The 72,089-nt window shown below is 36.3% G+C and overlaps 6 protein-coding genes across 6 annotated transcripts in view; 3 read left to right on the plus strand and 3 right to left on the minus strand.

Annotated features, from left to right (window-relative positions):
- Positions 1-675: 675 nt before the first annotated feature.
- On the minus strand, positions 676-10,168 carry LOC109055954 (HHIP-like protein 2). Its single transcript, XM_042755606.1, has 9 exons — positions 9,626-10,168; positions 7,524-8,176; positions 6,652-6,795; positions 6,164-6,495; positions 3,790-3,916; positions 3,448-3,593; positions 3,252-3,333; positions 2,259-2,341; positions 676-1,921 (listed from the first exon to the last, which is right to left on the minus strand). Exons 1-9 carry the CDS (start codon positions 9,962-9,964, stop codon positions 1,371-1,373), a joined length of 2,457 nt encoding a protein of 818 aa, XP_042611540.1. The 5' UTR covers positions 9,965-10,168; the 3' UTR covers positions 676-1,370.
- Positions 10,169-11,578: 1,410 nt separating this feature from the next.
- Positions 11,579-16,940, minus strand: LOC109055943 (sushi domain-containing protein 4-like). Its single transcript, XM_042755604.1, has 9 exons — positions 16,651-16,940; positions 16,431-16,569; positions 15,448-15,651; positions 14,440-14,613; positions 14,086-14,274; positions 13,445-13,636; positions 12,609-12,753; positions 12,142-12,527; positions 11,579-12,025 (listed from the first exon to the last, which is right to left on the minus strand). Exons 2-9 carry the CDS (start codon positions 16,561-16,563, stop codon positions 11,988-11,990), a joined length of 1,461 nt encoding a protein of 486 aa, XP_042611538.1. The 5' UTR covers positions 16,564-16,569; positions 16,651-16,940; the 3' UTR covers positions 11,579-11,987.
- A 5,862-nt stretch (positions 16,941-22,802) lies between these two features.
- On the minus strand, positions 22,803-25,361 carry LOC109055941 (complement component C1q receptor). Its single transcript, XM_019073127.2, is given in 1 exon segment — positions 22,803-25,361. A coding segment is annotated over 1 exon segment (1,680 nt). The 5' UTR covers positions 25,203-25,361; the 3' UTR covers positions 22,803-23,522.
- A 5,750-nt stretch (positions 25,362-31,111) lies between these two features.
- LOC109055953 (calpain-1 catalytic subunit-like) lies at positions 31,112-41,709 on the plus strand. Its single transcript, XM_042755597.1, is given in 23 exon segments — positions 31,112-31,241; positions 31,866-32,123; positions 32,452-32,524; positions 33,268-33,369; positions 33,372-33,385; positions 33,520-33,653; positions 33,835-34,009; positions 34,417-34,482; positions 36,985-37,070; positions 37,994-38,065; positions 38,154-38,314; positions 38,387-38,547; positions 38,649-38,660; positions 38,843-39,048; positions 39,205-39,262; positions 39,727-39,795; positions 39,914-39,971; positions 40,054-40,115; positions 40,274-40,342; positions 40,480-40,558; positions 40,795-40,911; positions 41,149-41,201; positions 41,300-41,709. Coding segments are annotated over 22 exon segments (2,103 nt in total). The 5' UTR covers positions 31,112-31,241; positions 31,866-31,874; the 3' UTR covers positions 41,327-41,709.
- A 2,827-nt stretch (positions 41,710-44,536) lies between these two features.
- Positions 44,537-53,230, plus strand: LOC109049363 (calpain-9-like). Its single transcript, XM_042755603.1, has 11 exons — positions 44,537-44,760; positions 48,537-48,782; positions 48,940-49,012; positions 49,252-49,370; positions 49,479-49,612; positions 49,732-49,906; positions 50,299-50,373; positions 52,325-52,410; positions 52,547-52,621; positions 52,735-52,895; positions 53,077-53,230. The coding sequence occupies exons 2-11, from the start codon at positions 48,552-48,554 to the stop codon at positions 53,115-53,117; spliced, it is 1,170 nt and encodes a 389-aa protein (XP_042611537.1). The 5' UTR covers positions 44,537-44,760; positions 48,537-48,551; the 3' UTR covers positions 53,118-53,230.
- A 13,462-nt stretch (positions 53,231-66,692) lies between these two features.
- Positions 66,693-72,089, plus strand: part of LOC109055952 (calpain-1 catalytic subunit-like) — a 7,323-nt gene continuing 1,926 nt past the window's right edge. Inside the window, exons 1-9 of the mRNA XM_042755605.1 lie at positions 66,693-66,752; positions 67,853-68,124; positions 68,389-68,461; positions 68,611-68,729; positions 68,821-68,954; positions 69,219-69,393; positions 69,674-69,749; positions 69,986-69,993; positions 70,799-70,872. Of these exons, the coding sequence (XP_042611539.1) occupies positions 67,888-68,124; positions 68,389-68,461; positions 68,611-68,729; positions 68,821-68,954; positions 69,219-69,393; positions 69,674-69,749; positions 69,986-69,993; positions 70,799-70,872 (896 nt within the window). The 5' untranslated portion in view covers positions 66,693-66,752; positions 67,853-67,887. The remainder of the gene's footprint in view (positions 66,753-67,852; positions 68,125-68,388; positions 68,462-68,610; positions 68,730-68,820; positions 68,955-69,218; positions 69,394-69,673; positions 69,750-69,985; positions 69,994-70,798; positions 70,873-72,089) is intronic.

Below are 72,089 nucleotides of genomic sequence, written 5' to 3' on the forward strand. Positions count from 1 at the left end.
TTAATAAAGTAACTGAAAAAGTTACACTATATTACATTTTAAATAGGGTAACTTGAAATCTGTAACCTATTACATTTCCAAAGTAACCTTCCCAACACTGTTGATACATCACTTGCATAATAATTTGGAATGCAGTGTAGAATTGCTGAAAATATACTATACAAATGTGTAAGATGATGGTGGATACATTATGCTCCACACAGTGATGGCTTAAGAAATAACGGCTTTTATGTTGCTGAGGTCTAGTTTAAAGAGAATTGTTTTTTTCATGACCCACTTTTATTAAACATTGTAGAAAGTGTTGGAAAATCTTTTTTCCTCTGCAAATTATGGGTGATTTTATCATAAAAAAGGGCAAATCACATTCACTTAAAACAAGTGTTTTATTATTATTTTTTTTGTGTGTGGAATAACAGTTAGCAAAAGCTCAATTGTTCAGCATCAAAAGTATATCCATTTTCAAAGTCTGTTTTACCTTTGGAATAATGTGCATGTACAATATGACTAACTTGCATATATATATATATATATATTTATATTATACATATATATATATATATATATATTATACATATATATATATATATATATATATATATATATATATATATATATATATATATATATATATATATATAAAACTATTTTAATACAGCAAAATTCTAAAAACATGTTCAGCAATAGTGGTTTCCCTTAAATCTTCAATCGCAAATCTACTTTTGTAGTTGACCTAGTACTACAAACACCAAGGGTGAAGTAATTTACACCCTCATATAGACTTGGTTGGGATCTACATTATAATTCATTTTATTGTAAGCAAGACAAAACATTTTATTGAACCATTTTTGCTTGCCGCAACAAAGACTTGTGCATGGTATATATAAGTTTGCTCTCTGTCTGTGTCTATTAAAGGAAAAGCAGTGCCACTTTGGGTTTACATTTCAAAACTGTGCATTTTGGACTTTCTTAGGTATGTCATAAAATTAGCACATTTTACAATGGTATGTATTTTAGTTTCAAAGAGTTATGTTTAAAAAAGGCTTTCAAACACATTTTTAAATTTCTTTTTATTTAGAATTTCTCCTTTTGATTTTAGTTTTGATCTAAAATAAAGATCATTGCCCCAAACTAATTACTTCACCACATTCCAAAAATAAGACCAGCATTTGAAGAATGCTTGTATGTCGCATGCTAAACGAAATCAACTGTTGGTGCAGGACTGTTGTGGTTTTCTCTTTGGTCTCTCATATCACACATCTGACTGACCTCAAAACTGCTATTCAAATGATATATTGTCTGAACAGGATCTCTTTGAATTCTCTTTACTGCTCTACATTACTACCATCTAATTACTACACCACACGCATGGCTTACTTAAACAGTTTTCTCTTTTTTGTGAGAGGGATATTTTCTTTTTGCTGTTGTCTTTTCCTGTTGACTCGATTCTTTTTAGAAACAGCCACCTTAGGTTTGCTCTTCACGGGTTTCTTAACCTCTTTTTCAGTCTTTTCAATCTTCTGTAGCCTGACTTTAGGCTTTGTCACATCTTTTAGTTTTGTTGGTTTGACAGATTTGGTTCTCTTTCTTTCTGGAGCTCCTTTTATTGACAGTTTGGGATTATGAGATGGCTTTCCTGTGGCTTTTTTGTCCTTCTTGGTTTGTAGCAATGACTTCTTGTTAGGAGGAAAATTCTTTGGTGTTTTGGTGCTCGCGTTTATTTGCTTCTCCTTTGCCTGAGTTGTCTTTTTTAGCTTTTCTTGGCTCAACTTTGCCGTAGTGGTTTTGGACAGGATTTTTTTCTTTGGTGCAGATGTAGTGGGGTTGGCCCTTGTGGGCTGGCGTGTGCCCGGTGGTTTAGTGGGGAGTATGATCTTTTCCAGTGGTGATCTTGTTGGTGTTTCATTTATGCCAAGCACGGTCACTTAAAAAAATAATAATTATAATAATAATTAGTCTTCAGGCAATTCAGTTGCATAACCCATTTCAATGAGTCGAAATGAATTTCTTTGGTTTTCTTAAAAACAAAAACAAATTAACATTAAAAAAAAAAATTATAGAAAAAAATGTAAAAATACTAATTAATTCCACAAACAATTACAAAGAAACAGCAAGCAACATTAAATTTTGTAGTAGAAAAACCAAAGTACTTTTTTCTTGTAAAATGTACTTCAATAATGTTTTTTTTACAGCATCGAAAAATATTTTTTAAAGTGTAAACATAAGACCAAATAATTTTTTAGGATGTAAAATATTATTACATTCTCTAGGTATGAATGGCACTTTCTTCCCTCTGATCTTTACAGGAAGTGGCTTGTATCTGCATTTTCCTGGAGGTGCCCTCCTGTAAATAAAGACAGACAGAGGGGATGCAGAGGAAATAACTCCATTAACCTTAAACATTTAGGCCTCCTTTAGTACCGTAAGGAAAAAAAGAAATTTGAAGCATCATAATTATTTCAACATGTATATTCAAGGCTGTGTGTGTATGTGAGGACAATAACCTTCTACAGCTCCTATTAGTAATGAACCTCTTTTTTCCCCCCACTTGGCTATTTAAGGAGGGATTACAGAACAGCTGGGATTAATATAAGGTATTGCTATTAGTAAAACTGATTTCAGATGTGCCAGTTATCTCCTGCTGGTTCCAGCAATGATATGTCTCTTGATTTATCCATCAGTTAATTATTTCAAAACATCAAACTGCTTATGTTTACTTCTTTATATTATTATTTCAGTCTTTAAAGATAATTTTGTCCACTTTTTTTTAATCCTTTACTAGATTCAATTTATTTTAAAGGCACTGTAATAAAATAATAATAAACAAACAAACAGGCATTTCCATACATCAGACACCCATCTCACAGTATAGCATGAACACATAAATCATTGAGTTATCACTGATTAGTATTCATGATCTGTGATAGATTGTTGATAGCAGATTTCCAGAAGTCTGGATGGAAACCATTTGGTGAAAGCATGCGCCACAGATTCCAAGATTCCACCGCGTGATGCTTAAACTGATACGTCCTTCAGTTCTTTTGTCTCCCAGCGTGATGTCTTAACTGAGAGTTATCTGTTTTATTCTTTTAATGGGGAATTTATCCATGATCGGTTATATAGACAGATTAGGCTAAGATAATTTTTGACAACTCATCAAATGCATGCATATTGATATATAGAGATACTGCCTTCGTTTGCAAGACAATGTGTTTAAGTAGAAAACGTATCCAAATGTAGCAAAATATACCTACCTGGATGGATCCATGAATTTGTAAAGAGTGCCAAAGGGAGACATTGCACTTGGGTAGGAGGTTGCCAGAAAATAAAGTTCTCCTAGGAAAAAAACAAACAAACAAACAAAAAAACATATACAATATTAATGCTTTTCAGCCACATAGTTACTTTAATATTTATATTGCACCTTTGCAGTACTGTGCACAAACCCACCCGCTTCATCCTCTGCAAATGAGATGATGAACTTATGGTGATGATTTATAAGGCCCGGAAAAGAGCAGGTTTTTGTGTCACCCATACATACATTCTTTTCCCTCCAACTCCCAGATTTCTTATCCTCCTCCAGAGCCATTAATCGTCTGAATAGGAACAAAAGCTTGAATTGTCATTTTTCCCAGACATATTTTAAGAAAAAAAAAAGTGTGACCGAATAACCTAATGAACTGTAATTCTCACAAGCTGTAACTTTGTAGCTGTAATTGAGAGTTGATTATGCATCAGTTAGGTTTAGTTTTTCTTAAAGTTTTTCAAAAATGAAAGATAGTTGGCCCTTACCCACTCATAAAGTCTCCAAAAATATAAACACCATTGAGGTTGGGGGATTCGCATCCTCTGTACACGTAACCTCCAGTAACCGATTTCCCAACATGGTGTCCATAGGCAAATATCGGAAGAATGTCATCTATAAAAACAAAATATATTTTTGTGGGCTTCAACAGGATTTGTGTAATTAAAACAATGTGTAAATAAATGAGAGCTTTTTCATTATGTAGTTATATACTTGCTGATCAGTTTCATTCAATTTCATTCTAAAAAGCACCTTCTGTTATCATTTCTTCATTATTTGTGTTGCTTTGATTCAGAATTATTCTCTTTCTTTTTTTTAAAACACAAAATTAGATGTTTTATGAATCCAGAATCTCAAACATGCTTCCTACATTCTAAGATAGTGCCAACCTCTAAAAAAGACAGAAAAAAAAAACCTATAATAAATCTGATACATGCAACTGTGTGTTATATTCTATTGACTAGTAACTCAAAGGTTGTGGGTTCGAGTCTCAGTACTGGCAGGGGGAGTAAATGACCAGCGCTCTCTTCCACCTTCAATAGCACGACTGATATGAGACCCTTGAGCATGACACCGAATCCCCAGCTGCTCCATGGGTGCCGCAGGAAAAATTGTCGCCATACTTGGCCACACGTCTTGTCACTTTAAATTCTTAAAGTAGCTTTACATTAATTTTGTCTGAGGAAAATACTAAAATTTAAGCCATTATTATACTGAATTTAGACTTAGTCGCATTACATTAGATCTCACTGTCACCAAATAAATGTCATCCTTTCTTGTGTCATGTGACCAATTGCAATTCAGCTGGTTTGAAAAATGCAGCCTTAAATAAGTCTAGAGAGCAATGCAAAGGACAACATTATAAATACATTTTCTCACACAAGTCTATCATAGGACTTCAGAACACTTCAAAATCAAGGATGTTACAAAATTCAAGATTGGGAAGACTAACTAAGAATTTGCCATTGTGAAACCCATATTAATTGATCACTATTCTGAATACTGGTGTAATGTTTCTGTTCTGTTGTGTTTTGGTTTTGTTTCTCTGTGTTCCAGTTGCCTGTGTTTCCTCATTAGTTTCCTCATTAGGTTATTGATTTAATTACTCCACACCTTTATCTGTTTCTCCCTGATTGCCCTCACCTATTTAAAGGGATACTCCACCCCAAAATGAAAATTTTGTCATTAATCACTTACCCCCATGTCCTTCCCAATCCCTAAAAGCTTTGTTCGTCTTCGGAACGCAATTTAAGATATTTTGGATGAAAACTGGGAGGCTTGTGACTGTCCCATAGACTGCCAAGTAAAATACACTGTCAAGTTCCAGAAAAGTATGAAAAGCATCGTCAGAATAGTCCATTTGTCATCAGTGGTTCAACCGCAACATTATAAAGCAACAACAATAATTTTTGTATGCTAATAAAACAAAAATAACGACTTTATTCAACAATTTGTCCCCTCTGTGTCACTCCACATCAGCGTAGCACCATTTTGGAGAATATGAGCTGAACGCAGGCAGCGTATGCTCTTCTGTGTCATACAGAGGAGACAAATTGTTGAATAAAGTCGTTATTTTTGTTTTATTAGTGTACAAAAAGTATTGTCATCGCTTCATAATGTTATGGTTGAATCACTGATGGCAGATCAAGGCAGATTCTGACGATGCTTTTCATACTTTCCTGGACCTTTACTTGGCAGTCTATGGGACAGTCACAAGCCTCCCGGTTTTCATCCAAAATATCTTAAATTGTGTTCTGAAGACAAACGAAACCTTTACTGGTTTGGAACGACATGGGGGTAAGTGATTAATGACAAAATGTCTATTTTGGGGTGGAGTAACCTTTTAAGCCCTGTGTTTTGCCATAGCTCTTCAGTTCTATTATTGATGTTTTTTTTATGTATATCTTTTATGTTTCTCCTGCCTGTGGATTTATTATTAAAGGACTTTCTTGCATATTTTTACTCCTGCGTTGTGTGCTTTCCATAGCCATGTGACAATTGTTCTGTTTTTTTATTTTGGGAGTTTGGAAGTATAAATCAACTTTTCTTATACAAAAAACAAGCTTAGACATTCTGCTTAAGGTCTCCTAGTGAATTCCACGGAATGAAAGAAAATAGTATATTAAATGACGTGGGAGTAAATTATGGCATTTTTTTTTAAACCATTCATTTAAAATACTTTGAAAAGCTCAAAATTGACAATATCCAGAAATCAGGAGCACAAATTTATTGACTAGCCAGTGGTATGAAGTTCTCTAGTGACCAATTTCAGTGAGCAGTAAAAATGTTTGGAATGCTCCATTTGATCTGCCATTTTCTCTGACCCAGATGTGTGTGTGGTTATTCTACAGTCCAGCTCACCTAGAGAAGAGTTCTGGCATAATTTAATGTCAAAGCACTCAAAGCCTTCTTTGGCCCTCCATCCATAGTTTCCTCCTTTCACAATGATGTCAACCTCCTCGTATCGATTTTGACCCACATCACCGCAAAATATTCTCCCTCTCCCGTAACCTGTGAGCGGATCCCCTCGATCCACTGAGCAGCGCCACATATTCCTCACACCGTAGGCATAGACCTCTGGCTTTGCATCAGGCTCTCTGAGAAAGGGATTGTCTGGAGGAATCTTATAGGGCTTCCCATCTATACTGCTACCATCCACATCAATCCGAAGCACTTTTCCTAATAATGCTGATCTGAAACATATTTGCATAGCAGGTAAAACGTTTATGATAAAGTGTCTGAGAGGGAGTTACTGGAGAGAGATTTATCAAAGCACTAAGCATGATTTGTAACACTCGTATTATTAATTCTACACCAATCAATTTTGTCAGCTTAAAAACTGTTCTTACCTGTTTTGGGAATTTCCAAACTTTCCAAAAGGGTCTCCTGCTTTTCCACCATCCCCTGTAAAGATGTATAGATATCCGTCTAGACCAAACAGAAGCTGCCCACCATTATGGTTTGCAGCAGGCTCCTCAATCTCAAGAAGAACTCTGTAGATACATATTTGTTTAGAACTTACAAAAAATTAAGGAGGAAATCTGCATAAAATAGCCTACTATTTAAAGTCTACTGTCATCTTAAATGGATAGTTCACACAAAACTGATATGTACTCACCCACATGCCATTCCAAAACCTTTATTCCGTTTATTTATTTATTTATTTTTTTTCAGGCAGAATTTTTTTTTTTGACCATTTTACCTGCTATCTTACTCCTACAATTAAACAGGCAGTTTGTAGTGACTAGAAGGCATCCAAGAAGGCAAAAACAAAACATAAAAGCACCATAAAAAGGTCTGTACCACAATATTTTAAGTCCTCTGAAACCGTATGATGATAGCTTTGCGTGATGAACAGTTCATTTTCACAGAAAATCAACTATGGTGTGAGTTTTGACTTCAGACTTAATTTGGTCATGAGACATGAAAGAACCAATGAGGTTTGATGATATCATTAGCATGTAGCTTGACATGAGATATCATAATTTGAATTATTGTTTTTTTTTTTAGACTTGACCAACATGTTAAAGACGAATATTTAATGCAAAGGAAAAAAGAATAATCTAATGAAAGAGAAGAGTTTTAGTTCCACAGAAAAAATAACAGCATGCGGATATGGAACAACTTTAGGTGAGAAAATAACAGATTTATACATTTTTGAGTGAACTATTCCTTGAACACGTGTATTTTGACAGCATGTGCATGGATCAAACCTATTAACCTCTCTGAGTGGGGGTCTGCCACGTTCATGTCATGATCCGAGACCTTCATCTCGCTGATGCGAATTCTCTCCAGCATGCCGTTGATCAAAATGGAGTAGTAGATGAAGAAGCGCCCATTGTTTCTGTACTTCGGATGGAAGGCGAGACCCAGGAAACCTCTTTCATCTCCCAGCCACTGTGTGGTCAACACCTCTCCGCTAATGTCCAGGAAGGGCTGTTCTAAGCGGCTGCCGTCTTTCAGATACACCCATACGAAGCCAACCTGTTCTGCCACGAACATGCGGTGGGTATCATCTCCGCTGTGGACCATCAGCACAGGGTTCCTCAGCCCATTGGCCACTTCCGTCAAGCACAGCTGCAGGCAGCCTTTGGTGTCCTCCACCACCTTGCCCAGATTGCTGTACAGGTCATTGTTCCTCAGGACGTTGGGGTAGCAGTAGTCCTGGTCAGCGAGGTTAATGAGGTTGCAGAAATGCGAGCGGTCTTTCTCACACGTCTCCAGCAGGGTTCGGCTGTCGGTTAGGTACTTGACCACAGAATGGCACTTGCTGTGGAAATCGGAGCAGTAAGTGAAGCACAGTCCTGGTAGGTGCCGCACTGGAGTGTACGGGTCTTCAGCATCAAACAAGTGTGCGGCATAAGGAGAACACTCCTGCGAAAAAGCAATACAAGCCTTAAAATTAACTAGACTTTTACACTTTCTGAAGCTTACTGGTTCAAGTCAAAAGTCTTTGATGTTCAAGTCTATAACAGGGGCCCAGTCCTATTCCTGGAGTTCTTCCATGCTGTAGTGATCAGTTCCAACCAGTGTTGTAGACCCATCTTGAGTCCGATTCCAAGAAAATTTTCATGGACTTGGGAGCATTTGGACTGAGCCTTGATTCAGACTCCAGACTGAGTCCAGGCTTGAGTACTACAACACTGTGGAAATTGTCTAATCATCAGTCTAAATGATAAACATTGTCTAAATCAGTGGTTCTCAGTTCTAGTCATCACGTATCCCCGCTCTGTTTGTATTTCTTATCACTTCAGACGTTCATTCTATTCGACTGTGAGTGCCATGCGAAGTGGACTTCAAAGGATATTCCACAATGATTCCAGTTTGAAGGGAGCATATATGTTCCATTCAAAAGGCATTAAAATGTGCAAGACGTTATGTTCCGAAGTTAAGTAACCTGTTTGTAATTATCTAGTGTTCCTGAAGAGCTTAACTGGTTCAGGTGTATTTAATTAGGACTGGAGCTGAGCTACTTTCCAGGAAGGTAGGGCTCCAAGTGCAGAACTGAGAACCCCTGCTCTATAATATGACCTTGCTTTCTCCTTAAACTTAATCTCCCCCTACATGTAAAATCACTTCAAAATGTAACTGTACAACTTAAAAAAAAATAGGAGGTATCATTAATCTGTAGCACAAACACACTATAATCTTCAGATTGGGATTTTGTTTTTAAAAGCTCTCACATCTAACCATATGCATAAGCAATAATAAGACTGACAATTGTCTTGCCAAGCACCACGAATAAAAGAATTTACTGTAAATTTCTGCAAATGTATTTACATCAGTCAGTCACAGCTACTGAGAAAAATAGAATTTATTTAATCATTTAAACGTATTAAGATTTCATATTTGTAGACTACACTCTATTCTGCTGTTAAAAGCAAACTCTTCCAAACTATAATATATATATATATATATATATATATATATATATATATATATATATATATATATATATATATATATATATATATATATATATATAATAAATCACCAAATTACATCCCTTACATTTCAGATTTGACATTAAGCTATTTAATATGAGAGAGTAATGAGCAAATGCAGGATATTAGGCTTATAAAATATAATGTTCTTCAGAGCAGTATTAATTGTTAAAATTGTAATAATATAATATAATATAAATATAAATATAATATAATATAATATAATATAATATGAAAGTGCAACTCTTCAGATACCTTCTAACACACATTTGAAACATTTCAAAAACAACCTTGTTAAAACATAACACAAAATATATAAAAAGTGCAGTGTACTACGGCAGATATTTCAGCTTATTTGTTAATAAAGGATCAGACGTACCTGACACATAATATCTTTTACCAAATCACCGCACACTGCATATGCCTCATCACCAATCAAGTCCATTATATCCCAGTATCTCATTGCAATACTGTTGTCCGTTTTTTGGTCACAACAGCCAAATTTCTCATAGTGCCTGCAAAACTCAAGGTGGGAAGGGGGTTTGAAAGGTGGCTGGTAGTCCAAACACTGAGGATGTGCCAAAGTGTGTCTCAAATAAGAGAAGTAAATGATTATAATGACGCGTCTGAAGGGTCCTTGGAGCCATTTGGTCCTCTTGTTCAGGCAACTATCATCAGGGCTCTTTCCACGACTTAGTGAATCCGGCTCTCTCGGCATTTTTGCCGTGTGCTTAGAAGTGAAGGAGTGTGTTTGCTATTGAGCGTGTGCGTGTACAGTATATGTCTGCTTAAGCAAGCATATGCTGTGTGCGTGCGTGCGCGCGTGCGCTTACCCCACTCTTCTTTTAATGGGCGCGTTTGTCATTTGATAACAGAAAACCATATTCTTGCCATATACTAAATTAGCGATGTAATATTCGCACAGTACATTAAACTATCAGATATTTTTGTTTAATCATTGGTTAAATACAATAAATTTTTAAATTCGATACATTTCTGATACTGTATAAAAACTCGTTTCTGAGATGAAAAAAAAAAAAGATTTACAAAGCTTTGAGCGGAATTAATTTTATAGTAATAATAATGATTATTATTATAATATATATATTTTTTTCTGTACAGCCTGTTAGTATCATAATTTATTACATTACCTTTAAACAGAAATATAACCTAGTTAGGTACGAGGACATATCAAAAATACTTTCTAGTTCCCACTCCATATCAATAAAACGAACGAATCAAGTATCCATTCTTGATTTACATTTTGAGTGTTTATTATTTTGTATTATATATATATATATATATATATATATATATATATATATATATATATATATATATATATATATATATATATATATATATATATATATATATATTGCATGATTAGTTTCTATTGCCTTTATGAAATTAAGAGTTCAACACTAATTTAGTTAAACTTATGTCCCTGAAAACATACTCATGTGGGACACCTAGTGGACAAAAATATCCTTCTGTAAAATAAGAAAACTGTGAAATGAATCACTACTGATTTACGCGTCTTGTTTGAGTATAATAAAATATGATGAAAAACTATATAAAAAAAACTAAATAAAAATAAAAATCCATATACTGAAAAATACTACCACAAGAAGATTTTTTTGAGCCAAATTACCTGTAAATAAATGCTGTTTAATCTGTTTAATGGCCAATAACTATGAAGACTATATTTATTTTATATAATTTCTCCATCATGATCGATAGACTTTTAAATTAATTAAGTAGATAAATTTGCAGCATAGAATTGTTAAGATCTTATCCAAATCTTGCTTGCTTACAATTGGCTAACTTTCATAACTGCACAGTGATATATATCTTTAGAAGAAAGTCTGTATTACACATGCATAAGCCATCTGCTGCGCTTCAATGACAGACAAGTTCAAAGATGCCTCTTTAAGTTTCTTCATATAATCCATACATATGCGGGGGTCCAGCTACATGAACTGGAAAGCGTTTATGCTGCACTTAATGAGTCTTCTCATTCTCTAAGAAATTAAAAGTTACTTTTTATCTGCCCATGTTAGCAGCATTTTTTTTCTTTTCCAAAATCAATTTAAAACAGAAACTGAGATAGATGACATGTTGTTAGAGTTGTGTTCTCATCTACATTTGAGGTCTGTTAAAACTAAACCCACTTATAATGCAGCATACAGTATATGTGTTATTAACCAATTTTGCAGGCTATGTTGTCAGCTTGTCATAATGTTTGCAGTACACCTGCCTTTAGCTTGTAGTTTCGTCCACAGTTAGCCTGGATTAATGCACTGAACTTAAATCACAATCAACTCAAATGTGAAGTTAACATATTATTTATTTAAGAAATGTTCATCATTGTTATAGTCCATACCATTTGAAAGCTGGCCAGAATGCAGCGCAGTTGCTGGGTAAAAGTCACAAGAAAAATAATTATGAATACTTGGATGCTATACTTGGAAAGTTAAATTAACGTAATATGCTATGGTCTAATGCATAGTTCCTTCATGGGACTAGGATTGGGAGTTTATTTAGTTTTTGATCATTATATTTTTTATTGCCTATCCTTCCCTGCTGTGCTCTTCATTAATTATAAGTGTGCAACGATTCCTTATGAGCAGTAATTTGGCCTGTGACATGTTGTTGAACAAAATCAGAAATAAACAATGATATTACTAACAGTGGAGTGAAACAATCTCAAGTATCCCATTTTTAGTTAAAGGTAACAATCAGTAGTCCACTTCACCATCCTCCACGAGAGGAATTTCTGGAAAATACAAAGCAAAACACTAATAAGTGCATCAAAATTCCAATTATGTTACAAATGATACGATACAACAGTGTGTGACTCTACCACTAGGTGACAGCAGCCTACAGCCTTACCATCTGCAATGTCTATGCTGGGGCTTGTGGAGGCGGTCTCCTCCATAGAGGTGATGGCATTGGTTTTCTCAGATATGTTATTGAGTCCACCAGCATGGGAGGAAGATGGCTGTATGCCTTGAAGACATTCTGATGTGTCCGAGATGCTATCATAGGTCTCACCCTCACCGGTGTCCAAAGGCACACCATTCTGACTCCCTGTATGCCCGGGATATGAAGGTGGGTTTTGTTCTTCTGAATCCTGTGAGCTCCCCAGACCAGCAGGGGGATGATCGTTTGGGGGCTGACAGTAGGTACCACTAATAGCCTCTTCATAAGAGGGAAGAGGTACAGCAACACCATCTATAACCAAGATGTTTGGATCTCCGCTCTCAGCTTGCTCTTCACTGAAAAAGAAAGAAATATGTTTTAACAAGCAAGTTTAGAGTAGATCAGACTACATTGTCTGGTTATAATGTTGGCTGTACCTTGGACTTTGCTGGGATTTGCATTTCAAGTGGAATGTCTTGCCTGTGATCACTAAAAGAAGGGCTAGCAGCACACTAGTGGCTGTGCATGCCACTACTTTCCATGTGGTTAGTAGGGAATCTTGAAAACCAGGCCAGGTTGTCTCTATGGGAAGAAAGCAGCCAAGTTTAACATGTTTAGAATATGAGATATGACTCTTAACACTAGAGCCACCACGGGGTAAAATTTACCCATGGCTGTTTTTCAAGTGTACGTAGCAGGTTTTCAAGTCTCAGCCATTGACTTTCACTAAAATTGTTCCCTGTTGTTAAAAATTGTTTAGATAAAACACTTTAACTGCCAGGGGTCACTGTATACCTAAAATTTACCCAGCGGGTAAAATTTACCCATGCACATGACTACTGTTTTGATATGGCTAAAAAGCATATTATGTCATCATATTATGCCAACTGTCTTCACGAAGTAATGTCTACAGTCATGAAATTATTAATTTTTAGTCATCAACTATGTTTTTGTCCTGCTGTCCTAAATTTAAGGCAGTGATTACTCCAGTCTTCAGTGTCACATGATCTTTCCAGAAATCATTGCAATATTCTGATTTGGTACTCAATAAACTCTATTATTAATGTTAAAAAGAGTTATATTATATACTATATATTACATCATGTATATCATTAACATAATATATGCATAATTAACCCATTAATATCATAACGAACATTATTAAAACATCTTATCGCACATTCCTTGTGTTAATGTGCAGAGTTCATCAGAATACATTGTTCCAAATAAAATGTTTGTAAACGTTTACTGAAACTGATGCAGGCTAATTTACCATCTTTGATGCAGTAGAACTGCATTTGTGGAAACCATTGTCCGTACTGGCAGGTGATGTATTTGTAGTCATTCGCTAGAGAGTAGCCAGGATAACAGTAGTATTCTACGACCGTCCCATGAATGTAGCGGTCACATGGTTGTGGGTGGCACATGTAATCTCCATGTTTTATCATCGGGGGTAAAGAGCATGCTGTAAAATACCAGAGAAAGAGAGAAGAAATCTTAAACTGATAACTCATTTCTCTTCCTGAGTCCCAGACCTATTTTAGTATCTGTCCCTGTATTTGCTTACAGACACTCCTAAATTACATAATTACTTTTTATGTAATGTCGACATTTATAGTCTGTTGACGTTTCTGCATATTTCCTTTAATTACATTTTAAAAGTAGATTTCAAATGTTCGAGATTTTACTATAAACTATAAACCATAAGCTAGTATGCAAGAAGTAGCTTTTCAACAATAGTTTTCAGCGTGCAATTATAAAAGATTTTTTTATTATAAAATGAATCTATTAAGTTAATATTATAGATAGATAATATTAAAGATAATAAAATATTATAATTACAAAACTATATCTTCTTTTGGTTATATCTGTTGGTTTTCCAACTCAAAGCTGAGAAATTATACTGATATTCACCCTCAACATCAAGGCACCGGGGTGGCGTGTTTGACCAGATGAGGTTATACATGCATTCCAGAAATTCAGGTCCTTCCAACTTGTAACCAGGAAAACACTGGTAGTGGACTACAGTTCCAACAGGCACAGAGAACTCTGTTTCTGAGATGTTCATGTAACTGTGAGGAGGTATCAGCGGACGGAGGCAGCCTGTGGAGACAGAGGGCAGTGCATGAAACCCTTTCCAGTTGTAACCTAGATCTTTAGTGGAGGATTACATGAAAATATAAGAGTGTGGTGTTGGATTATTGATGTATAGTCAGTTAGAGAGTAGATTTGTTTTGAATATTTGTTAAAAAACGGTTGCCATCAAACCTTGACAAGTTGGCTGATTATCCCATGTCCCATCGGCCTGACAGACTGATTCCATAGTTTCCGTGTCAGGGTATCGGATCTGAAATCCCTCATGACAGCTAATAATGAGGCTGTCGCCAGGCCTGTATGTTTTATTTGTGACATCAGCATCCTCGATGAATGGAGGAAGACAATCTTTGAAAGATAGATTAGCTACATTAATAAATGATGCAACATGTTTGTACAATTAGTTAAATAAAAATGAAAGAATTTAAATATTTAACCTCTTAACTGTGAAAATGCACTATATTAATTTTTTATTAATTTAAAATGAATATTTTACAAAATATTTTGGATTCTAAAATTGCTATAAAATTAAAACCATTTGTCTAAATAAGTTATATTCCAAATTTGAAGTTGATATTACAAAAACCGATGTTCCTGATTTTGTTTAGGCGTTATATCAAAAATAGCCACAGGGTGACACCCAAACTTCATAGAATTTTTTTTAATGCATTTTTTTTTCTGTCACTACAGAACTGCACATGACATGCAAAAAAATAATAATAAATCATGTGCACGATTACTATTTCCTTCCCTCAATTTGCTAATTTGTTCCCTCGATTTGCTATATCATGCGCACAATTTATAAATCGAGGGAACGAATTAGTAAATCATGAACAATTTATAAATCAAGGGAATGAAATAGTAAATCATGCACACGATTTAGCCTACTATTTTTTTTCCGCATGCCATGTGCAGGGCACCGTAGTGTCACAAATGTATACATTTCTGTAGCAATATTACTTCTATAACAAAATAACAAGCAAACATGGAACCTTGAGTCTCAGACCTTTCCAACAATACATGTTTTGTCAAGATTAGGAAAAGTTTTTATTATAAAATATTGTAGTAAATTTTGTTATATGATGCTAGACACCGCCTACTAGGGGGAGGAGCCTGCTAAAAGGTTTTAAAGTACGCTAACAGGATGCTGACAGTAAAAGGGTTAAGACTGAGTAGCCTCACCTTCTGAAAGGCACACTGGTTTAAGGCTTGGTTTCCAGCCTACCGATCCATTATGGAAGCGCACACAGATAATCTTGGCTGGCCCCTTTAAGCTATAACCATCCACACAAGCGAACCTGGCCACTGAGTTTTCAAAGAACAAACCGCTGCTTGGAGTTCTGATTCCGTGCTCAGGAACACCAGGATCCTTGCAGAACTGCTCCACTGAAAGTACACAATAAGAACCAAATCATGCATTTAAAGCAAATTTGACATCTTATGATCGTGCCAGTATCAGTGTTTGATCTCGACATCTGTAACAGTTCAGTAACTTAATATGCATTATGATAACACAAAATAATGATCAAATCCATAATCCAAAAGATGGAAATTTGTTCTTTCTTTCTTCTAATTGTTATCTTTTCTTAAAACTGTTTTCTTATTATCCTTTCCATTTTTGCATATGGTCTTGCAACTACTATCACCTCAGGAGGGTGGTGAGCACATGATAGTGATGTCACCCTGTAGCTAATTTCTGTTGGGTGAAACTGTTACAACTCAGCCCATGTTACAACACTCCCTAAACAGTCTCTCAACATCACACTCAATAAAGCATTTTCATGCTACGTGAGAAAACACTTTTCTGCTGAGATGTTCATTTTACTCACTGTTACATAAATGTCACCTACATAAAATGTTTTTATAGTCAGGAGGAGTTTAGGGCCAAGATGATGTCTGTAGTTTTATGAGTGTGCTTCTTGCTTGTTGTGAATGTTCTGCTTAGTCATGACCAAATGTTATTCCATAATACAACATGCAGCTGTAAAGCAGCATTGTCATGTCATTGAGAAACTGATGCTGGATAACAGAGAAGAACCTCTAATGAAGATGATGGGCCAGGCTCTTCAGCGTGTCCCATTACACTGGCAACAACAAAGGAAGTCCAGCATATTCAACATATTCCTGTAAATGATATAATTGCAGTTTTTATGCAGATCTCTTACCTATTGTGTTAACCGGGAAGGCGGTGACAAAAGAAGGGAGGAAGAGGGAGAGGATAATCGAGAGAACAATCTGGCCGTAGACAGGATGTCCAAACGCAGATTTCTTGCCTTCTTTATCACCATGATGAAACATCTTTCACTGAATAAAATTCATCGGGTCACAATGCTCTGTAATTATGACGACAACGACAAAAAGCTAGGTAAAACGTGAAAATGTTACATCTATTGGGATTGCATCATGGATTTTCAGCTCTGCAGAATCTCCTCGCCGACGCGCAGAACATGATGACCAGTAAATCCCCATATCAATTCGTAAATACCAAAATAGTCTTTTCGGGAACTCGTGTGTCGCAGATCCAGCACGCATTATTATGCATTATCCATATGTCTTCGGCAGATCAAAATAAGGCTCGCGCAACATAACGATGCTGTCTAAATGTACGATGGACAAGATGATGATGAAAAATGCGTCATGCGCGTCACTGATCTACCTTACCCGGTTGAAAACCAAGGTCTATTATATAGTGCTCGCTGTTTCCTGCTCTCTCTCTCTCTCTCTCTCTCTCTCTCTCTCTCTCTCTCTCTGATCTCGATAAGAAATGGAATAATAACTTTATTTCGGCTGTAGATCCGTTCTTCACTGGAAACTGTAAAGTATTGAAACCAAAATTATCCCGCCTGTGGTGGTGTGTAGGTTATCTCGTGATGAATTATTATACAGGTCAAAGTACTAGTGTGGAGTATTATAAAATGAGTAACAGGGAAGAAACGTTTTTAGACAGAGGAGTAACTGGCAAAAGCAAGCATCACAATGCATACATACATACATACATACATACATACATACATACATACATAATTACAGGGATGGGCAGTATTTCAGATACATGTATTTAAAACAGGGGGCAGCTATGACCTGATTTGTTTCTGTAGCTCAAGTGGTAAAGCATTGCGTTAACAAGCGCAAGGTTGGGGGTTCGATCCCCGGAAACACATGATAGGTAAATATTGATAGCCTGAATGCACTGTAAGTCTCTTTGGATAAAAGCGTCTGCTAAATGCTTTAATTTAATGGTTAGAGAGTCAGACTTGTAAAGTCGCAGATTCGAGTGCCGGCAGGAGTTGTAGGTGGGGGAAGTGAATGAACAGCGCTCTTTTCCTCCCTCAATACCCATGGCTGAAGTGCTCTTGAGCAAGGCACTGAACCCCCAATTGCTCCCTGGGAGCTGGAGCAAATACGGGTGCATCTCAACAAATTAGAATGTTGTGGAAAAGTTCATTTATTTCAGGAATTCAACTCAAATTGTGTAACTTGTGTATTAAATAAATTCAGTGCATGCAGACTGAAGTAGTTTAAGTCTTTGGTTCTTTTAATTGTGATGATTTTGGCTCACATTTAACAAAAACCCACCAATTCACTATCTTAACAAATTAGAATTATGGTGACATGCCAATCAGCTCAAAACACCTGCAAAGGTTTCCTGAGCTTTCAAAATGGTCTCTCAGTTTGGTTTACTGGGCTACACAATCATGGGGAAGACTGCTGATCTGACAGTAGTCCAGAAGACAATCATTAACACCCTTCACAAGGAGGGTAAGCCACAAACATTCATTACCAAATAAGCTGGCTGTTCACAGAGTGCTGTATCCAAGCATGTTAACAGAAAGTTGAGTGGAAGGAAAAAGTGTGGAAGAAAAAGATGCACAACTAAAGGAGAGAACCGCAGCCTTATGAGGATTGTCAAACAAAATCGATTCAAGACTTTGAGTGAACTTCACAAGGAATGGACTGAGGCTGCGGTCAAGGCATAAAGAGCCACCACACACAGACGTGTCAAGGAATTTGGCTACAGCTGTCGTATTCCTCTTGTTAAGCCACTCCTGAACCACAGACAATGTCAGAGGTTTCTTACCTGGGCTAAGGAGAAGAAGAACTGAACTGTTGCCCAGTGGTCCAAAGTCCTCTTTTCAGATGAGAGCAAGTTTTGTATTTCATTTGGAAACCAAGGTCCTAGAGTCTGGAGGAAGGGTGGAGAAGCTCATCGCCCATGTTGCATGAAGTCCAGTGTTGTTTCCACAGTCTGTGTTGATTTGGGGTGTAATGTCATCTGCTGGTGTTGGTCCATTGTGTTTTTTGAAAACCAAAGTCACTGCATCCGTTTACCAATACATTTTGGAAATGCTTCCTTCTGCTGACCAGCTTTTTGAAGATGCTGATTTCATTTTCCAGCAGGATTTGGCACCTGTCCACACTGCCAAAAGCACCAAAAGTTGGTTAAATGACCATGGTGTTGGTGTACTTGACTGGCCAGCAAACTCACCAGATCTAAACCCCATAGAGAATCTGTGGGGTCTTATCAAGAGGAAAATGAGAAACAAGAGACCAAAAATGCAGATGAGCTGAAGGCCACTGTCAAAGAAACCTGGGCTTCCATACCACCTCAGCAGTGCTACAAAACTGATCACCTCCATGCCATGCCGAATTTGAGACAGTAATTAAAAGCAAAGCGGAGCCCCTACCAAGTATTGAGTACATGTACAGTAAATGAACATACTTTCCAGAAGGCCAACAATTCACTAAAAACTTTTTTTTTTTATTTTATTTTTTTTTATTGGTCTTATGAAGTATTCTAATTTGTTGAGATCGTGAATTGGTGGGTTTTTGTTAAATGTGAGCCAAAATCATCACAATTAAAAGAACCAAAGACTTAAACTACTTCAGTCTGTGTACAAAATACTATTTTGTATTTTAAAGCCTTTGGAAAAAGTCAAATGTAATTTGTATTTAAATACATTTAAGATTAATATTTTTGTATTTTCAAAATACATAAAATACTTTGTGCTTGTCAACATCTTTATCAGGGTGCTGATTTTGTGCATCAACTAGTTCAGGCACACCCCCTCCCTCCAACATTCATCACATGAGCTGCATCTGTACATCTCCACTCAGCACTGGATGAGGTGAGGATGTCATGGTCAATTGTACTGATTGATTAAAGTTAAAGGTCCCCTGAAGTGCCTTGAAACAGGCAGCTTTTGTTGACGTAATTTCAACTGAAACAGGAAGAGAGGGTGGGACATATCGAGCAGCCCCGACCTCTTTTTGGAATACCCTGCCTTTAGAGATCAGACTGGCCCCTTCCTTGTCTATTTTTAAGTCCTTGCTAAAAACTTTTTTATTTTCCTTAGTGTACTGACTACTGTGATGTGCTAAATTTTGAAATGGGTGGTTTTAAATTTTTGTCTGGTCTATTTTTCATGTATGTGTAATATTCTTGCTCTTCTGTAAAGCACTTTGGTCAGCCTGGAGGCTGTTGTAAATGCGCTATACAAATAAAATTGAAATTGAAATTTTTAAAATAACCAAAAGCGTTTTCAGAATCAGAATGAACTTTATTGCTTTATTGTTTTCACACACGAGGAATTTGTTTTCATGACAGAAGCTTCCGCAGTGCAACAGAATGACAGCATCAGAAAAAAATAATAATAATAAAAAAATAGAACAAGTAAATAAGGAATAATAATATAGAAATTGACAATTGTATGTGCAGGTATATTACAATAGACAGTTTTGTATGTACAGGTATATTATGTGCAAATTTGAAGTGTAGACTAAGTATTGTGTGTTAGACAAATAAGTGTATGAGTGTATAAATAGTGTTGTGTGTTCCAAGATTATTGTTAAGTGTTCATGAGATTGATTGCCTGAGGGAAGAAACTCTTCCTGTGTCTGGCCGTTCTGGTGCTCAGAGCTCTGTAGAGTCGACCAGACGGCAACAGTTCAAAGAGGAAGTGTGCTGGATGTGAGGGGTCCAGAGTGATTTTGCTAGCCCTTTTGCTTACTCTGGATGAGTACAGTTCTTGAAGAGAAGGGAGGGTTAACCAATGATTCACTCAGCAGTCCGGGCTACCCTCTGTAGTCTTCTGAGGTTAGATTTGCTAGCTGAGCTGAACCAGACAGTTATTGAAGTGCAGAGGATGGATTCATTGATGGTTAAGTGGAAGTAGTTTGCCGAGTAGCTTTTCCAACAATCATTTTGTGAGAAGTTTATGAATAAATGGATTTCTTCACATATAAACTGATAAGGCTGTGGGTCATTTTTGTAGGACACATGTGAAAATGTGAAAGTACACTACATAAACCCACACAAAAGAATCAAATCATGTAAAACCCAGTAAACTTGAGATTATGACTTGTGACATTAGAACAAAACACTGTTTAAATATGATAACATATGTATAACATTAAATTAAACAATATTGATTGAACAATACTGATTATTGATAACAATACTGAGACAAACACTGATGAATGGTACACAACAAAAAATCTTCAGCTTTTGGTTTTATTGTTCATAAAAAATAATAATAGTGTTAAATGCTTTTTAAATGAATTCTATTGAATGAATTTTAAAATGTACATTTAAACTTTCTTATTTGAAAAGACTTTATATAAAACAAAATAAACTATACATGAAATAATTATAAAATTATTCTTTTTTTTTCTTTTTCGTTTTTGTAGTTTTGTATTTCCAACAGGGCAGGACATTCATAGTGCAGTTTCAACTGGCTGTAAACTAAAGTCATTCTGGGTACATTCATTTTCTGAACTGCAAAGAACAACAAGGCCAGATCAGTTTTGAAAACAATTTTTTCAATAATATTGTTTTCATAACATTTCAGTTTTAGCTAGAGACAAGAAATTTACAGTCATTCCAACAAGTCTTATCCTTCACAGAATGTGTACAGTAAACAAATGAATTGGTACATACACAAAGGGACATTACCACCATCTTTATATACAGTTATCATTAGATACTGTTTCTTGAAACTCGCCAGAATCTGATGGATTGCATTTCTGTACAGTTGCTTTACGACCGAGCAAATAATGCACAAGTACTAACAGAGCAAAACCAGCCACTACTAGGAATATTATCAGCCCAGCATACTCTCCTGGGGTTGACAGTGCCCCTCTTGCTATGTAATTCGGTGATGGTGTTGTGAATACTTCACCATTATAAAGACTACGAACATAAGTGCACTCAGTTCCATTAACGAGGATGAAAGGCTCATAGCATTCACATCTATAACTTCCTATGGTATTTATGCACTTGTGTGCGCAGCCGTGATTAGAATCACATTCATCTACATCTTCGCAGTTTTGGTCGCTTCTAACAAAACCAGCCGGGCACCAACACGCCGACCCGCTTCTCATACACAACGCCTCACAAACTTTCGTTGCACAATAGAAATCACAGCGGCGCGGATCTCGTGCATTTGTACGGAATCGCTCCTTACATGAACACTTATACCCGGCTTTCATAGGAGTACATGTATGTTCACAGGGCGCAAACGTGCACCGTGCATTATCCAGAACGACCGCACGTCCTTTGCAAAGATCCCCTTGAGAGTCCTCACACAAAAATCCATCCAGTTCGTCCGTGCATGGTCTCGGCGTCCGCGTTCCGTCGCTGGAGACAGACATGCATAGTGGAAGGCACGGCGCTTCTTCGGTCTCCAAGTTGGTCCATTCGCCTTCGCGTAATGTGCTGGTATTACTTAAACACTTGTCGTTTGGTAGATGGAGTCCGACCCAAAAGTGCCCGATCAGGTTATCAATAAGATAGTCGACAACTTTATCTGATCCATTTGATTGGACAGATAACTGACCGCCCAGGTCTCTGCATTTCTGTTCAGCCGTTTGGAAGTCCACTGGCATTTGGTAAATGTTTGCACAGTGTTTTAGATTGCTTGAACAAGCACAGCTACATACCATTCCAGCGAAAGACGAAATTACCATGATGAACAAAATCGTTTGTTTATAATTATCCATCTTATTTAGATTTCAAGAAGTAGACGGCAGCTTAAGCTGCATCAAGGATATGGTGTTCAAAGCTTTAAACTTTTCTACCTTTTGAAACCCCATTCAGGATGGTCAGCATAGGAAGGAAACCCCGCCTGAGGATGTGTAGAAATACTCGGACTGCTTACAGCTTGTTCTCATAAACTGGATGCACGCACAGCGCGCTCTCGGGAGAACACTAATGATCCTGCTGAAAATTACGCATGAATTGCATTTCAACTGGTTGTGGTCACAAGAGTTTAATGTTCACTGTTAATTATTCAGTCTTACAGGAATTCGGCCACGACCAAGAGAGTTTAGTTCCAACCCTAATTAAACACATCAGAACCTGCTAATCAAGGTTTTCAGAATTAGTTGCTTATTAGGTTACATGACGTAGGTGGGCTTGATTATAGGCTTAAAACAAAACTCTGCCGGTGTTGTGGCCCAGCGGAGTTGAACTGCCCTGTTATAGATCAAGCCTATAAAGAACATTCCGCTTAAAGCAAATCTTTACATCGACACTGAAACTAGTTCAATGAATCTTTATTCTACGAAAATGTACAGAGATTTTTATACAACAATAGTATATATCATATACATGAAACAAACAAACAAACAAAAAAGTAATATAAGATAACCTTTAGTAAAGTTTGTGAACAGGTCTAAAACTTGTCCAAACGTTAGCTTTTATATAGCCTAGTTAATTTAAAGGGGATAGTGGGCTAAACTGTCACACTTTTACTCAAATGAATAGACATATATCTCCGAATAGGTTAAGTTAATCTTTCTATATGTACCTTGCATTCTTGTCTATACAGACTGCAAAATTCCATCATGATTCCATTTCCAGAAAGAAATACAAAGTTCACTCTACAAACCTTGCCCTTTTCTGACATGTCCCAAATGCCACGATCGTGACGTTTTCGGGAAAATAATTCTGAAGCAAAGCAATTGATTAAACAGCAAACATATAATATTATGGTAAAAAAAAAGACAAACGAAACATAAACGCATATACAACTTGCATTAAACTTAGCCAATCCCAGTGTGGTTTTATTATTTTCACTAATTTGTCCATTATTTACAGAAAAAAAGGATAATTCTGGAATTCCAGTTTAAAGGACAGAAGTCACAAAAATTTACACATTTTTATAGACTATAAAAAGGGGAAAACAGCATTTGAGTAGCCTGAATTAACATTTGAACTTGGTGCTGACAGAAAATTAACGTTCATATTTGGGCTTCATTTAGTCATTCAGTTGACTGTTGCGCTTTTTATGCTCTTTGTCAATTCCAGATGAAACCCAGCAGTAGTTGTCAGCAGTGGCGTTTTTCAAAGCGGCTTTTCTTGAACGATTCCATCGGTGGATAACAAAGACAGACATGAACACAATGATCACAATCAGTGGAATAACTGAACCTAAGACACAAACCAAAATCCAATAACTTTCGAAAAAACTTTCTTTGCGTGTACTAGAGTCCGCTTTAGTGTGTGTCTTGTTAAGTGGAGGGGTGTTGATTGTTGACGATCCAGAAGTGACAGGTAACTGACTCAGTTTAGTAATGAACGCTCCTCTATGATCTGGAGATGGAGTGATTTGTATTTTCTCCGTGGGCTCCGGGACACAGCTGATGCCATTTTTAGCCAAAATGAAGTGTTCCCTACAGGAACATTCGAAACTACCCAAGGTATTGAGGCAGACGTCTTCACACGGTCTACTGACACATTCATCGATATCTATACATTTCCTGCTATCGTTTGATGATGAACTGTATCCTGCGTGGCAGTAACAAGAGAATGAACCCTGTGAATTGAGACAGCCCTGTTGACAACTGAATTCGGTGCATTCGTCCACGTCTTCACATTTGCCAGCTACAAGCCTGAAACCGGGTTTACACTCACATAAATAGCTTCCCGGAGTGTTTTGACACCTGTGTTCACCGCAGGTAGGCCTACGTTGATGACTTTGTTCGATGTAGGTGGGACTGCTTCATTTTTGACATTGATCGATTTCAGGGTAATTGATTGTGTAATAAGACAAATTGGATGACGGTATACACTTTGATTCGCAAGGTGATTTTTCGCAGTTAATTTTAAGAGCACAACTCACTTTATCATCCTTGAGGTAATAGCCTTCACGACAGTCACAACGAACACCTGCTCCTGCAGTGTCTGTAAGGTGGTTTTTACAGCCTCCGTTTTTGCTTTTACAACTTTTATTTCGTGCGCAAAAACGCTCAGTTGTCCAGCCAAAATGAGCGTTTTTGTTGTCACAAATTGAGACAAAAGTTTTTGCATCTTCCGAGCCGCCGCACTGTATTTCAGCCCAGGTCCCATGTGGTACCATCACCAGCCTTTCATTTGGAGTTAACGGATTAAATAGTCCTAAAAACGGAACGTTATATTTGACATAACCTGGTTCTTCCAAGACTATTGGTTTGCACATTCCTTTGAAGAGAAATTTGCACATATAAAATGCGCTGTCTCTACATGAGCCATCTGACCACTCGAGACCATCTGCCAGTGAAATCGACACACATCTTTTTTCCGTGCACGTGCTTAAAGGTTCGTTTTTCCAGTTAGAATATTTGGAATCTGTTGGCTCTGACGTCCATCTGAAGCCCCTTAACTTCTCAGTTAAATCGGTGCAGTTTGTTTTCTGCAGCATTAGTCCGATCCAAACTTTAGAATTAAGAATGTTGTATTCTCCTGCTGCTGAAAGAACCGATTTGATGCTCTGAAGTTCATTTTCATTTCTCACAGTAACTAAATTGCCGCCATTATTGATACAGTCTTCTGAAGCGTTTTCAAAAGGTTTTTTCTCCAAATGCAACGTAAGGCAAGCCTCAGGGGTGCATGTCGTGCTCACTCGGTCTGTCCCGCCAGAGACAAAACAGAATAACATCAGAATCAGTACGCGCATCATCCCGTCAGTATTATTAATTATAAAATACTACTCGCTTTGACGAGAAAATATTCAGTTCATCTCAGAGACTGGAGAAGGAACTGTTCGTAGGCCTTCCAAGTACCATAACAGGACTCAAACTGATGCATCCTGTTTAGTGAACAACCTACAAAGGAAATCTTGTTTAAGCAGCAGGCTTCATTTGTCTTTTCTCAGAGCGAGTTCCTGCCCCAAACAAAAAACAACTGCCGGTGGCTGCTTATTGTTTCGACTACTTTCCCAGATGTCTCAGCCTATGTTAACTCACAATGCCACACCAGTATAATTTTGGATGTAGACTGAGAATCTGATTTAGATTATATATATATATATATATATATCTATATATATATATATTTAGATAATATATATATATATATATATATATATACATATATATTATAGAACAGGCTAGGCCTACTTTTACAACATGTTTTAAGATATGCAAGTTTCACAATGCTAGTGTCCGGTGAAAAATCATATTCACACAATATTAACCGCATTATTCAGTTAACAGGAGTCATATAAGTGCCAAGAGCTCGCAAATATGAAGCTTAAAGAGTTCTCATGTCAATTCTAAATAAAGTTTAAACATTAAAAATCTGAGGGACGCTGTCACACCTTATACTTAATATATATATATATACAGTGCCCTCCATAAGTATTGGCACAGTAAAGACAAAACTGCTTTCTCTGCTGTGGAGTCAAGACATTTGCAAATATGATTAAAAGATGAATATGTGACAAAACAGAATGTCACATTTTATTATTAGATCTTTCGACACATAAATGTTTTACCAAATAAAAAGGACAGTACTTTTAGATTTCATCCCACTATTTGATGTGAGCATAAGTATCGGAAGAGTTGAATTTAAGGCAGATGTAAAAGATTAAAAGCTAATATTTAGTTGCAGATCCCTTGCATGCAATCAGGTCAGTGAGTCTGCAACCCATAGACATCACCAGACTCTTGGTCTTATGCTTTGAAATGCTTTTCCCCAGCCTTTAATGCAGCAGTTCCAACTGTTGCTTGTTTTGGGGAGTTTCTGTCTTTAGTCTCCTCTTCAGCTGGTGAAATTAATGTTCAATCGGATTTAAATCTGGAGATTGATTTGGGTAATCTAAGACCTTACATTTCTTTCCCCTGATAAACTCCTTGACTGAACTGGCAGGGTGTTTTGGGTCATTGCTTTCTAATGAGATTGGTGGCATTTTCTTGAATATTGGTAGCCAAGATGATTTTTTACCCTTCCAAATTCATCCTGCTACTGCCATCATACATTAAGTCATCATTAAAATGAAGAGATCCTGTTCTAGAGACAGCCATGCATGCCCATGCCATGACGCCACCCCCACTAAGCTTTACAGATTAGGTTGTATGCTTAGGATCATTTCCAGTTCCCTTTTTTCTCCACACTTTTGCTTTCCAGTCACTTAGATAAAGGTTAAACTTTGTCTCATCGGTCCATCAACTCAGCCTTTCTATTTTTTGTGCTGATCAGAGGTTTGCATCTTGCTGTGTAGCTTCTGTAATTCTGTGTCAAATTGTCCTGTGGACTGAAGATTGACAGAGCATCACCCCAGCTTTCTGGAGGTTGTTGGTGATTTTACAGACATGTATTTTAGGGTTCATTTTCACAGCTTTTATGATTTGTCTGTGCTCAACTACTGTTGTTTTTCTCAGCTGATCAGGTCATCATTGGTTGCTGATGTCACTTGTAGTTTCCAAACTCTTGATTTCTCCATGCCCTTTGTTTTTCCTATAGTTCTAATTGACTTCCTCTTTTCTTTTAGCATCCAAATTGCTTGCTTTTCTTTCAGAGTCAGCTTCCTCGTCTTCATCCTGGTTTGTGTGTGTCATCATCGAATGCAAGACTTAGAATGCAGAAGCAATGAATATAACTGATAAGACACATTCCCTGCTTTTAATATCTGAAGGATTAATGCAACAGGTCACAGCTGAACACTTAGAAAGACCTGTGAGGCAACTGTTCCAATGCTTATGGTCACATCAGATAGGGACATGAAACTCTAAAAGTGCGGATCTTCTTAGCTGGTAAAACATCTTTGTGTTGAATCACCCAATAATAAAATGTGACATTCTGTAGTTTTGTCTCATATTCATCTTTTAATCATATTTACAGATTTTTTGACTCCACAGCAAACAGAACAATTTTGTCTTATATATATATATACTAGCAATATATGTTATTATATATATACAATAACAATATATATATACTAGCTCCAAAATGAGACTGAAGACAGACTACATGCTTGGCCACAAAAGTTAGTTATGTTTTTTCTGTATTTTACACGGAAACAAACATACTATTGTGTCTTGCTATTGTGTCCTCTGCATGCCTGTTGCTGATAAATCTAGCCATGGATCACATCCTGTGTTTGTGCTAAGCAGGACAGCGCCTCTGTTTGAATGGCAGGAAATGACCTAAGATACCCTTCCGGTGGGCCCTTTGGACCCAATGTCAGTGCAGTAGAAGTTGCTTATTTTTTCTTAGTCATTGGGAATTGTGTTCTTTCCTATCATTGTCTTCAACACTAAATTGCCAAAGTGATGACAGATAATGAACCTCATCAGGAATTCACAAGATAAATAAAAAAAATATAAATATACGCCTTTACATCTCTCTCTCTCTCTCTCTCTCTCTCTCTCTCTCTCTCAAAACAGAATACTTTCATCTGCTTAGATTAGTAAACAGTTTCCTTCCTCTTTGGGTTTATTTTATTTATCAGGGATCTCTGATCCATACAACCTCTCATTTAAATTTATCACACACTCTTCATGTTGGTTCTAATCCAAGAACTAACCAAAGACTGTTACAGCAGTTGATCATAAATATTAAATTCAAAATGTATTGTTGATTTTTTTTAATGCAAGACCTATCAACAAACTCTTTATTATGGGAACTATATTGAATAACGTTCATTCCAAAATGGAAAAACATTCTCGATGTTACATAAATATTAAATATTAATACATGTTTGTTCACATTATACTGCCATGAAGATTTCACAATGATGGGATTTAAAATCACTACTTTAATATCAGTGACCTCTCATGGAGAACTGGTGACATGACATGTACACACACACACACACACACACACACACACACACACACACACACACACACACACACACACACACACACACACACACACACACACACACACACACACACACACACACACACACACACACACACACACACACAGGCTATAGACTAGAAATGATCAACTTAACACAGCATTCTGTTTGTACAGTATGCTGCAAATGAGCTAGATTAAAGGTTTTATTTGTGCAGAAATGTAATCTATTTATAAGTAACTCTTGGTAAATGATTCTGAAATTATTCATATTTTGAATAGATTTTATTTTATTTTTAATTTTTGAGCTTTTGCCCCTCTTCTCTTTGTCCTTTGACAGAGTCACGGAATGTTAAAAACCGATCACCGATTGCTATCTTGAAATTTGTGTATAGCACATATGTGTATACACACACACACACACACACACACACACACACACACACACACACACACACACACACATATACACACACATATACACACACACACACACATATACACACACACACACATATATACATTATGATTGGCTAACAACGTTTTAACGCCCCCTCGCCATTGCACAAAAGTAAGTGTTTTGACAACATGATCCATATAAAACTTTAATTTACGCACAAAACATTATTACATAATTATTAAATGGTTTGTGATGCAGCTGTAGTCAGATTCAGTACAGCTTCATCTTTCAACAAATGTTTCTCTGCGAACTCTCATTACACTGCGCCTACAAAACAAAATGCTCCAAACAAACAGATACAGTGCCTTGCAAATGTCTTCATACCCCTATCATTTTTGTCACGTTTTGTAAAGTTGCAGCCTTATGTTTAAACTACTTTAAATTAATTTTTTTCCCCACATCAATCTACACTCCACACACCAAAACGGCAAAGCAAAAAACAGAATTGTCAAAAACGTCATAAATTTATTAAAAATAAAAAAAACTGAAATAAGTACATTGCATAAGTGTACATACCTTAACTCAGTATTTTAGTTAAAGCACCTTTACAGTCACAAGTCTTTTTGGCATGATGCGACAAGCTTTGCACATCAGCATTTGGCAATTATCTTCCATTCTTGTCCTCACCTCTTCACTCTCAAGCTCTGTCAGGTTGGATGGGGGCAGACACACATTTTCAGGTTTCTCTAGAACTATTTGATTGGGTTCAATCCCAGGCTCTGGCTGGGCCACTCAAGGACATTCACAGAGTTGTCTATAATCCACCCTTGCTGTGTGCTTGGGGTTATTGTCCTGTTGGAAGGTGAACCTTCTGCCCAGTCTGAGGTTCTGAATGCTCTGGACTGGGTTTTTATTAATGCTATCTCAATATTTCGGTGCATTGAGATTTTCTTCTACTCTTACGAGTCCCTCAGTCCCTTTCACTGAAAAACAGCCCCACAGCATGAGGCTGCTATCAGCACACTTTACTTCTGGATATCTGCAGGTGATAAGCAGTGCCTGGTTTCCTTCAAACATGACGCTTGAAATTTTTTTCCACATTGTTTTCACGTGTCTTCACTGAGGAGGGGATTGAGTTTGGCCACACCTCCATAAAGACCAGATCGGGGGAGTGTTGAAGTGATGTTTGTCCTTCTGTAAGTTTCTCCCATCTCCACATATGATCATAGAGCTCAGCTAGAGTGGCCATCAGGTTCTTGGTCACCAGTTTAACTAGGGCCCTTCTCCACTGATTGCTCAGTTTGGCCAGGAGGCCAGCTCATGGAAGAGTCCTGGTTGTTTCAGACTTCTTCCACTAAGAAGTAATGGAGAGAAAAAAAAGAGAGAGGAAAAAAAAGTCATTTAAAGCATTTTGACATAAGGCAGCAAAATAACAAAATGTGAACAAATGAAGGGGTATGAATACTTTCGCAAGGCACTGCAGTTCTAGCCATTTAAAATAAACCATCCATTTGTTCCTGACGCCGGGATCCTTCTGATGTCTCGTTTTTGGAACTTGATTAAATAAATGCTTTGTTCATAGTGAGGAGGACGTTTTGAGCTTGCAACTTGCAGGTGGTCCAAAGATGTTTCATATGCCAAGTTGACTTGACTTGACTTAAGAAATAGGATTTTTTTTTTTTTTCTTTCCGAAAAAACAACCTGTACACTGACCATACGTGATCATACTTATTTGCATTTATTGTACTGGCATGGTATTTACATTCCTAAGTAGTCCTACTTGTCAAGAGTGTGAATTTGCCAAGAAATTACACTTTTGAGGTTACTTGAGAGCCAAGTTAAACCATGTCAGCATATTGTACACTGCAACAGTAAAATGGGCCAACATGACAATAATTTATAGATTTATACATAATATATATTGTATAATATACAGCTATACATAATATGTATAATATATCAATTAGAGATAATATAAATTGTAATTCATGATCACTATAATGATGAAACATGAGTAGAATGCCACATTCAAAGCAAGTCCAGACATGACAAACTGGACTGCTGCACTGAATGCATTTTTGGTATGTGGTATCTGCTGCACTGAATGCATTTTTTGGAGGCTTTACATTAACCCTACTGTAAAAGAGTGCTAAAATAAACTAAGCTGCATACATTTTATAATGCTGTCACATGAATAAACTTTGTGCATTTGTCCAGTTTTTGTGTCTTCTGGGGGGAGGAAAAAATATAAATTTCCATACTGTGAAACATCTTGGCCAACTTTTTTTTCTATGCCAAATGTGAAGGATTTCAGTTTCTCAGAATAACAAAGGCTCAGATTAACTTCTGCCAATCACTTCTTTGTTAATAAACACATAAGCTGGGTGGGGCTTCTGCAGATGTTTTAAAAGCGTGAAGTAGGGCAAAAGTGTGTAAAAGCAAGTCACAGACAGAGAAGACTACCAGTCATTTGGGTGAAATTTCTTGTTCCAGTGATTTGTTGCATTACTGAAGGTACATTTACATTTTATTCATTTCAGTAAATGCAATAAGTTAAAGTTCATTAGAGTAATGGGAAGGGATGGTCTATATTCTACTATATTCTAGATACAAACTAGTTGGTGCATAGAAAACACACTTTATCCTAATGAAAATTGATCGAATTGTATTAATACTTGTATAAATTTAATTCATTTAATTGTAATTTATTCTGTAATCCATGCAAAGTAAAGTACTTGTGTGCTAGTGTAAATTTACATTCTATGAAAATGTATTACACATTGTGTGCATCCCTGAAGCATAAACATCAGAGCATTGCACTAAACAATAGATAAATTTATACTATGAATGCAATGTACAACTATATCCAAAGACCAGAACAGCAAGACATGTGGTAGTGATGAAGAGGAGAGTAGTCATCTATAACTGCGAGATGTACACATGCATTGATCTATCAGGGTATAAATGATTAAAATGAAGAGGAACAGTTTGTGGCTGGGATTTCTGGTGCAGAGAATGTCATGTGTTAAATCTGCTGGATGTGAATGTGATAGAGCTAGCTTTTTTTTTCACAGCATTGTTATATATTTGTATTGTTATTGTGTTTCCCTCTTTTCAAAAAAAAAAAAATCCAAACAGATTTCCAAAATGCCTCCTCCTGTGGTTCCACATGGCATGTGCTTAAAAGTTGTAAATGACCGCAACATGAAGGGTGGCATGGGCTCTGAAACAAATCCTTTGAAGTTCATGGATCAGGACTACAACTTTTTACAAGACTACTGTCTCAAGACAAGACAGAGATTTGTTGATGAGTTTTTCCCGCCAGATGCCCGTTCTATTGGCGAAGGGCTGCTGAAGCCAGAAGTCATGGCCAAAGTGGAGTGGATAAGACCAACGGTATGTAGGCAGTTCTGCGTTTGGCTTGAGGCATCAGCACATGCATTCTGACAATATTGCACAAAATTGTAAAAGGAGTGTAAAATATACACTTTTGCCGAAAATAGTCTTATTTAAAGTCAGCTGACTGTGACTAAGTGCCTAAAAGAAAAAGTAAAAAAATAAATTAATAAACTTGACCTGTAGTCACATAATACAGCAGATTCTGGTCCTATACAGAAAGTTGAAAAAAAGAATGCCATTATTAAAACGCCATCAATCGAAATGTCCCATACACAGAATGGATCAGTTGACCAATACTGACGTTATATTGCTTTTTTTTTTTCAGGTATTGTATCCAAATGCAGCTGAATTTATTGTACAGACAGTGTCCAGGTTTGACTATGCCCAAGGAAATGTAGGTATGTCTGGATAACCACAATATTATGCACCGGGGTGTGTCCAACCCAATGTCCTGAAGAGTTTAGCTCCAACCAGCTCCAACACACTTGCCTAGAAGTGTCTAGTGAGTCGGAAGACCTTGATTAGCTGGTTAAGGTGTGTTTAATTAGGGCTGGAGCAAAACTCTGCGGGACAGTCACTGTGGCCCTCTAGAAGCAGGTTTGGACACCCCTGCTGTAAATCATAGGGATCCCCTCCCACTACTCAGTCACCACCACACACACATCGGACACTAAGTGGAGCTATAATAAGTGAATTTGTTTATTATTTCATAACTCTTATGGACACTTTAGTGGTCTGTGTACACAAAATCTGGCACGTGTAATCCCAAGACCCTCATGAAAAATTATATTAAAATAATTTTGATTTATAAAAGTGTTGCAAAGGTATAAGCCAAATAAATGGTCTAGTCTGCACCAGGTAATGCCCAAACTTAACAAAACTTTAAGACAACAGAACATTATGAGGATGCATAGAAGAAGCTGCAATGAAGAACCTGTCATAAGGAAAATTTAATTTGAATCTACAGCAAAATTTCATTTAATTTGCACAGCAAGTGCTATCAAGTGATAAAAAAACTTACATAATACATTTCCTCTGAAAACAAAGTAAACTAGCAAAACTAGAAAAATTCAGAAATGAGTTGTGGAATATGAAAGATATCAAATGTATTGTGGCAACTGGTGATTTTTTTCCTCCTCAGGAAACTGCTGGTTTCTTGCATCTGTTGGGGCTCTTACATTTCAAAACAAATTATTACATAAGGTCGTTCCAGACGGACAGTCATTCAGCCACAATTACACTGGTTATTTCACTTCAGGGTAAGTTCCTCTGACAAATTCCTACAGATTATTTATTTCTGTTTTGACCATGATTCACCAACCCAAGCAATAGTATATTTTGTGTTTCATTGTATCAGTTGTTCATTCAATTTTATTTTTATATAAATTCACAGTTCTGGCGTTTTGGAAAATGGTACGATGTTGTGATTGATGACAAACTGCCGACAATCGGCCGCCAGCTGATTTTTGTGAAATCGAAAACATATAATGAATTCTGGCCTGCCTTGCTGGAGAAAGCATATGCCAAGTAAGTGCCTCTGAATCTTTTATGTGACTTTATAAAGTATCATCTCAAGTACATGTAAGCAGTAGCGCTGTTGTATTCAATTTAAGCATGGCTGTAATGTGATCTGTGGTTCATGTGCAGTAATCGAATTTATGGCCATTACACTGTGGCAAACAATTTTGAGTTAGAATGAATGTTCCAGGGTGTGTGGCTCCTACTCTGACATGCATACTGGTCGAGTATCTGAGGCCCTTTTGGACTTTACCGGTGGGGTTCATATGCACTACGAACTGAAAACAGCTCCTACTGATTTGTGGGAGATAATGTACCGTGCTTACCAGTCAGAGGTCCTTATGGGTTGTGAAACTCCACCAGGGGTAAGCAAAGAGTGATTATATCTAACATACATGATCATGCCAAACTAAAACATAAATATATTAAATAAATATTTGAAATAAAGGATTGTGGTGCTTCTTTTAATTATATAGATTACATATAAAGCTGCTGTAAGTGATGTCAGTAATCTTGTTCACTAACTAGACCACACATTGCCCCATATCTTCAACCACACACACACACACACACACACACACACACACACACACACACACACACACACACACACACACACACACACACACACACACACACAAACACACAGGAGCCTAGACACCTATTTTAGTAAAATAAAAATCTATTTGGATTCCAGCAACTTTAAAACTTTTATTCAGGACTGTGTCTCCTGAATAATTTTCTCCTGTTCATTTTTTTTTTTTTTTTTCAGAACGAGACACGGTTAACAAATGGCATAGTCCTGGGCCATGCTTACACTGTGACAAAGGTTTACCAGGTAAGACTGCACAAAATCAAGTCTCAGCATGGATCAAGTCTCAAGATACATTTTTTAAAGACAACTGATAATGCCTGGAGGCCAGCCGACTTTACACACCCACACTTTACATGTTTAAACTTGATGTAGCTGTTTTTCATAGGTTTTAGTGATTGTTCTGCTAAGACAGTAGTGAGAAAAGGTAAAATCTCTTTGAATGGTCTGTCAGAAATGGATTAAAAATCAAATCATGGTTGTTCAAACTTTTCAATTCCATAGACCCCAAAATCCTGGTAAGTCTGCAGATTTACCACAGAAATACATACACACACACACACACACACACACACACACACACACACACACACACACACACACACACACACACACACACACACACACACACACACACCACACACACACAAACAAACACACACACACACACACCACACACACACACCATACACACAAAGAGACTTAAAGAAACTTAAACACACAAACACACACACACACACACACACACACACACACACACACACACTGATCAAATACTGAAGGTACATGTGGGTTTGGTTTTTCTTTGTTAGTCAGTGGGTTGAAGGAATCTCCCCACCATCCCAAAAAGTGATTGGGTTAGTTTCAATTAGCAATTGGGAGGGTTTTGTTATGCAAATCTGGCAACCCTGACTGATGCCAGCTGTATAATTTCATGTATTAAGATTCATTCATACTGTGTGAGCAGTGCCGGCCCTCATTCAAATGTGCCCGCATTCATACGCAATTTCAAAACCAGCTGTTTGAGAGTGGCTGCGGTTCCCTGATGTTTCTATTTGCGCTTTGATTTGAACATTGCAAGAGTAGCCTACTTTGATTATGGTTGCACTTAGACTAAGAAATAACTGTTCTTTTTATTATTATTATTATTATTATTATTATTATTATTATTATTTATTTCTATGATCAATTTATGAAAAAAAAAAAAAAATCAGATAGGAGGTCAAACAAGTACAATTCTATAGGTCTGAAGAGACTCATGAAATCATACAAAAGAGAAGTCAGTCAGTTCAAAATATTTCATAGTGCTTGAGTATTGTCTGCTATTGCATATAATAATTCATAGTCAGAAAGCAGAACTGAGATGGCATTTATTGCAAGATTAATTAAAACATTTCAAATGCATCTGCAGACTATTTTTCCAGGCATGTTTTTCATCTTTGTAGATTTCTTAAAATAGTGTAAAAATCTTGTCTAGTCTCATTCTTGTGAACCCTATCTCTTGTGTCTCAGATTTTTGCCTTCACTTTGATGTTGCTTAAATCTGCTTCAACATGTTTACATTTTTTTTTTTTTTTTTGCATTATAATCTGGCCTGTCATGCCAGCCCAGAAAATTAATTCTTCTTCTATTATTATTATTAATAATATTATTATTATTATTATTATGCTCTCTAACGTATTTTTCATAACCAGGTGTTTTTGCTTTAAGCATTAATCTCACTGAATTTTGATTTCTCTTAAGCAATCATTAAACTCTTTAATTGAAAATTTTAAACTCTTGTTTTAAAAGTTTGCTTAAATGGTTTGTTGACATGACATGTCATTTTCACTGTCACACAAGACAATAATAATAATAATAATAATAATAATAATAATATTGTCATCATTTAAAATGCATTTGTCTTACATGGACCCATTGTTATAAAAACTTAGATTAAACAATAACAAGCTTTGTTATTAGATTTATTTACATTTATTTTATTTTACATTTTTGAGCTAAATCTCAAAATAGTCCTATGGTGTGACTGTCTCAAGGAAGTTTAATAAATTACAACTTTTATAAATTAAAAAGAAAAGCATGCAATTTTTAATAAATACCTCAGGCATAATTTTACAAGTGTCTATTTTAGTTATTGGCAATAATTTTTTCATCCATATATTTCAAAAAGCATATGAACTTGATACATTATGTCACTGAAAACTATGTCCTCCGGTGTGACACCATATCCTGTTTTTAAACTCCACGGACAACTTAAATAGGAATAGTGTTTTACAAAAAAATAAAAAATAAAAAATTACTGCATATATATAGTATTGAAAGATAAATATATTGAGTAAAACAAACTGGGATGGGATGCGGGTGGAAAGGTGAAACTATAGGTATAGGGGCCCCTTTTGAAAATCTGCTTAGGGCCCCAAAACACTAGGGCCGGCCCTGTGTGTGAGGAACATATTAAGCAAGGATCTTAACTGCAGGTTTCTTCAGGGAGATTTTTCATAATCTTCTTTAGGCTTCACAAGCTTGTTCGTTTAGAAAGTGTGTAGGATCTAGGAAAAAAAATATTTTAAATTCCATTTAACGCAGCAAATAATTGAAATTATACACTATGCATTTTATTTTAAAATTATGCACAATGGTAAAAAAAAAAGTTAACATTTTTTGAATAGTCTACTAAAGATACCAGTAATGTTAAAAAGGTTTGCCACATTTTTATACCACTAAATCTGTGTGTTGCATGCTCAACAGGTCATGAGTGGTAGAAACCCAGTTCAGCTGGTTAGATTGTTCAACCCATGGGGAGACAGTGAGTGGAATGGAGACTGGAGTGACAAGTAAGCACTGCTTTTATTCAACATTATAGCAGAACAACTTCCAGTAAAATCATAAAACAATAAATTGTTCTGCAAAAGCAAGGGAAGTAGAATTGAATAGAATAAAGGGATACTCCACCCCAAAATGAAAATTTTGTCATTAATTATTACCCCCATGTCGTTCCAAACCCTTAAAAGCTTTGTTCGTCTTCAGAACACAATTTAAGATATTTTGGATGAAAATCGTGAGGCTTGTGACTGTCCCATCAACTGCCAAGTAACTTACATTGTCAAGGTCCAGAAAAGTATGAAAAGCATCGTCAGAATACTCCATCTGCCATCAGTGATTCAACCGTAATATTATGAACCATAATGTTAAGGAGAATATCCGCTGGATGCAAGCAGCGTACACTCTTCTGTGTCATCCTTGACACAAGGATACATTTTCTATGTATATTTACACTTTGATATGATCAAAAACAGCGCATCCTTGTGGCGCGGCTGACACAGAAGAGCGTACGCTGCTTGCGCTCAGCTCATATTCTCCAAAATGGCGCTACGCTGATTTGGAGAGACACAAAGGAGACAAATTGTTGAATAAAGTCATTATTTTTGTTTTCTTTGCATACAAAAAGTATTCTCGTTGCTCCATAATGTTACAGTTGAACCACTGATGGCAGATGGACTATTCTGACGATGCTTTTCATACTTTCCTGGACCTTGACACTGTTATTTACTTGGCAGTCTATGGGACAGTCACAAACCTCCCGGTTTTCATTCAAAATATCTTAAATTGTGTTCCGAAGACGAACAAAGCTTTTAGGGGTTTGGAACGACATGGAGGTAAGTGATTAATGACTAAATTTTCATTTTGGGGTGGAGTAACCTTAAAAACTGTCAAAGTTATTCTTTGTCCTTATGTTTATTTTGTATAATTATTTCAGTTCACCTTTGTGGAACACAGTGAGCGATGAGGACCACAAACAACTCCTTGTGAATGAAAATGGAGAGTTTTGGTGAGTATGAACCATTTTTTCATATACATTCTTAAAATGTACTAAAACACATTTTGTCTAGGATTTATTTATTTATTATTTTTTGTAGGATGTCAATGAAAGATTTCCTTAGAACTTTTGACAACATGGATATCTGCTGCACCTGTCCTGATTTTCTGGAAGGGAAGTCTGCTTGTCACTGGGTTTCCAAGTATCACCATGGCAGCTGGGTTTCTGGGAGCACAGATGGGGGCTGCATGAATCATTTAGGTGCTTCTCCTGAATTATCAAGCTGGTTATGAATGCAAATCTGCTTCTAACACCCCTCTCCTGTGATTGTAGATACCTTCTGTAAAAACCCCCAGTTCTGGCTGAGGGTTAATGAGCTTGAGAAGGCCTGTGAACAGGGCCAGAACAATGTTCTGGTGTCCCTTATACAGAAACCCGACAAGAGACACAGACGCCGTGTTGCACACCATGGCATTGGCTTCTACGTGTTTGCAGTCAGTATTAACAAAAAAGGCAATAAATATTGTTGCACAGTGCATGTATGGTGCCTTTGTGTTTGGAGTGTAACAGTTATTTTTATTTTGAACTTTTACAGATTCCACCCGAGGCAAGTAAAATATTTAAGTTATATCACAGTTTCTGGTGTTAATCACATTGGTTAAAAAACAAAACAAAAAACATACTATTTCAGGTTGTACCAATACATATTACATTATTGGTTATACCTTTCTTACACATTCCTTTTACATGTTCAGTGAAAACTAATTTTTTTGTTGTATTATCTGTTAGAGGAGATCTGAAGGAAGGTTTGGATCAAGCTTTTTCTATAAAAGAACGCCTGTGGTAACAAGTGGGCCCTTTCAGGATGCGAGACAGGTGATGAAATTCTTCAGACTGGAGCCGGGAGAGTATCTCATCATACCATCCACATACTATCCCAAGAAGAGCGCAGAATTCATCCTGTCCATTTTCTGCAAAAATGAGATCCACATTCAGTAAGTTGCATGAAGAGACAGAGAGACTCATCCTCTCGGTTGAAAACTGAAATTTCTACTCCAAAATGTTTACAATCATATTCTTAATTACAAGGGTTAAACTTTTTTTTTTTTTTTTTGTGTGTGTGTGTGTGTGTGTGTGTGTGTTTAATTCAGAAAGGACACAGAAAGAATGGAGAAAGATTTTCTTGTGGATTTTTTAGGCGAGTCTGAGGTAATAATACACAGAAACATTTTGTAAAAGTTTTAGTATTCTCGTTTGAGTTTGTCAATGTACAATCAGCGAATTAAATCTTATCTTTGTCCCCTTTTTGTTAATGCACCTATAAGATGGAAATGAAATACATTTTATAAATAAAGCTAGTATAATTACAACTTCAGAATCTAATGCATAAACACGCTTCTCGGCATATTGATGATTACACTATTGTTGATTATATCAAAAATATTAATTTTAAATAGTTTCACTCAAATAATATGAAATTAAATATTATTAATAATATTAAATAATAATATTTTGTATAGTGTAATATCATAACTCATTTAATTTCTGCTTTAGGATCTTAAACTCTAATTTTTGTTAAGGTTTTTATTTATTTATTTATTTATTTATTTATTTATTTATTTATTTTTGCTAGTTTTAACAGCTTTCTCTTCATTATCTTTTCTCATGTTCAGGTCCGTTACACTGAAGAAGTGGATGAAAGATCGAAAACTAAAACACTTTTTCGGCAATATTCTGATCAGGTAAATATGAAAGCTAATATCCTATCAAAAAATAAAAATTTGATCCATAATTAAACTGCAGCTGATGTGCTTAACAATATACCAAGCTTCAATCTCTTGAATGTCTTCTTGGAAACAGTACAAAGTTGTTGATGCTGAGAAGCTTCAATGGCTTCTTCAAGAAAACCTACTTAAAGGTGAATGTTTTAAAAATCCCGTTCATTCTATGTGAAATATACTGAAGCTAGTTTTAAAAACTCACTTTTTGTCACCTTTTAGGGAAAAAAAACACTGAAGGATTTGGCCTGGATTCCTGTAGAAGTATAATTGCCATGTCAGATGTATCCTTTATTCTTTAGGCATGTAATTAAAAACTGTTAAAAATAATTTGTTGAATGATGATGATTTATCTCCCAGGTTCAGCTTGTATTTGCAGTCGTATTGTAAAGAGACAAGTTTTAGCTCTAGAAATATTCCATGACTGTAACAATAACAATAGTTCAGTGTCACTGGAAGACTTCAAGGACCAGAATTCATTCGTCTATGGAACCGTATTTTGACATACAAGGTGAGTAGATTTGAGTCTGGAATTTAGCTATGTATTTTATTGTATTAAGACAAGAAATTTTGCTATGTATTAGGTTATATTAAGATTTCATTTTATTTCCGTTTTTATCAAGAATAATTTTTCAAGTATTTTTACAGGATATCTTCTACAGCATGGATTCTTCCAAAGATGGCGTTCTGTCTTTCAACGAACTGCAAAATGCATTAGAGAGAACAGGTTGAGATTTATACAGTTTCTGATTTGCTCTGGTAAACCGTTAGTAGGAGGTGTGAATGCGATATTGCATTACCTTAAATATCCCTTCTAGTAATGTTACTGCCAGCATAATAACTGCCCTCTGTGTCCAGTGACCCATAAAACTGAACACAGAGGTATAGATATAATATTGATATAAGATGCTCACTCACACATTGCAAATACACTGTATTTATGTCATGGTTATTGTACCCTAGGTCTGCATCTAAATGAAGACATCCTGAATCTCATGTTTGTGCGTTATGGTGGTGCCACTGAACAGATCTCTCTGGAGGGTTTCATATGCCTTGTCATGCGTTTGAACTGCATGGCCAGTGAGTAGGACTCAGTGTACTGGACAGAAACTGTCGCAATGCAATTTGAATGTCAGGAAAAAAAAAAAAAAATCACACAATAAAATACATCACACAATAAAATACATAAAAAAAAACATATAATATATATATATATACAAGTAGCCATTTAATGGGGTTTATTTTACATTACTACACTTAAACTAAAATATATATATATTCGATTTATTACATATCTTTTTTCTTTCTTTTCATCAGGAATATTCCAGAGACTGTGTGAAAATGGAAAGATAACTCTTGATGAGAGTGAGGTAGTCCTGATTCTTTTTTTTTTTTTTTATATTTCAACACATACAAGTGATTAATAGTTTACACATTTACAACCTGTTTCTTTGTATCTGTATTTTAGTGGATAGGACTAACCATGTACTCTTGAGGGAATGTCTGCTTGTCAGGAGCTTTGCCAACAAATGCAAGAAGCAGCATGAAAAATAAATATTATTTTGGTGATCAAAAACTAACAACAATCTAAACATTAATTTAATTTATTTTGGTATATCAAACTGATAAACAAATTGTGATGGTTATACCCATTCTTCTTTGTCCTTTTATCCCTCTATTAAAATGGTTTTCTCTTTTTCTTGAAATTATAATTTGATATACACATTTTATCTGATCAAACTTTTCAAACTGTAGTAATTGCAAAAATTCTGCCTATTTTAAATGTATGTATTTCTTTTAACTTTTTGGAAAACTATTTTTCATTGTAAACACTTGGAGTCACTGTTGCTGTAAAGAAAAGCATATTCAAGCAGATGCTATTTTTTTTATTGTTTGTATGTATGTATGTATGTTTTATGTATATGTATTTTTTTTTTTTTTTGTGAGAGATTTTGTAGTGTGAGTATTTTTTTTAACAGAGTATTATAAGGGGCCATAATACATCCATACCCAGTCATTTTTATCTAAATGGCAGATGCTTCGGCTCTTGCAGGTCTTTGAAACATTGACATGCCAGGAAAAAGTGTTTTGGTGTCAGTTTGGGACCATTGTTTGTCTGATATCAGCCACATTGATAACATCCACAGAAGAGAAGAAATTCAGCTGTCTGTGAACATTTCTAATGTATTAATGTATGTAAGTGCTATACTCTATTTTTAGATACACTGTTAATTTTACATACACTATTGATAGAATTATTGATTTTAAAACTGTAAGATGGAATAAGATTTCTCATCAAAATTTGTAATTCAATGGGCTATCATTCACTAATTCCATGTGTCCGAGCCCCTGCCCCTTTAATCACCAATGATAAAGTGCCTTTATGGTCCATTCTCGGTGCCCCTGGAACCATGAGTGTAGCTTTTTATGGGGGGGGGGGGGGTCTAGTGGGCCTGGCCTCCTTAGTGTTTGAAAGATTTTACTTATTATTAATTAGTAATGTTTTTATAATGTAAATATGCAAATAATGTGGTTATTTTAATACATTTTAAATTGTTTTGTAAATTCAAACAAAACATTGAACACACTGTGCCTTTATACCTCACCACTTCGATTTCATATCTGACAAAAAATAAATATGGCTGTACTGACTAAGGTCTGTTGCCTGTGTTGTGTTGACCTGTCACAAACAATGAAACTTTCGATAAGTGCTATTCCTTCAGGTGCAATTACATTTACCTTTGCTTGTGAACATTTTGTTTCATCAGTTCTGTCAAGAGTCATAATATATGTTTCAAAATCTCTAAATTTGCAGATTTAAACTATACTGTAGATTGTGTATCTCACTGTCTTGTAGAGGGTTTTTGTATAAGTGAGAGGCAACTAGATATAAAATCTCCATTATATATGTAGCAGGACTGTTCTGCCTGTTTTTTGATGGTTCCAATGCATCTTCTACAGACATGATATGTAGGAATGTGATTCATGAATGGTTTGTATACAGAATACTAATTCAAACTGATATTTTTCACTATTCTTTAAGACAACCTAACCAGAAAAGACATGAATGATGATTGCTTTGTTTTAAATTAAGTTTATTTAACAAAGTTTGGAAGGAGCACGCTCAGATAATCCAACCAATCAGCACAAGAGATGGCTGGCATGGGCCTATATATAGTTGTCCCTCACCTCTGTCCCGTGACAACTTCACAGCACCCCTCCACCACCCCATTGCCTTACTCTTGTCTGGCTCTTATTCCAGTAAAAAAGGGAGGAGTATGTTGTGCCTATGCAGCTTTTGTTATGTAACAGCTATTATAGCCATGATGTTTTTAGGTAAAAATGTAAGATTGTTATATGAGATTGTAATTCTGGACCATGACATCACATACAGTCTTGGCCAAAAGTTTTGGCAGTGACATAAATTTTGTGTTTTGCAAAGTTTGCTGCTTTGTAGGTTATTTTTCCACATGTTTCTATGAAATACTGAAAACAATGATAGGCATATCATGAGTTTTAAAGGCTTTTATTGGCAAAAAAAAAAAAAAAAAAAAAAAAAAATATATATATATATATATTATATATATATATATATATATATATATATATATATATATATATATATATATAATGATATTTACAGCGTTGACCCTTGTTCTTCATAACCTCTGCAATTCGCTCTGGCATGCTGGATATTAGCTTCTTGGACAAATCCTGATTGATGGCGATCTATTCTTGCCTATAAGTATTCTTGCCTATAAGTTCTCTATAAGTTCTCTGACTGAGAGTCATGGACCGAATCAGACAGGCAGAGTTTTACAAACAGTGAAAACTCCTGGTGCTGTTGGCATTGAACATTGTTCAACCAGTCAGATTCCAGGACCAGAGATACTTTAATACTGAAAGGCTAGTTAAGACCCTTGAGTCTTTCAAAAAATATAAGACTTTCATTCTTCAAAACACAAATGACAATATTTTATTTTTGTCCATCAATTTAAACCAATGCAACCAAAATGTTCATGCTTTAAAGGGTAAAAAAAAGACATTGCAAAAGTAATTAATAGGAATTGGGCAATTTAATCCAAGTCCTCTGAAGAGACACAATCTTGATATCAAGAACAGATTTAATTTAAAGGGTTACTCAACCGCAAAACTAAAATTTTGTCATTAATCACTTACCCCGATGTCATTCCAAACCCGTAAAAGCTTTGTTCGTCTTCGGAACACAATTTAAGATATTTTGGACGAAAACAGGTAGGCTTGAGACTGTCCCATAGACTGCCAAATAAAATAACAGTGTCAAGGTCCAGGAAAGTATGAAAAGCATCGTCAGAATAGTCCATCTGTCATCAGTGATTCAACCGTAACGTTATGAAGCGAGGAGAATACTTTATGTACATGAAGAAAACAAAAATAACAACTTTATTCAACAATTCCTCTCCTTTTTTTTTTTGCGATTCTCATTTGCTACTTAAATCCACAGCAAACATAAAATATCAGATCAAGTAAGCACAGAATCATCTGCTGCGCGCGATCGCGTCAAGGATCAGACAACTGCATGCGTGCATCTTGAAAAGCAAATGTTCTGGAAAGTGCCACGTCACGTTTTTGTGCCATCCGGTGGTTTAGATGAAAACAATATCAAAGGCGCCTTTAGCCCCGTTGTACCCACAGTCTATGGTAGTATGTTTTCTTTTGTGTTGCATCTATTTTCTTTCTTTTTATCTATTTTGTGTAAATTATTTCATCACGCTCCGCTCCAAAAAATTGGGAAAATCAGTGTTTTGATATGTAATAATATTTAGAAGTGTTGCTTTTTAGTGACGTCATTCTCGTCGTAATCACCATCCAAATGAACTGACCCGTCCTGCGCCCGCTCCGCTCTGCTCCGCTCTCAGCCGGTCAGCGCTCCCCGGTCCCCAGAGACAGGTACGTTCACAGCGCTGCGCAAGAGACTAAATATTGACACATATAAAGTGAACGTTTCAGTATTAGTTGCAGGAGTGTTTTAATTCTATGTTAACGTGTTTTATTGTCGTTAGCTTTATGAATTTTCGGAGTTGAATGTAACGAGCTGTGTATTTTTCCGTTTAGTGTTGTCGCGTCATGCCCATTTAGTTGTCCCCAACAACAACAAAGAATATTTTTACCTTTGATAATCAAATTCCATAATTATATAGTTGGTAAATAGCCTATATATATATATATATCTAGATATATATATATATATATATATACATATATATATATATATATATATATATATATATATAAAGGCTTATATAGCATATATTTGGACATGTACCATAGTGTAAATATACGTGTTATATTTATCATTGATTTTTAAATGTACCATGGAGAACTAGTTGTGCATCAAGATGTGCTTTATCAATCACGCCCGACACTGTATATCCAGAGTTGCACCCCTGAAAGGTCTACATTTAAATGTCTTATGAAAATGCCTTTTACTCAGCCGTGCATGAGGAGCTCAGTGCATTGTCAGGGATTCTGCATTTTTTTTTTCTTAAAGACTACAGAGAACAATATAATGCTGTGTAATAGTGGTAGTACAGGCACTAATAACTTACATGATTTTGTTTTTTGGTAAAACACAGGCCACAAAACCTTAAGGTCTCTTTATTTGTTATTTTTTTTTAATCCTCTGTTTGGCGCAGTGTATCCTCTGGAGATACAGAAATTTGATTATAATAGTGACACATAACTTTTATCAGAGAAGTCCCTGAACATCAGTGCACTTTCTTAAGGCATGCCAGATTAATCGCAGAGGCACCATGCAGGGCTGTATAAATATTTTCAAATAGAACCCCTTTCCTGGTTGCATATAGCTTATCCAGCAGTTTCCACGTCTGTGTAATGGTGTGTCCTGGGGCACCGCAATAACTTAACCCAAGCCTGCTGCCATGTTACTTTTAGATAAAGATGATGAATTAAGCAAACTTGCAGTGATTTTCTTATTATTATCAATGAAGATTTTGAAGAAAGCAGTTTGTTGGATCTTCAAATCATTGATCATTTCTGATGTACTACTACCACAAGATATACCCGTGTTTATTTGTCTGTACATTCTGCTAAAGTATAGGGGCAAATTTTGCTAAAGGATTTATTCTTTTTTATTATGTCGGCATATTCACATGTCTCACTGACTGTAGTTCAAGTCAGCTCAAACAGACAAACACAAAGCACTTTTGTTTCCCTCCCTCACAATAAGAGACTCAAAAGTGCTTTGTGTTTGTCTTTGGATCAGCTTTTGTGCACATTGTGGAGACCGAAATTTGCCAAGTCATTCAGCTGCTGTATAAAACCTGTTGAAGTTTAGTTTATAGTCTATCACATAAAGAATACACATTTTTATAATAATTTCTAAGTTGGAGACTCAAACCCTAATTAATTATGGTTGTATAGAGCAAAGGTTCCCAACTCTGGCTCTTAAGGTCTATTTTCTTACAGAGATTAGCTCCAACCTTGATCAAACTCACCTGCCTGTAACTTTCTAATCCTGAATCTGATTAGTTTGTTAATGTGTGTTTGATTAGGATTGGATCTAAACTGCAAGAAAAGAGGACCTGAGGGCCAGAGTTGAGAACCCCTGGCACAAAAGTATACTGACAGCTTGATAGTGTTTTTTATATATTAAAGATGCTGTCAGAGAAAACCCTTTGAATGTGATTTGGTGATTGTAAAGAGGAAGAACAATGTTGGGGATTTGATTCCTCAACTATGTGATGTATATGCAAAAAAATAAAAAAATAAATAAAATAAAACATAAAAAACTCTGTGGTATGGAAATTGACTTAGATACCCGATTGGACTAGTGCCAAGGCTGCCGATCAACTGGGATTGGGATTTTTTAGGTGCAGGTGGAATGCAAATGCTAGAGCATCTTAGCTGAAAAGACAAAAGTGGAATTAGGGAACAAATAACTTCTGTGAACTTCTGATTTTGTTGTGTCAGAGAGAGATTGTGATGAGAGGTTTTAGAAAATTACATGGAAGAGACAAGCCTTTGGCCTACTGTGGTGGACATACATTGCTCCTCCTTGGATGATCACGCAGTGAATGTATAATTTAAAGTTTTGTTGTGTAAGACAGTTTTGAAGAGTCTTTAGTTTTATCAGATTTATAAAAGATGTATAAATCGTTCGGAATATAGCACATCAAAGCTGTACGAAATGCCAGGAACAAACAAACACACTTGCACAACTCCCTTGCTCCCCCGGAGAAACAAACTGCATCCTCTGTTCCCTTAACGCTGGGTTCTTTGGGAAATTGGACAAGGATATTTTTCTCTCAAAACCAAAAACATACTTCTTTGGTGACATTGTTGATTTCATGGTCTAAAAACAAAATGACAAATCCTTCTCAAGCATGTCCTGTGCAGCACTGCCGACAACATCCGTAACCCGAATAAAGCAAATTGACACTGTTGCCAATTTCTTTCAATAGAAAATAGCTAAAGCCTGCTTGAAAAGTCGCTAAATGTCGCTAGATGATGTCATACACTAATTAGCATATTCACTACATCATTGCGTTGTATTGCCTTTTACAAGATCATGCGCTCGTGCGCGCCACCATCAAGTCTCAGAAAGTAAAGGTTCGTCCAAGAAGTCACTAGATTTGTCACTTGGCGCTTTTTTGGAAAGAAAAAAAAAAGTCGCTAAAGGAGTCTAAAATGTCTTATAATTGGCAAAACTGTACATTGATGGAGGTGGTCTTGCTTTCGTTCTGGTTGATGTGTGGCCATGTTTAGCATGAGAATCCAACTCTTTAATAGTGCAAATAAGTCAGAATGCATGAAATGGCATTACAAATTTTGAACTTATCCTTTTCCTTTTTCTACTGCTACTAAATTTACCTGATGTTTAAGCTCTGTTTTCACTGAGCATTAAAGGCATCTTTTATTGGAATTGCACCTCTTATGATAAGCTAACATCTCAAAGGTTGTGGGTTGCATATTTCCTACCATTCAATATACAGTATAGTGGAAAGAGTTGTAAATTGTCATATTTCTATTTTGCTCTTTTTCTATGATTTGTAAATTAACTTAGAGTACTAAAGTAAAATGTTCTGTTTCCAGTGGATCATTGGTAATCTGAGCTAGTTTCTTAATGATCTTTGTATTTAAATAGATTGTTTTGGCCAGTGCCATGTCTATGAAAAACACAAAGGTTTGCAAAAGTGTTATTTTGTCATGCTGCCAAACCTTTTGCTGCAATGCACCTTGGCATAAACATCCGCTGACCAATAAGAATTTTACACAGGTCAAGTTTTGCTGTTTTTTTGTTTTTTTTTTAGGCTATTAGATGCTAAGTATTTACACTATGATACATTTATATTTACACACAGTTAACAGCTCAGTGTATTGAAGTACATTATAGAAGAGAAATAATAACACTTTATTTCCACTATTAAACACCATTAGTACCGAGACTCAAACCCGCGAGCTTTGGGTTACAAGTTTGACTCTCTAACCAAACTGCCTTAGCTGCCTTTGCTAACAATACAGGTTATTTGCATTTTGTAGACTGTTTGGAATTTCTGTCCACATTTCCCTATTTAGAAATGATCGGTTAAATTAAACTTATGCACCCTTACAAAGGATACATTGACTGCAGCCTTGTGCACTCATGTTGATACACAAGCACAATGCTAAAAATGTGTTTGTATTTGTTTGCCATGCTGCAAAAGCATTCTGAGTGAAAAATGCCTCCCCCTGATGGGTGCCATCACAACCCAAGTGAAGATGATGGGAATTCTCCTACCAGTCCACTGGACTTCCTGGATCAGAACTACCAGGAGCTGCACCAGAACTGTCTCACTGAAAACACACTGTACAATGATGAGTTGTTCCCTCCAGACGACAGCTCCATTGGCTTGTTTGATGATCTGCCGCCTGATGTGGACATGTCTCAAGTTGTGTGGAAGCGGCCATCTGTAAGTTAACATTACAGAATTCTTTGTCTATAAATATTCAAACCTTCTGCCATAATGGCTTTCACAGCTTTGCATGGATTTATGAATTACAAATCTCTTCTTTGTATGTGTCCATGTTTCGCTACTGAAGGAACTGCACTTGCTTTTCTGTTATCAGGAATTGGTGTCAGACCCTAAATTAATTGTAGATGATGTGTCAAGGTTTGACTATGCACAGGGAGATGTATTAGGTAAGTTTGAGTAGATTCTGGTGTCATACCATAGGTGCTATGTCTACTATACAATGTGTTGTGGGCCAATTTTTGATCTTAACCCAGATATCAACTCATGTCTCTTCTTAACAATTAAAATAAATGGCATCATGCACCATATGATGGGAAACTAGTAATAATATACACTATTATTTTAACACATTTTGTACATATTTTAGATGTGACTTCAGATATTATGTAATATTTTATTTATTTAGGAAACTGTTGGTTCTTGGCTGCAATTGGAGCTCTAACTTTTGAGAAGGATATCATAAAACAGGTCATGCCAGCTGAACAATCACTCACCAAGGATTATGCTGGGATATTTCACTTCAGGGTGACTATAATAACTGTTCAATATTTCAATATTTAATCAGAAGTTTCTCACATTATAATTTCTTCAACATAAGAAAGTCATATTTTCCATGTTTATTATTTATCACAGTTCTGGCGATTTGGGAAATGGATTGATGTTGTTATTGATGACCAACTTCCAACTATTGATGATGAACTACTTTTTGTGTGTTCAAAAACGTCTAATGAGTTTTGGCCTGCTTTACTGGAGAAAGCATATGCAAAGTTTGTACCATTATTTTGAGAAAAAAGTGTCCCGTTCTTTATTCATTATTTGAATAACTGAAATTTAAATTGACCTACAAGTATGCTGATGAGTGAACTCAAATAAACTGTCTTTACAGGGTGTGCGGGTCCTATGCTGACTTGCACGCTGGTTACATATCAGAGGCCCTGATGGACTTCACTGGTGGGACGCATATGTATTATACACTGAATACAGCTCCTGCTGATTTGTGGGAAATCATGGAACGTGCATTCAAGTCGAAAACGCTTATGGGCTGCGGATCTAAAACAGGGGTAAGAAAGACTTTACCAAATCCAAGTCATATATTTGTTACGTCTTTCCAAAGGCAGAATGTCAAATGATCGTCATAAAAAAAAAAAAGCACATAACACAAAAAGCTGAATTTGATCTGATCTTTTACTGTCACAACAACAAACTCAGTCTGCTTAAAACAAATTACAAATCAGAGCCGTAGCCTGTACTGTCAAATTAAGGCAAAAGCAGGCTGTATTTGTGCATTGTTATGATTTAGGTTGAAGATCAGATTAGATTCAATGACTAATGTATGCAGAAGTCAAGATTTTCAAAGTATATAAAAGTTTTCTTTTAATAACTGCATACTGTACATGGCCTGCTATGTCTTAATATGAAATGTTTAAACTTGTTTTTTTGTATGTAACATTAGACAACCCCTGAAGAAACTGAGTTACTTCATGGCATAATTGCAGAGCATGCTTACACTGTGACAGGGGTTTTTGAGGTAAGACCACACACGCATCTGGCTGTTTCAGTTAGTCTCAGATTATAACCATTTTTAATAGGATGCTTCCACGGTGGAATTGAGATTCAGGTACATTTTTGACCTTAATGACGGCACTAGTATAGGCATCCGTCAGTTTCAAGGGGCCCATGGATCATATTGGATGAAGATCACTGGTACAACTTCGGTTGTGATTCAAAAATCCAATTTGGGAATGGCAGTCTCTGCCACAAAACATTGGAGATGAACCTGCAGCTTGTTGGATAGGCTGGGTCCTAGCCTTCCTCTGTAGCTGCTTAGTCTGAGACTGCTATTTGAGCATCTCCACAAAGTTAGAGAGGCCTTTTTACACAATCTGTCTCCACTTGTATTCTGTCTGAGGCAGCAGTTTCCCAAGAGTTTGGTTTGATTCCGAGGGCCTTGAGATGTCATTTACAAGTCTTTGTCCCTCACGTGAGGTCTACCTGTTGGTCGCATTCCATGTGACAGCTTGTCATACAGGAGATCTTTCTGAATCCACCCATCACCCATTTAGACAACATGACCTAGCCATCACATGCATCTCTACTTAAGATGGATGAACATGGATGAGATCCTTGCTCTCAAGGACAGTGCATTTGGGGAGTTTGTCCTTACAGGATGCCTGGTATGTGATGGAGGTAATACTTTCTTGTTGAGCATGCAAAGTCCATGACTCACTACCGTAGAAAAGTGTGCTCACCACACCAGCCTTGTAGACCTGCACTTTGGTCCACACTCTCTTTGTCAGTCAGGACAGGGTTGTGATACTAGGTAGTCTGGCCTTGAATTTAGGGCACAAAATGTTTATGTACTTGTTTTGTGTTGAAAATAAAATGAAGAAAATTTGAAAAACTATATTAGTAAGCACTACAGCGGTTCATTGGGAAAACGTTTCTGTGGTGACATTTCTGCAAAGTGATATTATGTTACTTCTTAAGTTTCACTTTCAAAGTGAAATGTTCATTAAGTGGCGCTAAAAGTGTGTTCATTTTTTTTTTATCCAAACCTGGCAACTTTTTATTATGTTGGTTTTTACGTGTCGCGGCCATTTAGAAATGAAATGTCTGGTGAGTGGCGATAAAATGTTAAAGGGTTACTCCACCGCAAAATGAAAATTTTGTCATTAATCACGTACCTCCATGTCGTTCCAAACCCGTAAAAGCTTCGTTCGTATTCGGAACACAATTAAAGATATTTTGGATAAAAACTGGGAGGCTTGAGACTGTCCCATAGACTGCCAAGTAAATTACACTGTCAAGGTCCGGGAAAGTATGAAAAGCATCGTCAGAATACACCATCTGCCATCAGTGATTCAACCGTAACATTATGGAGCAACGAGAATACTTTTTGTACATGAAGAATACAAAAATAATGACTTTATTCAACAATTTCCTCTCCTCTGTGTCTCTCCAAATCAGCGTAGCGCCATTTTGCTCTTTTGTGTCAGCCTCGCCACAAGGATACGTTTTTTACGTGTATTTACACTTTGGTTTGAAGCAAACAGCGCATTGGCGCAGGGATGGAGTTTCCCTTTAATCACATTTGAAAATAACAAATAACCTCCTACACTGAAGCCTGCCCTAAACCTAACTGATAAAATAATAGAAGTGGCATTTTAGCTCGTTTTACAAGTCTTTGAGCTCTTCATAGTGATTTTTCTGCTTTGCATCGTGGGTGCAATATGTAGATTGAATGAATGTGAGCAATTTGTCACAGAGCCATCAATATTCATAGTGTACAATTCCAGGTTTATTAAAAAAAAGCCAAACTAAGAACCAAGTTAGAGCAGAGGTAAGTTGCAAAGAAAAAGAGGATTTTGTGTGTGCATATTTAATGTGCATATTTGTGTCTTTCTCCTTTTTTAATTTAATACTCTTTTACTTTTAATAAATCTCTTAAACTGACATTGATTCCTGGCTATGTACAACAGGTGATGAGTGAAGAAAATCCAGTCCAGCTAGTGAGACTATTAAACCCATGGGGCCAAGAAGAGTGGCAAGGAGACTGGAGTGATGGGTAATGGTTACAGTCACAGCTTCATTTAGCCAGTATCATTCACAAACTCAGCAGAAAGTCTCTGTTTGTTTAAAAGTGAAAGTTTCTTTGTATTTGCTACATTATAGCACCGATGGTCTGCTTATTAATTTTACAGATCACCTTTGTGGGACACAGTTTGTGAGGAAGTCCGCAAAATTTGCCATGAAGTTTTAAATAATGGGGAGTTCTGGTGAGCATGACCATGTTGGATACCCCCATCCTCTCACACTTGATGTGAGAAATGACTACTTCATATACAAAGTATGAAATCACATTTTACTTAGAAACTTATTTTAACTGCAGGATGTCAATGGAAGACTTTACCAACATTTTTGAAAACATAGACATATGTTGTCTCTGTCCTGATTTTCTGGATGGTTCCGCTGAATGTCACTGGACGTCAGAACGACATTTTGGCAGATGGAATGCTGAGACTACAGCAGGTGGTGACATAATTAAGACAGGTATTATTACTGTATTAATATGTCTATATTTGCACATAAAGCCCTAATATCAATCAGCAAGCATAGCAAAATGATATATAGACAAGTATATACCCAAGGCTTGTATAAGTAAGACAGATATAACTTGGAATAAATGCATAGAAATTAAATAATGAACAAATATTGTTTTAATATGTTATAGAGACTTTCTGGACAAAACCCTCAGTTTCGGGTGAAAATTGATGAGCTTAATGAGGAATGTGCTAGTGGCCAGCACCCTGAAAATATACTGGTGTCCCTCATGCAGAACCATGAGAAGAGACACAGAAATAGCCAAGATAATTTTAATATTGGCTTCTATGTTTTTTGAGGTCAGTATTTTTCATATACTATGCATGTTTACATATGTAAATATGGCAAATAATGTATAGAATTTACATATGTTTGAATCTGATATAGTTTAATTTAAAGTTTCTTTATAAATTGAAGTTGCTTTCATTTACATTTATAGTATATTTATGCATTTAGTAGATCTATCTAAACTTTCTATCCAAAGTGACTGTGAGGGTACGTTCACCCAAAAATTAAAATTAGCCATAAATTACTCACCATCAAGGTATCCTAGGTGTATATGACTTTTCTTCTTTCAGACGAATCCAGTCGGAGCTATATTAAAAATTGTCTTTGATCTTTCAAGCTGTTTAATGCCACTCAATGGGTGTTGCAGTGCTTCAGTCCAAAAGAAGTTAAATAAAAAGCACCCATCCATAAAAAAGTTTCTCACACAGCTCTTGGGGGTGAACAAAGGCCTCCTGTAGCGAATTGATATGTTTTTGTAAGAAAAATACCCATATTCAAAACATAATAATCATTTTAATCTAGCTTGCGCTTACTGTTATAAACGGAAGCAGATCCGGGCAGATGACGTATGAGGTCGGCTTTGCACCGCTCAGAAGTGACGAAGGCAGAAGAGCAGGGGAGAGATCAAAACAAAACATGCTTTAGTAAATGCTGCTCCATCTGAATGCACGTGCTGGAGATTAACAATAATAATAACTTTAATCTAGCTTGCGCCAACAGTTGTACACAGAAGCAGCTCCAGGAGGATGATGTATTTAGTAAATGCCACTCCATCTGAACGCACATGCTGGACATTAACTACCTCCGACATTCTTCTTTACAAATCCATGTTTTGTACTTCTAATTAGTGACTGTTGTTTTGTTTTTGATCTCTTCCCTGCACTTTCGCCTTCGTCACTTCTGAGCGGCGCAAAGCCGACCTCATATACGTCATCCACCCAGATATGCTTCCGTTTACCAACAGTAAGCGCAAGCTAGATTAAAATGATTATTATGTTTTGAATATGAATATTTTTCGTACAAAAATGCATCGATTCGCTACAGGAGGACTCTGTTCACCCCCCTAAACCGTGTGAGAAACCTTTTTTTTATGGATGGGCGCTTTTTATTTAACTGCTTTTGGACTGATGCCCTGCAACACCCGCTGAGTGCCATTTAACAGCTTGGAAGATCAAAGACAATTTTTAATATAGCTCCGACTGGATTCGTCTGAAAGAAGAAAGTCATATGCACCTAGGATGCCTTGATGGTGAGTAATTTATGGGCTAATTTTAATTTTTGGGTGAACTAACCATTTAAGGTACAATTAAGAAACGTGAGCAATTAGTCACAGAGTCATCAGTATTAGTAGTGTACAATGCTAGGTTTATTAGAAAGCCAGGCTAAGAAACAAGCTAAAGCAGAGGTGAATTGTAAAAAAAAAGAGGTTTTAGTGTGCCATGCTTTGAGGTTGTGGAGTGGTTTTGTTCTTATAAGAAGAAGTGGCAGGTGCTTTTTGAAAGTTGTGATAGCCTCAGCACTTTCATTGACGTGTTTTATGCATAAACTGCAATATCCCTGATAGCTGTTTTACCTTTTTTCCTCTTGTACTTTCACAGATACCAATAGAGGCAAGTGAAAATTAACCTAAATGTTATAATCTTATGGTCCTTTCAAGAAGAGTTTTTTTTTTATGTATTCATTTTTAAAATACACTAAAGATACATTTTATAATTCTTTTTCAGATGAGAAGTCAAAAGTGGGAGGTTTCTATCTGAGTTCTCATTGACAAAGAGTCTGTAGCACAGACTGATGAGTTAGTAGAGTTCAGAGAGGTGATGAAATTCTTCAGGCTGGAGCCGGGAGAGTATCTGATTGTACCGTGCACAGAGAATCCTGGTGAAATGGCCTCCTTTGTCCTGTCTGTTTTCTCAAAGAATGAGACACACATGGAGTAAGTTGTGAAGCATTTTAAAGCATTGCCCAGGTCCCTAAATACTCTGTGCTTAAGGCATATAGTAGAGAGGAACCTGAAATTACAGCTCTGTGATGTAATTTTTTTTAATCTATTTTTTATTTTTCCAACAGACATATTCAGAAACTCCTGAGTAGAATGAAGACATTCTTGATGAGGGTGTGGCAATCCTTTTATTACTTGTCACATGAATTGGAATCAGTATGTTCTGCTTTTTCTTTTGAATTAAAGTGTGGCATTATATCAGTTCTTTTCATTAATTCCAAATAAGTTATACTGCTGCAGACAGCGCAAATAAAGCTCCCATATAGGCATGAAAAGCTCTTATATATTTCTTTAATATTGTTCTCCAAAGAAATCAGATATTGCTTGCATAAGAATAATCAGTAAACTTTTAAAAATTAATTGGTAGCTTCTTTCTGGATGTGGTGACAGCATTCTAATTTAATGAATCCAAATAAGTAAAAAATATAAAGCTAATACCTCAGTCTAGCATCCAGATTTTCTTAGAGTGACACAACAAGGCAAATGTATTGTAAGTATTGGCCATCTGTTTATGGAAGCCACATGAATTCAGAGGAACACATGTCTGTTTTAAAAATGTGTCAATGAAGCTTAAGGGTTTCTTAAGATCAACCAGTAGCACATGGCGTGCACAATTTTAATGTTGTGGGTTTGATTCAGGGAATGCATGAACTTATGAAATGTATACCTAGATTGCAATATAAGCCACTTTGGATTAAAGTGTCTTTCAAATATGCAACCTAAAGTTGAGTGTTGGTTTTGTTGTCATTTTTGTCCATATTAAATTACGATTAACAAAGTCTTGCATCTACTGTAAATTGTCCTGTCCATGCAATGACACACATTTAATCCAAATTAAAAAAATTTAGTGTCTAAACTGTTTTCAGAACATTGGAATAAAAAATTCTGTATATTAAAGCTTGTTACTGAAGCAAGGCCAGCTTGTACATATTTTGGTGATAAACCAAAAATAATCTTAACTGGCTTAATAGATACTCCCTTTCAATAGCTGGGGAATATGTATTTATTTTTAAAAAATATTGCTTTTGATATTTTCCTGACTGATCTTGTGTGTGGAAGAGCATTTTCTAAATTTTTTGCTAACAAGTGCAAAGGAAGCAAAGTTTCCTTACTTTAGGAAAGGAAAACCAGTCTCCTCTTGCTACAATCACTACAGTTTCCATCTGAAATGAACACTAGTGGCAAAAAATAAAGAAAAAAACAATTCAGCAATTTGAGCTACAGTAGCTTTGATTGGATCAGATGGACTAGCCTTCGTTTCCTACATGCATCAGTAAGACTTGGGTGCCCATAATAACCCTAATGCCGATTCACCAGTTGTCCTTCCTTGCATAATTTTTGGTAGGTACCAACCACTGCATACCGGGAACACACCACAAGCTGTTTTGGAGATGCTCTGTCCCAATCGTCTAGCCAGCACTATTTAGCCCTTATCAAAGTCACTCAGACCTTTTTGTTTGCCAATTTTTCCTGTTTTCAAACACATGAATTTCAAAAATGGTCACTTGCTTCCTAATATATCCCACTCTTTCACAGGTGCCATTATAATGATATAGTCAATGTTATTCACCTCAATGTACAAAACTGTTAACAAAAACAATTAAGAAACATGATTATTTAAACAAAAATACTTTCAAATGTGAAGCCTCATACCGGGAATTCTGGGAATATCAGTTTACAGTATTTGACTGTAAATTATAGGTTGATTTGGTCTAAAAATAACTGTAAAATTAACAGCATTTTACTGTTAAATTACATGAAATATCTGGTTAGGTCTTTTACAGTTTTTTCCTGTATATAATACAGGAACTTACTGTTTACATATTAACAGTTTTTTTATTTTATTTTTTATTAGCATTTCTACAATATTTTACAGTTAAAATTACACTCATCTTTTAAAGTATGTTTCCTGCAAAGCTGTGCTTGTGATGCTAATCTTCTCTATGAATGAGCTATTATTATTATTATTATTATTATTATTATTATTATTATTATTATTATTACTGGAATGTCCTTGTATTGCATTTATATAGCATTGTAATGCACTAATGAACATAGGTCAGGAAACACTTAACTTTAATATTGATACAGGAGATGATTCACAAGTGATAACTGAGGAGGCATTTAAACAGCTGACACCAAAAGAAACATCTATCCTCTGAAAAAGCTTCGCTCAGCACCCTGCCACCCCAGCAAGTAGACTTAAATGCCCTGGGTCAGTTTTCATGCATGAGTTCATGGGGGATCCAGGAACAGGGTTGGAAACCACTGATCAAGGGAAATCTGTTCCCAAAATAATCACAGTAGAGTGTCTAACCTCCTGACAATGAGGGTGTTGTTGGTATAAGGTCCAGCCAAGATGTGGCTTTCTTAAGACTAAAAAGCCTCACTGAGCTCTCCTATTCTACAACCTTAAAAGGAGTGTAAGCAAGCGGCTAGAAGGTAATCAATAATGATGTATAGAGAAAAGCAGCATATTGTAAGCATTGCAGACAGCACAGGTGTGAAACTGCTGATCTCAAAGTTACCCTGCTGAACATGGGAGAAAGTAGCAGTGGATCTTGTAAACAGGAATGTCTTTGCTGTATCCGATTTCAAATGCTAGGCTATTCCAGATACACAGAGATCCTGTCTCTCTCTTCTCTCTCCAGCTTGAATTTTGCTTGATTTGATATCAGTATCACATTCCATTTTCCAGGTCAGATCATAGTCTAAGAGACCCAATTTTAGCAAAATTTTAACTGTAATTTGCCCTTACTTCCTTTGTATATTAGTATAGATTTTTTTTTTTTTTTTTTTTTTTGCGTCACATTCAGACCTGTATGAATGAGTCTGCACTGCCATCTAGTGGCATTATATAAAACTACAATACAGGGAGGAACAGCAACCGATCATCACCACACATCCCTAATTTACAGCAGTCACAAAACCGTTCACACATCATGTACGTGTCACAAATATATATTGACATTGTGGTAGGCTACATATAAAAACTCCTCTGCACCTTATAAGAAAAAAATGGAAGCTTTATAATAAAATTACTCGTTTGCAGCAAACTAGCCTATAGTTTTTATGTTTGTCTGCAAATGATCTGCTACTATTGATCAAGCATTTCACAAAGGTGGGGAAATTCTGTACGCCACTCAAATCAACAAACTTTAATTTGGCCCATCTGTTTGGGGAAACTTAAATGGAACAATTTTAATAAACAATAAAAATGACTTAGATAAAGAATAAGCCAATAAGCAATATTTGTACATCCTATAGTTTTAACTCGAAATTATCGAAATTAGAGTCGACTGACTTATGGTTTTTTTGACATCAGTGCTTCATGGCGAACTAACGTTAGCTAGCTTGTACAGCAATTTTCATGTTGGATATTTGTATTATATCAAGTAAAATACTACCAGTGCGTGTCTGGAAGTCGTCACAACTTTAATATTACCTGTCTGACGGGTTTACTAGAGACTTTATTAATTACTAGGGTTGGGAACCGAGAACCGGTTCTTATTCAGAACCTGCAATTTCTAAGTATCGGTTCCGAAAACGGTTCTGGCGTGACACGTGACCAAGCGCTGTGAGCAGCCTTGCGCCGGTGTTCTGATGATTTGGCGTTTCCCATGAAGGATGTCACAAACCAAATAACAGAAACGCCGCCCTGCCTCTTTAATTACTGAACACATTGTTTCCACCGCTTCGTGTCTTTAACTGCCGAACACGTTTCCCACGACTGTACAGGTCATTTCAAGAGTGATAAACAAAGTGATAGAAAATATTTATTTTCATGCATTTTACATGTTTAAAATGTAGAAACCACTCATTGTATCACACCATCTCCTGACTGCATTATTATTTGTAAAATAGGGGCTTCATGGAGTGTGTGTATACATGGTTATAAGTATAACAGTTATATTTCATTAATTTAGGGAAACGAACAAGTGTCTTAGCCCTCAAGGGACTTTTTAGCCAACCAGGTTATTCCTGCTTGAAAAGCAAAATGTTATTGATAGTGTAAAAAACATAAACTTTGAAGCATATGCTGATTGATGTACTAGCATACTCAACATTACTTACTACCTTCCAGCAACACTACATTCAATGAAGGTAAAATAGTAAAAAACATAATTCATTTAAATGGAACCGGAATTGGAACCTGAAAATATGTATACTGTAATATACAGGTGCATCTCAATAAATTAGAATGTCATGGAAAAGTTAATTTATTTGAGTTAATTCAACTCAAATTGTGAAACTTGTGTATTAAATAAATTCAATGCAGTAGTTTAAGTCTTTGGTTCTTTTAATTGTGATGATTTTGGCTCACAAAAACCCACCAATTCACCAATTCAATCTCAACAAATTAGAATATGGTGTCATGCAAATCAACTAATCAATTCAAAACACCTGCAAAGGTTTTCTGAGCCTTCAAAATGGTCTCTCAGTTTGGTTCACTAGGGTACACAATCATGGGGAAGACTGCTGATCTGACAGTAGTCCAGAAGACAATCATTGACACCCTTCACAAGGAGGGTAAGCCACAAACAATCATTGCCAAAGAAGCTGTCTGTTCACAGAGTGCTGTATCCAAGCATGTTAACAGAAAGTTGAGTGGAAGGAAAAGGTGTGGAAGAAAAATATGCACAACCAACCGAGAGAACCGCAGCCTTATGAGGATTGTCAAGCAAAATCGATTCAAGAATTTGAGTGAACTTCACAAGGAATGGACTGAGGCTGGGTTCAAGGCATCAAGAGCCACCACAAACAACCGTGTCAAGGAATTTGGCTACAGTTGTCGTATTCCTCTTGTTAAGCCACTCCTGAACCACAGACAACGTCAGAGGCGTCTTACCTGGGCTAAGGAGAAGAAGAACTGGACCGTTGCCTAGTGGTCCAAAGTCCTCTTTTCAGATGAGAGCAAGTTTTGTATTTCATTTGGAAACCAAGGTCCTAGAGTCTGGAGGAAGGGTGGAGAAGCTCATAGCCCAAGTTACTTAAGTTCCCACAGCCTGTGATGATTTGGGATGCAATGTCATCTGCTGGTGCTGGTCCATTGTGTTTTTTGAAGACCAAAGTCACTGCACCCGTTTACCAAAAATTTTTGGAGCACTTAATGCTTTATTCTGCTGACCAGCTTTTTGAAGATGCTGATTTCATTTGCCAGCAGGATTTGGCACCTGCCCACACTGCCAAAAGCACCAAAAGTAAAATGACCATGGTGCTGGTGTACTTGACTGGCCAGCAAACTCAGCAGACCTGAACCCCATAGAGAATCTATGGGGTATTGTCAAGAGGAAAATGAGAAACAAGAGACCAAAAATGCAGATGAGCTGAAGGCCACTGTCAAAGAAACCTGGGCTTTCATACCACCTCAGCAGTGCCACAAACTGATCACCTCCATGCCACGCTGAATTGATGCAGTAATTAAAGCAAAAGGAGCCCCTACCAAGTATTGAGTACATGTACAGTAAAAGAACATACTTTCCAGAAGGCCAACAATTCACTAAAAATGTTTTTTTTTTTTTTTTTTTTTTTTTGTTTTTTTTTATTGGTCTTATGAAGTATTCTAATTTGTTGAGATCGTGAATTGGTGGGTTTTTGTTAAATGTGAGCCAAAATCATCACAATTAAAAGAACCAAAGACTTAAAACTACCTCAGTTTGTGTGCATTAAATTTATTTAATACACGAGTTTCACAATTTGAGTTGAATTACTGAAATAAAGGAACTTTTCCACAACATTCTAATTTACTGAGATGCACCTATATGTTGAATTTTGACATTGGCAACCTTTAAATTAAGTTAACAGTAAGTAATAAACAGTATTGAGCATTGAGTAGTTGAGTATTGTGCATTTTTCCTTACCACTATTTTTTAAATAGTTGTTCAATTTTTTTAATGGAACCGGAATCAGAATCGGAACCGGCAACGTTAGGCAGAACCGGAACAAGAAAATTTCGAAAGATTCCAAACTCTATTAACAGATCCAGCAAAAATAAATAAATTAATAAAAAGAAAAAAAAAAAAAATTTGTGGCCCATTCACGTATTTGTCGGACCGATATTACTACAACTATTAGAATACAGGGTTCATACATAGAGAGATTTTGTCGTGAGGCATGTCAGTGGAATTTTTTTTTTTTTTATTGGCGCAGGCACTGCCTATTAATTACTCTGTGATGGAGCAAACTTATAAGATGAAACAGCCCGATCTCACGGCAATTCATACATATTTTAAGAGGTGGCTAATTCGTATGAATTCGTACGATCACACTCGTTCAAATTTATACGATTTTTGCCAAATTGTATGCATTTTACGAATGACCTACACCTAACCCCACCCCTAAACCTAACCAACACTGGGGTTTAGACAAATCGTATAAAATAGTACGAGTGAGGTCATACAAATTTATATGAATTAGCCACCTCGTAAAATACGTACGAATTGGTTGTGAGATAGAGTTGGATGAAACCCCCTTGAATGCTGATACACCTAAAATATTTACTAAAATACCCAACATTACATAAAAACCTCATACCGTTCTGTCGATTTGTCCTACCCTGTCAGATTTTGCTACCTTCCATTAAAACAGTGGGTAGTACAATTCGACAACGAAAAAATGCTGCCGATTAAAATTTATTTATAGGTTTATTAACATCTACACCTACCACAACCCTAAACCTACCCTTACAGTAATGCAGATACATTAAATATTGTTGTTTAGCATGAGAAAAAAGGACACAATATTGATGTGCGCATGTGCAGTAAACCCTGGTAGGAAAATCTGACGGGTGGGATAAAATGTCAGGACATCATAAATGAGCATTGCCAAACAATTTGAGTCCGTTCTAAAAGTGTGAAAGAAGAAAAAAAAAACACAAATAAAAATAGCCTAATAGAAGATTCGCGAATCAGACGACATGCGTGACAGTTTTCAGCGATCTAAAGAAAGAACATGGTCTGACGAGGATTCAGAAGATTATTTTGTTAGAGAAATAGGAAAAAATTACGGGTCTGTTTTAAGAATATCAGTGCAGCAAAGGGGACGTGGGCTGTGTAGTATGGGACGCTGCTATTGTCTTGTCAAAATACCTCGAAATAGAACAATTTTACAGTGTTCAGTCTCGTGTTAGTACGTAGTCTCGCGCGTGGCCAGACCTGCAAACTGAAGGTCTGGTATCCATGGCAGCTTTCTTCAGCCAAGGCCCGCCCATGAGGCCATTAGACTGACATGTCAAACAACCAATCACAGTTCGTTTCGTTCAGCGGCACGTTTATGTGGGTGTAAATATCACCATAATAACAGACCGGTGTGTAAAATTCTGCGAACTTTAAATATTTCACATACTTTTGAAAATCCAGTGTTTAGTTGCTCGTCATCACTGTGGCTTTCTTCTGTTTTGAGGAGACTTGGCGCCACGGTATCTTTGTTTCCAGGTGGAACGTTAAAGAAGGCAACACACACGTCTCACGGAAATCCTGTAGAATTCAACCAATCCGATGACGACTTTGACACTCCTGAAGTGTTTCCACTTTTGTGTTCCATATGCATCAGACGTTTAGCCAACGGTCCATGGGCGTGACGTCTGAGGCTGAGACTAGTTAGTACGTGGTGCTCCAAGAATAGTGATATTTTGTTCGTGAACAAATCGTTCTCGTTCACGTAATCCATTGACGATATTTCTCTTCACTGAAATTGCTCCCTCCACAGCAGCACTGCGCTATTAGCAGTGCATGCCAGCTCGGAGAACTGGGTAGCTCTGTGAACTGTTTCATCCTGTCAAAGAATTACTCAACCTCGAGCCAGTAGCCTTCGAGTATGAGATGTGACGGAGCATGTGATTTGTTGAATTAAGTGAACGAATACGCCTTTCACTGAACGAGTTTCGTTTTGAGTCTGAACGAGATTGAGAGATCTTCTCTTTCGAACGAAATGACGAAATGGATGTCATTCGTGAACTAAAACTGGTACACTCTCCGTGAACATATGGTCATATATTATATATATATATATATATATATATATACACATATCATAGCCTATCTCGTTCGTGAATGAAATGAATGAGAGTATACCGGGTCAGTCGGCCATTTAGCATGTCAATCTCGATCAGCAATCAGCAGATGCAAAGCACAGTTATAGGTACTGTGCACATACGCTTGTTTTCATATTTAGCATACAGAACATAATTCCAAGTTTAATCCCCGATTTATGAATGTGAATATATTATATATGAACTGTCTGACCAAACAATTATGCAAGAAAACCTCATGCTTTGTTCATCTGAACAACTTATTTAGACTTTATTTAATGCGATTATACACACATTTTAATAAAGCCAAATCGGTTTTTGTAACAAGTGAATACGTTCTTCGACTTAAGACATAACACATAAGACACTCTTTTTTGCCACCTGCTGGTGTATTTGTGTAATATGAAGAAATGGTTACTGAACGAATCAGTGAACGAATCTGAACGAATCATTTCGGTGAACGAATTGAAAATGAACGAATCTCTTGAAATAATCAAAATTTCCACCACTATCATACAGGGACATACTCAAAAAAAAAAAAAAAAAAAACCTTTTTGAAACTTAAACAAACCCTGAAGGAATATATTTGGCAAAGTAATACTCCATCAAACAACTCATTTTTTTTTTTTGGTCATGTTTAGCATGAGAATCCAACTCTTTAACAGTGTAAATAACTACATGCATGCATGAAATAGCATTAGACCTCGCCTTTTAAGGGGTCATATGACGTTGCTAAAAATAACAGTATTTTGTGTATTTGGTGTAATGCAATGTGTTTATGCAGTTTAAGATTCAAAAAACACATTATTTTCCATATAATGTACATTATTGTTGCTCTATGCCCCGCCTTTTTGAAACACGTTGATTTTTATAAAGCTCATTGTTCTGAAAAGCGAGGTGTGCTATGATTGGCCAGCTGCGTTGTGATTGGCCGAATACCTCAAGCATGTGATGGAAATGTTACGCCTCTTACCATACTGTGATGCTGTGTCCCGATGCCATGAGACAAAACCAATAAAACCCATTACAAACGAGGCATTTGTTGCATCCAGTGGGGACATAATTACTGATTATACTGACTTATGCTGTCTTTTTACGCGTTTCGTTGCGTATCACGCCACAAAAACATAAAACCATATCTTCATTTATGATTGGAGAAACGACAAACAACAAGCTCTACTCTACACTGTTCAAAACTCACGTTTGAATCATCATTGGCAAATCCTTTACATATGAAAACGTACTTACAGGCTGTGAGACAGAAGCGCCAGACTGTCCTCGCAAAGTTGGAAATGCCCCACTTTATAGAAACAGCGTTTGTGCACAGACATCATTGTAGGCTACTCGCCCAGTTTCAGGAAACAGTCCTCTGTAAAATGTGCTGCACACATCTGAATATTTGGGTTGAACTGTTCTGGAACAGTGTTGTGAATATAACTTAACCACTGATTTCTAGTTGTGTCCTCTTTTGAAAGACCAAACAAAGTAGTTTCGCTTTCACAAAGAAACACACAGAGTCTCCACCACATGGCGGCAGCAACAATACTACAACGAGAATCAAAGTTATGCCTTCTTTCTTTGTATGAACATTTGGGCGGCGTTATGCAAATCTTCCCACACAGTGACATAGACATGCATGGATGAGTCTTATCTTTTATAAAGAATATCTCTTTGGGTTTAAGACTTTAGTATTTGCAACTTTACCAGATCTTCTTTATGCACCAAGATCTTGTAACACCCACAAAGAGAAAGGAAAACTTGAAATTGCATCATATGACCCCTTTAATCTCACAATTGTTCAATCAGGAAATTATTAATTTCTTTTTATCACAAATAAGTGAACAGTGGGTCCAATTTTTGACGTCACGTCCACTCTAAAATTTATTTTAAAATATTCTGTTATGTTTTATTTTGTTAATGAAAATTATTATAATGAATATTTGGTAATCAGTTTAGAATTGTTTTTTTCTTATATGTTTTCAATATGGAGCTGGAGTCCTGTTAAAAGGCGTTCACACTAACAGGGTTTGTTGGTTTGTTTGCATGAGTCATATCACCAACAGTCACTGTCATTCATACCACCAGCATTCGCCTGTCAACAAAAGACAGCTTTTGTTTTCTTTTGTTTACAGGGTGCCTTTGTCAGTCTTTTGTAATAGGCTGTCCCTTTATAAATGAACGAAAGCCAGTTCTTTAGTGTCATCACCTTCTAGGAAAATTACATCATAGTTTTTGTGGGTGGGGGAAAAAAAGACAAAAGCACAAACATCATATTTTTAAAAAGAAAACATATATATTTATGTGATGTTGTGTGGCATGGTCACTGTAAAACAGTTCAGTCTGCTAAAATGAAAACAGTCTTTATTATAATATAAAAATGTAAATAGTTGGTTATTATTAAAGTTGACTTTAAGCTGACACACTCATCTAAGCAAACTCTCAGTCCATCAATCCTTGCTGTACAATTGTTAACTTTTGCTATTTATTTTCATCCTTTTTGGCATCCTGTTTATTTCCATGCTATTGAAATGTCACTTATACACATTTAGAGAAATACTTCCTTAAATTAATACACAAATATATTCAGTTTCAAAGGTATCATTTTATTTCCAGTCATATATCCCTGGTAGAGAATATACTCTCAGTCACACCACTGGATTGAGTTATCTGCACAGCCAATATGACTATGCTATAAGAAAACCCAATGTATTATTGTAATATATGCTTATGCATAATTTTCAGGTCATCGTTATGGAACAATGTGAGTAAAAGTGACCAATCCAAATGTCGCTCTTTGGCCATTGGCGGTGAGATCTGGTAGGCATTAAATGTAGTTTCAGACTGATCTTTTGCTGCATTAAACATAAATCAAAATATTTCAGTAACACATATTTTACTGTAGGATGTCAATAGTGGACTTCACTGAAAACTTTAGGGGCATTGATATTTGTTTCCTCAGTCCTGATTTTCTGGACAGTTCCTCTAAATGCAGATGGACTTCCACATGCTATTACGGCAGCTGGGATGCTGGGACTACAGCTGGTGGCCATCCCAGTAATAAAGGTACGTAATACCTTCACTGAGAGTGAGTGAAATCTTAATACATTGAGGACCTTACTAATGTTGAGAACCATTAATGTTCAACAAGTAAACATATTTGTGTAAACATTGGCTTTTCATTCTAAGTTAATTCTAAAACCTTTGAGATTTGCCTATATTGATTTTTGTTTCTATATTGAGTTATATAGTTATAGTCTATATATGGTGGAATTTACTGATATGTAATTTAATTATATAATAGTGGTGGGAGGAATTTGGAATCTCTTTCAGTTTGCTCAATGGTATAGGCTACTTGTGCAGTGACGTACTATGCTATGCTATTTAAGATCATTAAATCTGAGCACAGAATTCCAGAGCCTAGGTCAGAACAAAGATAACAAGTCAAAAACAAGTGGGAGAAGACTGCTCGTTTAGGTTGTTACCCTTGAAGGTAAAGTATATTTATTTATATCTTTCTTCAAAATCGAATGCATCCACTGATTATATTGCATGTCTCTGAATAATTATCAAGACATAACAAGCTGATAACACAGGCTCATCCGGGTAACTGAAGTCAGCTCTGTACTCTTGCAAGGAACAGTTTTTCTTGGTGGAAGCTTTGCAGTAGTTTAGCTAATAAAATATTAAAACTTGATTCAAAATGGTGTACAATTGTTTAATTATGTATTTCTGGTATTGCTCTTGTTTCATACAAATGCAGCTGCTGTCATTTTACTACGATTGTTTAGTACGCTGAAATGGATTATAAGATAACTAACAAACTAGTAAGGTTTTAAAACATTTTAATCTTAAATCTTTTATTGCCTTAATTATTTATGTGGTGAAATGTTGTGTAATAAGTGGTTTGACTGCACCGTTTCCCTTAAATGTCCAAGTTAGTTTGAATTTGCCGCTTGCTCATGTGTTCACGGAAGTGTTCACTTTGCGTTCAAATATTTCAACTGAAATCAATATTTTGTGTCTAATTATTTACTTATGTGGCAAGTAGCCATGTAATAAGCAGAATAATGTACACCCAGCCAGTTGTTATCACAGAATAACCCCCAACATGTTTTATCAGGACACCGATGCGAAGCGGAGGTTGTCCAGCCAGTTGTTATCGCAGAATGTACATTATCCCTTACTTATTACCACGGCTCTGTGGAATACTTGATTCTGATTGGTCAGTCGCAACATTCCAAGGTATGTTATCCCTGGATAAAAACCTGTAAAAGACCTGTAAACAACCATTCAAATATTTTAACTCAAATCAATATTTCGCGTCTAATTATTTACTTATGTGGCAAGTAGCCGTGAAATAAGCGGGATAAGTGCTTTGCGTCAGGGTCCTGATCACACTGTCAGGGTTTATTCTGCGAGAACAACCGGCTGGATGTACAATATCCCTTACATGTCTTTCAAAGGAACAAGACTAAACTCACAACAAGTCAAACAAGTCCCTTATCTTTTAGGTCTTTGAAAACAAAACAGCATAACATAGAGCTGTGACATCTCGCCAGATGTGACACCTTTATCTGTTTTTCATTATAGCTTATCATAAGAAACAGACTTTTGCAACTGAAAAAATGCCTCCACCTCTTGTAAACAAGAAACCCAGGATTGAATCCACCACAAAAAACAACACAGGCACTCTCGACGACCCTTTGAAATTCTTGGATCAGGACTACCAGGAGCTGCAGAAGAGCTGTATCACCAGTAAAAAGATTTTTGTTGATGACAAGTTCCCTCCAGACAGCAGCTCCATTGACCCAAATAAGAAACTTGAACTGGATCTGGGCCAAATCGAGTGGTTGAGGCCATCAGTAAGTTACCTGTACTGACTTTTCATCTTCAGACCTTCAGTAACTTGTTTAAAAGAATCATTGTCAAAGTATTGCAAAATGTCTCTGAAGGGTTGTCAGAACAGGTACACCTGTCACATTTCCCAGCACGTCTGATTTACAATAGTGGCAAGATATCTCTAGTGTCTTGAAAGCAGACCCAAAGTGCATTATATGAATCTAAATGCCCTTTTCTAGTATTCCCAAAAACCCTGGGCCAAATTTAATTGTATTCTCACCGTTTAGAAATTAGTAGCAGACCCTCAGCTTATTGTCCAGGGCGTGTCCAGGTTTGACTATTCCCAAGGATCTTATTTAGGTATGTTTATTTATGTATTTCTATACATACTCCAGTAGACATGTTATCTACCCCGTAAATGATGTCACTGTATATACATGTACTGTACACTAGCCTTTGGTCAACTCATTGAATTATTTGTTTCTTTAATGTTTGTGCCTTTATCTCAGGAAACTGCTGGTTTCTTGCTTCAGTTGGGGCTTTAACATTTCAGAAGGACATCATGGACCAGGTCATGCCAGCTGACCAGTCATTTGGCAAAGATTATGCAGGGATATTTCACTTCAGAGTGAGTTCTTTGGTCTTTTTTTTTAGTATAACTGAATACTGTTTTAAAGTACATCAGTCCTTAAGCCTAATGTTGTGGTTAATTTGTATAGTTCTGGCGGTTTGGGAAATGGATTGATGTTGTCATTGATGACAGACTTCCAACAATCAAAGGCGAACTCGTTTTTGTTCTTTCAAAAACATCTAATGAGTTTTGGCCTGCCTTACTGGAGAAAGCTTATGCCAAGTAGGTGCCAGTATGTTGTGGTAAAATATTTTTTCTTATAGCGTTGAAATTATGTTTATTTATTGAACATGAAATGATTTCACCATTATGGTCTTTAGTAAAAAAAATTTATGTAACTTCATTTTAAAGTTGCCTTTAAGATGGAAATATTTATAATTTTACATTGTCACAAATATAACAGTCATTTTATAATCATCAAAAATTTGAGTATTCCAACAGCATGTTTGGTCCACTGTCGTATATACTTGATATGTACTTTTACAGGGTGTGTGGCTCATATGCTGACATGCATACTGGTTTTGTGTCTGAGGCTCTGGTAGACTTCACCGGTGGCGTCCATGTGTGCTTTGAACTAGAAAAAACTGCTATTGATTTGTGGAGCCTGATGGACCGTGCAGTCAAAAAAAAGGCTCTGATGGCCTGCGACACCCATCAGGGGGTAAGCAGTGACCTCAGGCTTGATCTTTCATTACTGTAACAGATATTATCATCTTGAACATCTAAAGCATTGTAATTGAAGCATTTTGTTAGGTTTTGCAATTGCATTAACTAAATCTAAATGAATACAGTGAATATTTTTACAATGTATGATGTAGGGCACAATGTAGAGCATTAATAATACATAAAACAATGCTATTTTTTATTTCCTGCTACATATTTTACTTTGGCAGCATTACTGATATATTACGTTTTTTTTTTTTCTTTTCATACCATATCAGGAAAAATCTGAGAATGTATTACCCAATGGTATTGTTCAGGGCCATGCATATACTGTGACAGGGGTTTTTAAGGTAAGTACCATCAGATTTCATAGCTTTCAATATAACCCAGGTTTTTAATAGCAAGTTAGATCAACTGTCCCATAGACTGCCAAGTAAAATACAAGGTCCATAAAAGGAATGAAAGTCATAGTCAGAATACTCCATCTGCCACCAGACATGCAATCTGGGTTATATGAAGTGACAGGAACACTTTTTGTAAACGAAGAAAACAAAAATAATGACTTCATTCAACAATTCCTTTCTCAACAGTCTCCTCTGTGTCTCTCCATATCACCATATGCTGCGTATGCTCTTCTGTATCATCCGCGCCACAAGCATGCACTGTTTGTACGTGTATTTTGCTTTGATTTTAAAGAAAACAGCGCATCCTTGTGGCGCATACGGTGATATGGAGAGACACAGAGGAGACTGTTGACAAAGGAATTGTTGAATAAAGTTGTTATTTTTGTTTTCTTTGCTTACAAAAAGTGTTCCCGTCACTTCAAATAACCCAGATTGCACGTCTGATGGCAGATGGAGTATTCTGACGACGACTTTCATACATTTTATGGACCTTGACACTGTTATTTACTTGGCAGTCTATGGGGACAGTCACAGGCCTCCCTGTTTTCTTCCAAAATATCTTAAATTGTGTTCCGAAGACGAACTGAGCTTTTTAAGGGTTTGGAATGACATGGGGGTAAGTGATTAATGACAAAATTTTCAATTTGGGGTGGAGTATCCCTTTAAGTTACAGATGAGCTCCACCCTTTGGTATGTTCTTTGTACGATTTGTACTCGTTCAGGTGTATCTCTTATGTCAGGTCTGTGATTTTGCAAGAGTAGGTTCTTAGAAATAATTTGTTGTTCTTAATTTAACTCAAAGCATTGTGTGCAGGCAGTTCAGCCCTCAGGTAAAATGTTATTTCATAATGATCCTGGTGAAAAACCTATATGGCATATTCTGAGTTTAGGTGACATCCCACAGAATAATAGCTGCCCATGATAAGGGTTTAAAGAGTTTTATCATAAGCATTTTGAATTAAAAGTGTCATGTCACGGTGTAACAGGTAACATTCCGAGGAAAAACCAGTAAAGCTGGTGAGAGTGTTGAATCCGTGGGGAATGGGCGAGTGGAACGGTGCCTGGAGTGACAAGTAAGACTCACATGAAACTATATAGACTCACTAATCCCAACATTGATCAAGTAACACTGTTTGTTTGTAACACTGGATAATTAATGATTATATGAATCAGAAGTTTGGGTCTTGTATTAGGTTTTTAGTATGCTTAAACAACTTAAAGTTAGCAGGTTAGGCTACAAACATTAGATCTTTAAAACTAAATGTAGCTTACTATGGTGGATTGTAACTGCTATAGGCCTACAGTATATCTTTATGTCCCTGTCATATATGTATTATATAGGATAAAATAAGAAGTATACAAATCTGAATTTCATATTCATTTCTTTTTCTATGGCTCTTTCTTCACAATATTACAATTTTATAAAATTTTAAATAATTCCACTAGAGTTTTGTGTGGATGCTGGCAGTTTTGGCATGTTACCATTCAAAATTTATTACAAAATATTCTAGGTGTTCCTTTTTATTTATTTATTTATTTTCAAGTAAGACCTGAAATTTGTTGTTACAACCAACCAACCAAGAAAAACCAGCATCACCAAGTTACATCACCAACAGTCACTATCATTCATATCGGTGGAATTTGCCAACAATCATTAATTAAATTGTTATCAATGAATGATCTTTTTGTCATCTTTTGTGGCAGGTTGCCTTGAGTCATTCTTTTGTAATAGGCTTTCCCTTTATCAAACAAAAGCCGGTTCAGTAGTGACATATTTTTTTTTGGTGGGTAAAAAAGCACGAAAGCACAAACATCAATTAGCAAAACGTTTTGACGAGGTTTTGCGCTGTGGTCTCTTTAAAATATTCCAGCCTGTTAAAATGACAAAATTCTGTATGATAATGTAAGATAAGATAAGATGGTTAAATGAATCTCCAAACAGGCTAGCAATGGCAAACGCATAAGATCCTACGCCCCCTGCAAATCACTCTCCAAAACCACGCCTCCTCCAAAACACATGAATGTGCACAACTGGCTAACCGGTGACACAATGAGAGATGACTTTGGTGGAGAGTTGAATGCAATGCAGTCAGATTACCTCATGTCTCATTCACTGGTGAGAAAACAGTACAGTACAAAGTGCAAAATATTACAGTTATAATGCCTTCCATCCTCGATCTGTCTGATATAGCATAATGAAATGCGCTGATGACGTATCATGTCTGTGCAAACGGTGCAGATCAATTGTGCAAACGGTGCATATATTATATATATATACTAATATATATTA

This window comes from Cyprinus carpio, unplaced genomic scaffold (assembly GCF_018340385.1).
Source record: "Cyprinus carpio isolate SPL01 unplaced genomic scaffold, ASM1834038v1 S000006728, whole genome shotgun sequence".
In the NCBI taxonomy this organism is placed as follows: domain Eukaryota; kingdom Metazoa; phylum Chordata; class Actinopteri; order Cypriniformes; family Cyprinidae; genus Cyprinus; species Cyprinus carpio.

Coding starts and splice junctions, on each gene's coding strand:
- LOC109055954 (XM_042755606.1), bottom strand. CDS start 9,964: ATGCCGAGAGAGCCGGATTCACTAAGTCGTGGAAAGAGCCCTGATGAT. Junction 8,177..9,625: donor TAAAAGATATTATGTGTCAG/GTACGTCTGATC, acceptor GCTTTTTCGCAG/GAGTGTTCTCCTTATGCCGC. Junction 2,342..3,251: donor AAATTCATGGATCCATCCAG/GTAGGTATATTT, acceptor CTTTATTTACAG/GAGGGCACCTCCAGGAAAAT.
- LOC109055943 (XM_042755604.1), bottom strand. CDS start 16,563: ATGTTTCATCATGGTGATAAAGAAGGCAAGAAATCTGCGTTTGGACAT. Junction 15,652..16,430: donor CTTCCCGGTTAACACAATAG/GTAAGAGATCTG, acceptor GTGTACTTTCAG/TGGAGCAGTTCTGCAAGGAT. Junction 12,026..12,141: donor CAGCATAGACATTGCAGATG/GTAAGGCTGTAG, acceptor TGTATTTTCCAG/AAATTCCTCTCGTGGAGGAT.
- LOC109049363 (XM_042755603.1), top strand. CDS start 48,552: ATGCCTCCCCCTGATGGGTGCCATCACAACCCAAGTGAAGATGATGGG. Junction 50,374..52,324: donor CTGTGACAGGGGTTTTTGAG/GTAAGACCACAC, acceptor TATGTACAACAG/GTGATGAGTGAAGAAAATCC. Junction 52,896..53,076: donor TGGTGACATAATTAAGACAG/GTATTATTACTG, acceptor AATATGTTATAG/AGACTTTCTGGACAAAACCC.